General features: G+C 39.6%; 1 protein-coding gene across 1 annotated transcript; it reads right to left on the reverse strand.

Moving 5' to 3' along the window:
• Positions 1–332: 332 nt before the first annotated feature.
• Positions 333–44,570, reverse strand: tfpia (tissue factor pathway inhibitor a). The gene is made up of 7 exons (XM_080037482.1): positions 44,334–44,570; positions 18,681–18,881; positions 7,289–7,465; positions 6,317–6,385; positions 5,588–5,647; positions 1,435–1,623; positions 333–1,288 (listed from the first exon to the last, which is right to left on the reverse strand). The coding sequence occupies exons 1-7, from the start codon at positions 44,419–44,421 to the stop codon at positions 1,230–1,232; spliced, it is 843 nt and encodes a 280-aa protein (XP_079893608.1). The 5' UTR covers positions 44,422–44,570; the 3' UTR covers positions 333–1,229.
• Positions 44,571–72,089: the final 27,519 nt, after the last annotated feature.

A 72,089-nucleotide genomic window follows, 5' to 3' on the forward strand; every position in this document is an offset into this window, starting at 1 on the left:
AAGATGATCAGAGAATGTTCTCAAATTCCCAAATCCACTTTACATGGACATGTCCTCAGTGTACTCAATAGTAACTTCCAAATGTAGAAATCTGTATTTATTTATTGTTACAGATTATCCACAAAAATCCTTCATATTATTATCAGAATTATTTGAAATTGTTCACATATGTTCAGGCCAAACTGCAATCTTCATACATGTGTTCTCTCTTGTGAACATCATTAAATAACTTGAAAGGCTTATGGGTTTACTCTCGATCCTTCTTTTATACTGTATATTTAAAACACGTTAGAATGAAAGCATATACACCCAAGGAAATGTAATGAGATCATTGAACTTTATTATATAAACTCTTTAACGGCCCATTACATTACATTACATTACAGTGATTACTGTGAGAGCTACCGGTGCTCTTTCCAAACTTACTTTACACAACACTGCCCCCTGCTGTTTCACACCAACAACAACACCACCAGCAATAGTGACCGCATTAGTGATTTATGAAAATGCATAATATTGATTAAAAAAAATGGAGGAAGAGGGGGGGGGGGGGGTGGGAGAGTTCATGTTTAATCTGACAAAACTAAAGCAGTCATTTGCTTGTAAGCATTGATGTATAGCTGTGGGGGGACATGTTCATTGTGATAAATGCATCTGCTTTAGAACATCCAATATATCGCTCTGATCCCATAATAAGGATTGTCCACCACCAGTTTAATCTGCTAATGCTGTTGTTTATATTGATTTAGCGGAGCCGTATAGCTAAAAGGCCAAAGACCACTGTAGACAAAGCATCAGTAACTGTATATACAGGGTAAGGTAAATGTGCACAAGAAACAATTCATTTAGTCACTTCGCAAAAAATTATGTGGAACTTTGGAGTGTCCTATATGGGGAATTGTTCTGATCGGTGTGACCCTGTCATAATCTGAAAACGTAAAATTGAAAAAAGACATAGAATATTACAAAGACACTCATACACGAAGCATACCCTAGCCATAAGCAAAACAAAACCTGTGTTTCTGTCAATGAGATATTGAAATAATGTGGATTATTAATAACGATAATTGCATTCTGTCCCTACAAAGATAATTCCGGTACGCTACAAATGATATATTTTTTTATACAGCTACTGTAGCATTACAAAACAATAGAATAAGTAAAGGTAGAAACAGAATATAGACATAAATACAGGTGGCTCCTCTGTAGAACTAGATCTGACGTGGTGTTCAGACTGAGCGAACAATGTTGTCCAGGTTTTTCTTCTTTATTCTGATCACCTTCCCACCTGCAATGACATACAACAAAATACTATTATATGATTCTGTACATGTACTGTATACAGCTACAACATAGCTTAGTAATACATTCCTATTTATTTTCTTACAAAAATAAAAACCATGCATTTCGGAAAAATGCTGAAATTATACACACCCTTCCTGCGAATGCACTTGTTAATGCATTCTCTCCGGTGGGCGAAGTTGTTCTCGTTTCCGCCGCAGCCGCTGTAGCTGAACGGTTGGCACCTCTTGTTCCTGTGGTTGAACGCAAACCTCCGCTCTGCCCCGTAACACGTTCCCTTGTCCACGGGACCGTAGCACAGCTTGGGATGCCTCAAGACTTCTGAAAAATACACAAAGAGACAGAACATTTCAACTTTTTTTTCTTAAATTGGGGCTGCAACCGACAATGACTGAAGGCTGTAACATACTCCGCGAGAAGAAAGAACAAAGTTCTCGGTGACAGAGCTGCGAGAAGAAAATTACGTCATTTTCTTCTCTCAGCTCTTGTTTAGCTGTTCTCGCAGCTTGTTCTCGACACATCACCCGGGCCGAACTTTCTTCTCGCAGCTTGTCCGAGAACTATTGTGTGATTGGTCAGTCTGAAGTCAATGAGGAAAGCGAAGTGAAATCAGCTGGCGCTACTGAGTCAAATTTCCATGGTAACAATGCGCCGCGGTGAGGAGTTCGGCAGTTGAGTTCTTGTGAAGTATGTAATGTCAGACCAGAAAGAACTTCTCGCAGCTCTGTCACCGAGAACTTTGTTCTTTCTTCTCGCGGAGTATGTTACAGCGGTGAGACACTGCAGGGACAAATATTGTACTGAGATGTTTGGCTATTTTGCTTAAAGGTACAAAATATACATTTGAGTGTTTGTTGTATTACACCATGTATTTTTGCATCAGTATACTTCTCCTATAAAACCATCTTTAAAGGTAGACTTTGCAATATTTTAATGAAAAAATGTATTATAGAGTCCCACAAAAATCCAACTGAACGATCACTTCTGCCCCCCTAGAATACGTGGTGATGTGTTAATCTGCAGTCCTCCTCTCTCTGGATGGATTTTACATAGTAGCATTTGTTGGTATTGTTTTGTAAACAGAAGAGTCAGGTCTAAGCTCCACCCACGGTCCTCCCTGCTATTTTGCCAGGCCCCGCGCACGCCCCCTGTGTGAGGCCACCCCATCCACACGTCGGTGAGAGGGGGGGAGGGGCACATAAAGCGCTCAAGCCCCAACCTCAGCGATTTTTAGCAGCATGCAACAAGGAAGTGACCACAACTGTAGTAACCAGGAAGTGCCACTGGGGGGTGGTGCCAAGACTGAGCCATTTTTCTTTGACTCACTTGTTAGACAGGCCGTTTTCAAAGTCTTATTAAACCTATTCACAGCCTGGGCCACAAAAACATTTTAGTCTGTATGTTTAGGTCATATCTCCATGACAACACTGAGGGGGGTGAATCTTTTTGGACCATGCTAGTTTTTATTCTTTTGGAAGTTAAAATGTATTGCCGCGATCTCTTGAGTGACAGCTCTCCGCCCGTTGGTTGTCCCTCACTTTGCCTCGGAGGTATACGTCAGTTATCTCCCTCCCCCCGACGTGAGGATAAAGAAGATGGATAAAGCCTGTTTGCTTTTCATCAACATCTCCGTCACTTTTTAACTCCACATGGGTTCATGTCCTCAGACGTCAATAGATTGTGTCCAGTGTCTGCAGGCTCTCAGACTTTAAACTGAGATATTTGAGTTGTCATCATGGCCTCCCATAGGGCTGTGTTCGCTATACTCTGTGATTTATTCCGCAGCTTTCTGTGAGAAACACACAGCTGTGGTGTTGCAGGGAAGCTTATTAGCAGCAGTGGGTGGTCTTTTGTACAGTTTTAAAACATGGCTTTTTTCACTGCCATAACAGTATGGCTCCAAAGGCTCAATGTCTGAATCATTATTTCATTTGTTGGGGTCAAATCAGATCAATTAGAACAATTTCATAATTTAAAGGATGGGGTTTTTTGTCATAAATACGTCAATAATTATGAAGGGAAACATAAACACGTTGATGAACCCCATTATTTGTTTAACACAGTGTATCACATTGCTGACGTGTTGGAACTGGAATCTATCAAAATTATTTGCACAACAACCATGTTGCATTGAGTCTGCAGAAATCCATTAGAGGTGCAGTCAGCAATTCTGGAGAACAAGTGTTGTGAAAATCAGTAACTATTCACAATCCACTACCTACACTGTGTGTGAGCTGAAAACAAATCCAGTGTTAATACACAGCCTAGCCCTAGACTCTGTAAACCAGCAACATTTGTGAAAATATCCTTTGTTTACATACCCGTTTACAGAGCCTAGGCTACGTATTAACGCTTGATTTACTTTCAGCGAACACACAGTACAGAGTGGTAGTAGATCATGAGGAGATATTCACTGATTTTGCGAGAAAGTGATTTTGACGACAAGCCATCTCCAAAATCCCTGACTCCACCTTTAAATGCCTACATCAACACCTATTGCTTGTGATTTTATTTCACAACAACACCAAATAGAATTCACATCAATGAACACAACAGTTAGAACACCTTCAAATGCAAAAGGCTGAATGTCAATTAATAGTTATAACAGTTGGTGGTAGAAGTATAATATACATTACTTTTTGGAGTAATGGCTGAACCCAATTCAAACACAGGTACGTTTTTTGAGGCCCTAACCAAGAACTGCTTTATTTTAGTATTTGTGTATCTTACACAACATCACATTACAGCTTCTCCAATGGACTCTAAAAGTGTACGTCGCCATATAACCACCAGATGTCAGTGTCCAGCTGATTTCAACATTGTAACACTTGCTCTGTAGAAAGATCTATTGCTATTATAATATGCTATTTTCCAGATGTTATGACTTTGAATTTCAGACAAAAGAAATGTGAACTTATATATATGTATACTTATATATATATATATATTATATATATACTACTCACATGAATCATTACCAACTGTTATCCCTTTATTTATTTATTTATTTTTGAAATAAAACAAAAAGGATTGATTGGAGGAGGCAGTAGTATTACTGGGGCTCACTCATCTTGAGTCTTTCCGAACCAATATCTTCTGACAGGAGTGAAATTGAAGTCTTAAAGTTATAACCCCCTGGAATGATTTGAGGGGTGAGGCAGTGGGCCAGGGTCTCTCTGTGGCTCGCAGAAGAAAACCTTGGAACATGACAACCCGTGATAGATAGCTCCCTCACTCCCACTGATACACAGACAAATTAATAATTGGGAATATGGGACGAATGGGGGGCTGTAGGGGAAGGGAGACTGATGCACTAAATGTTTCCGCCCTCCTGCCTTTTGCACAACAGAAGTCATTTTGCAAGCTGCCTAGCATCTACGCATCACTGCACCGTGACTTTTTATTTTATTTTATATATATATATATATATATATATATATATATATATATATATATATTATATCGCAGTATAACTATTGGCAGCATACACTGGGTTTATTAAATGAACTGAATCTGCTCCCCTTTGAGTACAAAATTAGCCATGGTCTCCACTGGCTGCGACTCTGAAGGAAAGGGATGATTGATTTAATTATGCCTTGCAACACTTTAAATCTATACCAAATGTCTGGTGCTCTAGGAGTTCTCTGTTCTGAATGCATGATGCATGCACTTCTTCTGGCTTTGTACCGTGCAGTCTGCATTCATTCTATGGGGCCAAATAGAGTTTTTTTCCCCCTCATGTTGTATTAGCCTCAATGTATTTTCCTACCAAGGTTAATTAACTAAACAAGGTATTTTCGGCAACACAGTTGATTCATCAGACCGAAAAAGTTCCTTTTGAGTTGAAGTTCAGACGGGGTGAAAAGTTTGTGCCATTTGTGCATTCTTTCTTTAATTGCCCCAAACAGCCAGTGTGTCAGTCATGCTGTGTGTGTGTGTGTATGTGTGTGTGTGTGTGTGTGTGTGTGTGTGTGTGTGTGTGTGTGTGTGTGTGTGTGTCTGGGGTGGGTGTGTGGAAGTTCAGCAGTAGCTGGAAGCTTGCTACACACTGACACTGTTGTGTGTGTGTGTGTGTGTGTGTGTGTGTGTGTGTGTGTGTGTGTGTGTGTGTGTGTGTGTGTGTGTGTGTGTGCGTGCGTGCGTGCGTGCGTGCGTGTGTGTGTAAGTGTGGCAGTTCAGCCTCTAACTGATCTCAGAGCTCAAGGAGAATCTTCAGTTTCTTTACATGTTTATCCCCCCCCCCCCCAGTCTGTCAGAAGAGAACTTTAAAGTCCAACGTTCTCACCTTTTGCCCCATGATTAGTGTCATTCCTCAGCAGCTGAGGTTCACGCACAGTCATCTCCCCTGAGGAACAAACACATACGTTAGGGGATAAGTCATTTTTTAAGGAGAAGTTCAATATCTTGGGAAATATGCTTAATTGCCTAGTGAAATGAGAAAATTGATACCATTGTGTTAAGAGCAGACTAGAGGGAGAGGGAAGCAAATAGTTTGGTTCATGGTCTAAGGATCATTAATCAACATGATGCATTTAGTTTGTTTGAGCCATACAAAACAGTAATGTAACAATGACAATTCATTTCTAATTAATAAATGTGGATATTACGCGTTTTCATCATGTTTATACTTTTTTTCTGCCCAGCTGTTGGCCATTCTCTCTGGCAGTCTTTATACTAAGCTAGGCTAATTACCTTCTGGCCAATTGCCTTATGGCTTTAGCCACAAAGTCAATACTGAGAACAAGCCTATCTCCAATATTGTTGAACCATCCCTTTAGTTTAAAGAGTAATTAGATAGCATTTTGATTAAGACTCCCCGTTCTATCTGTTAGCAGAAGATGTGTACTTTGATATGTGTTTGGGGGATTTACTTAAACAAACTAACTTTGCCCATTGGAAAAGGGTTAGTGAAATAAATACATTATCAACATAGTGTCTCACCAACGAGGTAAGAACGACGAGCAACCTAACATTAACATACTTCAAGTAGAGTGCTTTGTTAATTCATCCTTACCAGTCAATACGGTCGTCTGCACAACATTAGGAGACTGGGTTAGGACTTCTGGTGCCTTGGTAGGTTTTGCTATATTGAGAAAAATAAACAGTGATCATAGATTATGAACCGATATTCTTTACATCAGTCTATATTAAGAACATATCTTATTAAATTCCAGCGATCAATCATAATTAAAGTATGATTAATATCATTATCCATGTGTCGGTCTGCAAACAAATCTAATCTACTGATGAAACCAGGCAGACTCATTTAACTGAAATTGTTATCGAATTTTTCCAATTGATTTTGAGTAAATAGTGCTGGGGTTTCGGCGGAATTGGTCACAGTCAAGCGACTTGCTCCTTATTTTCTTTGACAGTTTCAATACCTACATACCTTTCCAAGTCGCGCCGTAGTCTGGCATAATTGAGTTTTCTTTTTCGTCAATATCAAAGTTTCAAATGCTTAACCAAGGTGGAATGGGATTTCATGGTCAGCCGAAATATTCATCAGAAAGTTAATTTTCTGAGGCAGAACTGTTTTGATTGTGTCACCACTCCGGAATGAGTTTTCTTTTGTTGTGCACGGCAGCTGTCATCGCCAGTGCCTTGGCATATAAATTAAATCTGGCATACTGGCTTTTGAGGTAAAGGCAAGGAAATTTAATTATTTCTGTTGGAACAAATTTAGAAAGCCTTACAAAGACAAGGTAAGAAAGTGTCATGGACGCCAATTACAAATATTGGCTCAGACACAGAGAGCTGAGGTGCGGATTTTTTCTTGCGGTTGGCCTTAAAATAACAAGTTTATTTTTTATTTTCTAAGGTTTAGTACATCATACTCAAAATAACAACATCTTTGAAGCATTCATAGCTCCACACACAATCTACCCATCAACAGGTTTTGAATAAAAACCAAACAACAACAGTGCTGTTTGCCTGGTCACGTTGGCTGTCACTCTTTTACAGTCACAAGTTAAATTTCACTCACTTCTGTTTTGACATTTGGCCTGGCACTCCGCCATGCTCCGGAAATTGTTGGCATTGCCGAAGCAGCCGCCGTAAAAGAAGCTCTTGCACTGTTGACTGGCGCTGTCAAAGAAGTAGCGTGTCACCATCCCTCGACAGGGGCCGGGAGCCTCGCCTAAAGGGCACGGGTCCTTGTCATCTACAGAAGAGGGGAGGTGGGGGGAGAGAGCAGTTGAAATAAACTACACAGAATTGACCCCAGTATGCACTTCATTATTAAGTGTGTTGCCAAATATATTGAAAAAGTGTGTTTACATATTCAACTTAACTGGTCTGAAATATATAACATGTATGATGTTTTCTACTGAGCACCATGAGCTGTACATGTGTTTTTATAAAGATGTCTGTTTCTTTTATGGTCGGACCCAAGTGCCAGGCAGGCTTATACAAACCACATATTACAGTGTTATCTTCACTTTGTTTTGCAGTGAGCATTGTTGTTTTTGTTTGGAACATGAAGCTCCAATCACTCTGAAATCGACTTTTATTAAGTAAGTAACACAGAAGCAAGAACACGACATGCTTGACTGCCTCCATTGAGTTTTTCAGTTCTCAGATAAATACATTTTTAAAGTATGAAATATCTTCCAACCAAAGGTGGTTTTAGATACATGTATAAGTCATGAATGAATGAATGAATGAGAGATTTTTTATTTTTGTGAGAAGACACCGATATAATTAATGAAGAGTGTAGTACTTACACAGTTCACTGTAAACCAAATGTTAAAAGTAGGGCTGTCAAATTAACGCGTTAATTTCGATTAATTAATCACAGAAAAATTTACGCGATTAAAAAAATTAACGCAGATTAATCGCACTTCTATAATGCCTTTTGACCCAGTGCAAAAGTGGTGCGGAGCTGCCCCTGTAGCTCGCCGGGCCGGGCGCGTGGGTTAAAGGGAGAAAGGTAAAGAGAGAAGCAAGGGAAAGGGGCCGACTCGAGGGCTCTATGGACGGTTTATGGGATGCATGAAGGTAGGAAGACATCTTACTTAATTCTCCGCAGTGTCCGTGCATTATTTATTTAGTGGGTGCAACAATGTAGGCTAGGTTCAAAACAGCGAGTAGGCCATATCTCTCAATCTTCCTCCAATTTTGTTTGCTAGCTGTCTAGCACCCGCCCCGTGTGTGTGGGTGTGTGTGTGTGTGTGTGTGTGTGTGTGTGTGTGTGTGTGTCAATATTTTTGCCTATGAGTAGGCTACGAAATGGTGGCAGTGCAGCGCTGTCTGTTGTGGGAGATGGAAAGTCGTAATTTTGTCTGCTTGTTTTTTTGAGAAAATTCGGCGCTAGTTCATGTATAAAGCTGGCTGAGGGGAGGAGACAGAAGTTACGAGAGACGGAGAGCGAGCGCGCGCGCGAGAGAGAGAGAGACAGAGAAACAAACTGTAGTAGGCTATACAGCTGTTTATAAACAGGTATAAAAGTGTCATATAAGTATGCGATTAATTTAGATCAATTAATCACAGAGCCTGTAATTAATTAGATTATTTTTTTTAATCGCTTGACAGCCCTAGTAAAAAGTAATTATACTGATTATGTACTGTACACTTCTACTAACTTAATAATTTTGAGTTCTGTGACTTCTTTTCCTTTTTTGAGTTAGTTAAACTGATCATTTATGATTATCTTAACAATGCCCCATTTCCCACAATGCTTTGTGCTGGACTAAATGTTTGTTATGTTGCTGTTTGAACTGTGAGTGAAGAGGATGGTACATTTCATTGCATCAGCCGTGTTTCCCATGTCCCCTGCATTACAATATAAGGTTAGACATTAAGTGTTTGGATTAGTTATACCGAGTTTAATTGAGGTGATCAGTTGCCTCAAGGTCTTGATTAATGGGTCGCTTGTTTTGTGTTAAATCAAGTCAATGTGTTTCATTTAAGCACAATTTAAAAAATGCACAAAAGAGACAACTAAATATTGAGTGTATTGTACATATATATTTTGTTTGTGTGTACATTAATACCATTGTGTGTGAATGAAAATATTTGAGGTGATTTAACACTTTAAGTTAATGGTAATCAAAAGATACATGTAGCATGTCATCCTAATATTTAAGTTTTGAAAACATTTTACTTTTAAGTTCATCAACTCAAAACAATTAAGGCAACTGATTGACTTAATTTTTGTTGAGTTCTGCTTACATCTTGGGGTTTACAGTGTAAAAATATTAGTAACCTTATACATCCAGCACCGGATAAACTGAAACTTAGTAGCCTATATAATGACGTCTTTCTCTTAGCCCACGTCTTTTCAATTAAATCAGCATATGTTCTATATTCAAGTAACCAATTATATCTGTTTCCTTCATATAATTAAGTTATTGTACATCAACTTTCTTTAATAACTTTTGTCTCAAATCATGGTGAAATGGGAAGTACAAAATATATGTGTAACACTAGTCTTGGAGAAGTGAATGGCGCACTTGCGAGAGAATCCAATGCAGTTCAATGACATGTGTCTTTGAAAAGAAAGCCTGAGCAAGGCAAGGCACAATAATGAAGACCTATTGAGGGGGATATATGGTAACTCAAAGCCTTTGTACAGTCTAAGAAGCTCCAATAGAATGAACTGTGAGGCTATGACACACTTTACAATCACTGGCCACTTTGGTCAAAGACTCACAGCTAGCCCTTCTTCCTGTATTCCCAGCAGCAAAGTGACATTTCCACTCCAAGTCAAGTTTCTGAGATTGACTTCCAATCTTCCTCTGTGAGCTGTTAAAAAGCCTTACACTTCAAGTAAGACCATTTTGATCCCCAGTGAACCACATCCGCTCCTCTGCCATTTCTTCTTTCTCTGTCATATCTCTTCTACCTCTCAACACTGCTCCCACTTTCCCATATTTCTGCTCGTATCATTTGTTTTTTGTCAGCGCACACACAGTACGGACAGGTAGAGATACTGATTGTGAAGAGATATTCACTGATTTTTGACTAATGTAATGTTGACAACAAACCTTCTCCAGATTGGCTTACTCCACCTTTAATTTATTGCAATACATCATTTGGCAATCTGAATTCTATGCATCCAAAGGGGGAGAGATAATTTTTTACTTCATATCTGTCCTACAAATGTTATCATCAGCTTCCTTGGCGTGGAGCACTCAACACAAGAGCTAAAAGACCGCAGGTGTTGTGAAGGTTTGTCGGATTCGGGAACCCCACTGTTTATTTGAATAAGCCATCACAAAACCTGGAAAAATGTAAGAGCTAGTGACAGCCCGCTCATGTTTGATTCCGGTCTGTAACACAATCGTAACCGCAACGGTGTGGAATATGTCGCTTCGGCTTTCTTGGCATTGTCACCCAGCGACAGGTGCCAACTGACAATCTGTGACTACCTGATGGACGTTTCTCAGTAGCAAAGCAGAGAGAGAGAGAACGCCCTACCCTGCCAGGCGTACTGCTGGGTTTAATAGCCCGCCACCACACTGACGGATAATGACTTATATTAATAAAAAAATCTGACATGTTTTAACTCCAGGTCCCTATAACATTATATAAATGTCTGCAAGGTTTCCATATCCTTTCATCATTTAACACTGAATAACTAATTACTTATGAAATCTTCTCATTTCAAATGATATCAATGAGGCGTTTGACTTATAAATGTGCAGCCCACAGTCTGGTGGTGAGACGGTACAAAACTAGAAAATCCCGCGGAGATTTTGAAAGTACGGGCAGCCCTGCGCAGGCCGCCAATCCCTGCGTCGGCGGCGCCCCACCCGTGTGCCGGGCCCAAAAGCTTCTACGAACCTCCGGTGTGCGGGGCGTGGCCTCAAACTTTCTTCAGTCGGGGCTTAATAACAGCGCCCCCTAGCGGAAATTAAAAAAACTGTCCGAGAGGCTATATTGTAGAGCACCATGAGCTGTACAAGTGTAATCAATTTCAAGTCAATTAGAGTCAGGTGACATTTGTGGCGCCCCCTATGGGTTAATCTCGATAAGCTTCGAGGGGCATGCTACCACATGACTTCTGCACATACCCAGCAAGTTTGATGATGATAGGACCTATGGTTAAAGAGTTATGGCCAATTTGTTGATAGGCCCCGCCCCTGCATAAAAGTTTTGGGCAATGGCGGCGAAAAAAATTATCATGGCTGACCCCTATTGTCCGAAAGGCTATATTGTAGAGCACCATGAGCTGTACATGTGTAAGAAATGTCAAGTCAATCAGAGTCAGGGGGCATTTGTGGCGCCCCCTATGGGTTAATTGCGATAAGCTTCGAGGGACATGCTACCACATGACTTCTACACATACCCAGCAAGTTTGATGATGATAGGACCTATGGTTCAGGAGTTATGGCCAATTTGTTGATAGGCCCCGCCCCTTCGTAAACTTTTTGGTCAATGGCGGACATGTTTTTCAAGTTGTCCTACTAATCTTTTACGGGTATGTTTATTGTAGTCCCCCGGGGCTTCACGAGAAATTGGCTGTTGATACAGTAAAATTTCAGAAAGGTGTGGAAAACACCCTGTTTTTCAGTTCATGCTAATTAGCGGGAAATATTCCCTGAAGGATTTTTATGGTCCCAGAGGCTTTTTTGTAGAGCACCCTAACATACACCTGTGTGAGACATTTCATGTCAATCGGAGTAACGGTGTGCGGGGCGTGGTCTCTCAAAGTTATTTCAGTCGGGACTTCATAACAGCGCCCCCTAGCGGAAATTCAAAAAACTGTATAATAGCACACCCTGTGTAGTAAACTGAGGGCCCGTGAGGGCCCGTACTTAATAAACCCTCTTAGACCTCAAAGACCCAGCAGCGTATGAATCAGAGCGAGCTCATGCTGTGAACCCAGACACTGATCAAACACACAAAACGTTATTTTGATTCCCTAAAGGAAAATCCCACAGTTTCCAGAAATATGCCCACACGATAATATGCCAGGCTGTATTTTTTCTGCTTAGCAAAGTTGTAATGTCTGTAATGAAATGCTTCTACCTGTTTAAACCCACAGTGTCCCAACAGCTGAGGACTGCTAATGTGGCAGCCAGAGCATTTCTTACACCAGCTCCACACTCTTTGTTTTTTGTGAGATCTGGTAAATCATTGAATAACCACACATTACACTGGAGGGTACAGCCATGATTAAAAAGGCTATCGTTGTTACATCTAAATAGCTTTTATGAGGTGACTTTGACTTTAAAGTGCGGGCAAAGAGATGTGTCAAAGGGTAGACCAACACTCCCTCTCTGGAGCACCCATGTGATGAATAATTCAGAAACACACTTCTACTATATCAGAGCTGTGAAGGTGGAACTAGTGATTTGTGTTTTTGGGGAGAGTAATGGGTCAGCTCTTTTTCAAGAGCTGGGTTTGAATCATACAGTCCCATCGTTCCAGAGGGTTTTTGGGCTGCTCTCCAAGGAGAACCTCAATATTTCAGCAACACAGGCGTCAACATCTAAGACGGACCTGGATCACTATGAGGGGAAACCTTATTTGTGTGTGAAAAAACAAACATTTTCATGCAGGTCTATGCATTCATATTTTGGCTCTTTTTAGTGTCTCACACAGAAAGATTGTAGGACTATGCACAATGCATCTCTCCTTTTTTCTTTTAAGTTTCTTCAATATTTTCCAACACATTTCGAATCTCTAAATGAATTGAAATCCAAGCTAAAATAAAATGAACTCGGGCGTAAAAATAGCGGTTGCCACTGGAGGGAGACATGCGTTATCCAATCACTAAGACAGACACTGGCACCTCAGCTGCAATATTATCAAATCCATATTCAAGTTTTTTTTCTTCATTGTAACATACTTCCGAATCGGTAGAATGTGTTGAAAGAAAATACTTTAATTATCTAAGTAGATGTAATTAAACGTGGAGTCAGCGATTCCGGAGACTGCTTGTTGTCAAAACCACGTTTTGTCCAAATTAGTGAATTTCTCCTCACGATCCGCTACCGTACTGTGTGTGCTAAAAAAAAGTGTAAATACACAGCCTAGGCTCTGTAAATTACCATGTCAACAAAGGGTGTGTAAACAGAGGGGGCCCACCGTAGCTAGCAATATGCCCGTTTACAGAGCCTAGGCTGTATATTCACAAAAGCATTTGTTTTTAAGCACACAGACAGTACGGACAGGTAGTGGATTGGATATTCACTGATGATACACAATCGTAGAGATGGTGGGCACCGTAGATGTAATACCGGCCACCAAATAACACACTTCTGTCCGGTGCTGGGGATCCAACCAGCGACCTCATGGTGACTGGTCGGAACCCTTACCTCAAGCCATCCTACCCCCCACTCCACCCCTCACTTTCTAACAGCGTCGGCTCTCGCAGTCTGACCAGAACCCTTGAGCACTACTTTGTGTCTCTCACCTCTCAAGCACATTTATAAAAGGTTCACCAGACCAAAGGAAGAGTCTGGGACACAATGGTCATGATGACTCATCTGGGTTTCAGTGAAATGCCACGGCTGGACAGAGAAAAGCCTTAGCCAGGCTCCGGGATAAAATATAAAGGTATCCCAGGCAGAAAGGCCCCTCACAGTGGTCAGTGACCTTTACAAGAACATTCCTGTTAAGCTGTGGGAAGCCCTGTCATCACGTGTGTGAGCAACGTGAGAAGGTACAGCTAACTGAGAAGGTGGCATGATTCACACTATAGCGTGTCAACAAGCAGCTTGCAGTGAAGTGTGCGCCTTTTGTGGGTGTTCAAATGTTACTAATTTGACATTAAAAGCCCTGATGCAAAGGGTGCTGGCCCCTTGAGATTTGTTTTCAGTAATTTAGACATGTGGTGACATGTTTTAAGGTGCATAGCTGTTGAATAAAATCCTTCAAGGGGAATTATAGCTTTACCTTCTTTTTTGTGTGAATCATTTAGTCAGAAATGTCATGCATGTATTTGATGTATCCACAGCACAGCAGCAATGGATTAAATGTGGAGTCTGCTATTCTGGACAAAGCTTGTCATCAACATATCTTTTTTGCCAACTTCAGTGAATATCTCGATCCGCTACCTGTCTGTACTGTGTGAACTTAAATAAAATCTGGTGTTAATACTAGGGCTGTCAAGCGATAAAAAATCTAATTAATTACAGGCTCTGTGATTAATCTAAATTAATCGCATACTTATATGACACTTGTATGCCTGTTTATAAACAACTGTATAGGCTACCTTTCGTTTCTCTCTCTCTCTCTCTCTCTCTCTCTCTCTCTCTCTCTCTCTCCGTCTCTCGTAACTTCTGTCTCCTCCCCTCAGCGAGGTTTCTTCATGAAATAAATTTAGGATCTACTAGCGCCGGAAAAAAACACAAAAAAACAAGCAGGCTAAATGACGACTGTCTATCTCCCACTACAGACAGCGCTGCACTGCCACACAGGTGCGCATAGCCTATGCCGACTCATTCAACATCGTTCTACTCATAGCCAAAAATATTGACACACACACACACACACACACAAAGGAGGAAAAAAGACAGGCATATACTAGGAAGAGTGAGAGGGGGCGGGTGTCCGTTTGCTGGAGACAATCGCAGCTAGCAAACAAAATTGAGACACGGAGGAAGATTGAGAGATACTGTTTTGAACCTACATTGTTAATTAGGCACCCACTAAATCAATGCACAGACACTGCGGAGAATAACATAAGACGTATTCCTATACCTTCATGCTTATTTGCCCGGAGCAGCCCATAACACATCCATAGAGCCCTCGGCCCCTTTCCCCTGCTTCTTTCTTTACTCTTTGATCCCGTGCGGGCCGTGTGCTCAAGCTACAGGTGCAGCTCCGCTATTGTCTCACCTCTTTTGCACCGGGTCAAAGGGCAATATAGAAGTGCGATTAATCTCCATACATTTTTTTAATCACGTTAATTTTTCTGTGATTAATTAATCGAAATTAACGCGTTAATTTGACAGTCCTAGTTAATACACAACCTTGACTCTATAAACGGGTATGTCAACAAAGGGTTTGTAAACAAAGGCTTTGCGGAGCCTATGCTGTGAATTAACACTGAATTTTATTTCCAGCACACACACAGTACAGGTAGCGTATTGTGAGGAGATATTCACTGAACAATCATTCTCCAGAATTGCTGACTCCACCTTTTCCAATAAAAACAGCCCTTTACATGCAATGGCACAAATGTGTCTTTTATAGCTCTGTTTAATACAGTGTAACTTCCTCTATGATCAGAAAGCAGCAGGTTTTCTTACTCAGGGTTAAGACCAGCTTTAATATCGGACACTGTGCTGACGTGCCACTTCCACATTCCTATCCAGGAAGCCTTTGGATCAGCTGGAGCTACAAACTCCCCACCGGCACATTTGTCTACAGCGCAGATGTGGAGACCGTCGGTGGTAACGTGAAATGGAACTCTGCATGTGTTGCATCATGTGGCCATTCAAGCAGGATGCAAAATCATTCATGATCGTGGCTGTCTGACTGCATAATATCTCCCATAACACGCAGCATGAGAGGGTAAGGTTGCTCGTTCCCCGGTGGGAGGAAAGCACTAGTGTTTTTTTTGCATTGCATGTGTGAGTACATATTTCATGGTGATGAGACAAGCTTGAGTATTAAAGATGTATTGTTTTCTGTGCTGTAGATGAAATCTCCGCAGCACTGGGGCTCACCTGCTGTGCCTTTTGAACCGAACCAGTGCAGAAACAACTGTGGATAGAATAAACTCCCAGGGGTGACGAGGTCTATTGTTGCAGCTTTGATTGCTTTTCAAGAGCAATAGTGTTATGATAAATCACTGAGGTGTCCATGAAAAAAGCTATGAACAGTGCGGTGAGTGACATAATGTTAAAGCTATAGTGCGTAACTTCTGTCGCCCCCATGAGGAATTAAGATGAATTACAACAACACTGTCGGTGCATCTACATGAGGTAAAGCCTTCAGTGATCATGCATGGGTTTTATTCTTTCTGCTGCACGTCCAGGTTTTTTCTTAGCAGTAGAATCAATAACTGAAACATTACGTTGGCGCTTCTCTAGCTTCTGCACCAGTGATAGGGGGGGCAACACCAGTTTGTAAACGCTGCCATACTGAGAAATACAGAGAGAGTTTTGTGGTGCTGATAGGCATAATAAACCTTGCGTCAACTCATTTCTTAGTGGCTTGAATGTAACCGGCATTCATTTATATGACAAAGTGGCGCACCATAGCAATTAGACTGCACTGATCAGGTGCCACCATGCTCTCACCGACATCTGATTAGGGATACCTTTTAGTCATATTCAAACACAAACACACACACACACACACACACACACACACACACACACACACACACACACACACACACACACACACACACATTGACTAACGTAATGCCATCCCACGGGAGCTCTTGCATTGCTATGAAACATGACATTTTAATGTGGTGTGTGATCCAGGATTAACCTTTTGTTTGCATGTGGTTAAACTAATTTTAGTCAACCAGAGAAAAAAACCTTCAACAGCTGTCACATAACAAGCTTGAACTTTTCCATGGCATTCAGAATGGTTCTGCGTGAGGAGATGAGGAGTACGGCAGTGATGACTGTTGAGTACATTTTCCCATTTTAAACAAAACAGAAAGATAAACTCCCCACCCATTGATAATCCAGTGTATTTTCAGCTTTTTCCTCACTCTAATTGATCAAGAAAAAGCATCCCGAAATCAGGATATTTTACAGCAAGTCTTATAAGCCTTATATACAGGAAACACTGACACACTCAAATACATGGAACAATATTTATGTGAACTACCTTTATGATACCCCAACCTCTGTGTGTGTTGCCTATTATTTATTATTGTGTTTACATACTTGTTCATATTATTTTCCAGAGGTAACTTTTATCTAATCTAACTGCATTATGAAACATTATATTGCCTGCAATGAAACCATCACCAACATTAATTGGAGGGTAGTAAAATATTTCTAACACCTGATTTAAAAAGAAATCAGTAGGCTGCAGTCTTTTCCACAAATGTATCGTGGGAATTAAGCTTTTCTGTTATTGTACAGAACAACTGAACCTTTGCTAAACCCCTTTTCTGAGCTAGGATTGTCCAATCATAGCTTAGCAACGGTAAATATGTACACCATGCGTGTCAAGCTTTGGAGTCTTTATAACATGTTGAGGCAGTGTGGTTGTTGAGTCATGTTTGGTACTAAATATCCCCAAAGGCTGATTCTGATATTGATATTTTATGGTTTAAATATGATAACAACATGTAGGTCTATACAGTAGTAATTTTACGATTTGTGTGAAGTGTGAGCAACTTACATGCTGCACTTGTAGTTTCCACGGGAACTTTCGCTCGGGAATTTTGGGAATATTCAAAATTGGGAATTATAGGAATTAACTAAATGGCGATCATTTAACTGATTTTCTTTTCCGTATCCAAACATAAATATAAGCATATAAACACTATGTTTTGTCATAGGCAGACATCCATGCAAACTATTTCAATAAAAAAACATTACATTTGAACAGATTTATTTGTAAGTAGAACGTTATCAAGTTTTGATTATTTTATGAACAATCAATAATTTCACTGAACAACAAAAATATTAATGTTGAGTAAAATATAACTCATCTGTCCGACCCAACCCATTAAATAAATTAAGTAAATTGCCCCCCATGTGATGGAGGAATGCACAGTGCATGTAGGGGGCGTGGCCTCAGTACACCTGTAGTAGGATGTGTGCTATGTGCAACTTGCCAAGTGTACTTGCATGAAATCTGGTTGTTTTAGTCAAGATTAGGGTTGCAAAATTCCAGGAATTTTCAAAGTTGGAAACTTTCCATGGGAATTTATGGGAATTAACGGGAATTTTGCAACCCTACTTAAGTCACATGTACTGAAACTCTCCGATCTGGTTCAATTTAAGACTGCACAAATCATGTTCAAGGCAAGAAATCAATTACTTCCGGGAAACATCCAAAAACTTTTCATGGGCAGACAGGGTGGGTAGTATTTGAGAGGGGAACTTAATTTGAAAAAAAACAATTTCAGAACAACTCTTAAAAGTATGTGCATTACCATTTGTGGGGTGAATTTGTGGAACCGTTAAGAACAGGAAGTAAAGCTTAGCACAAACATAATTCAGTTTAAAAAGAGGTACAAAAACACTTTTCTTGGACGTTATCGTGATGAATGTGGGTGATTTTGAGTGTGATATTAGCTACACTGGTTGTATTTTGGGGTTTTGTTTTCTTCTTTGTTCTCGTTTGATTGTTTATTTTTGTAAATGTATTTATTTATTTATTTTCTTGTAAAGCTTTGTAAATATAAGAGTATGGTATGAATATATAATTTGAATGCACATTATTATTTTTTGTTCGAAATAAAGATGATATGAATGAATGAATGAATGAATGAATGAACTCACCTGAGACAACGCACATTTCCTCACAAGCCTCAAAGGTCAAGAAGTTGTTGGCGTTCCCACCGCAGCCTCCCCATTCAAACATCTCGCAGCCCCCTTCGTCCACGTTGAAGAAGAAGCGCTCCTTGATGGCCTTACACGGGCCCGAGTCGTCTTTCAGGGCGCATAACTCATTGAAGATGAAGAGCTCGGGCTGTGGTCTGTCTGTGGAGGTAAGGGGTATAGAAAAAAAATAAAACTTTTAGTTCTTGTGGCACTGGAAAGGATTTAGTTTTTTGTAAGTGTGTGTGTGTGTGTGTGTGTGTGTGTGTGTGTGTGTGTGTGTGTGTGTGTGTGTGTGTGTGTGTGTGTGTGTGTGGTGTAATACGGTTGCGTGTGTGTGTGAGAAGAAATTGGGTCACAACATCAAACCCTAACCTCAGGCTTTGAGATAAGGTAAAGATGCACGCATTTCCAAAAGACTTCAGCGTATGGTTTGACAGCTTCCTTTTTATTTTATATTTAGAATCACTATGTTAAGAATGTTTTAACTGTAAAGCATACTGAACTCCCTGACCTGACTGAACTTTCAGATTAAATAATTATAAAATTATAAAAAATATGCAGGATTGCAGTAAAAAAAAAAGTAAAAAAAAAAGCCAATTTCTATCTTTAGACAATCACTCAAAATACATCTTCTAAGGCACAAGACCAATGGCACTTTTCTTTAGAACTTGCACCCAGAATAAGGGCCCAGCATAGAACATCTGAATCCCCCCCCCCCCTCCCAGTACAGAAAATAGATCCATGAAGGTGGCAGCTGGCAGAGGAACAGTGAGTGAAAGCAGTGGAAATATCACATAATACACCACAGTGCAATGATCTGCCCTGTTGTGGAGAGCAGGTTGGAATGGATATGTAATAAGGCTATTCTTCTGCTGGACAAAGACAGTATTAATAATGGTCAAGATCAGATACAGTTGTGAACAGGGAATTGGGCTCTTCGCTTCTCTATGCTATCATTACATCATCCCCCCAAAAAAGAGGTGACATGAAAGCCTTTGAGCTCTACTAACATCTGTTGCAAATGTTAAATCACTATCTTAGTGTGCTGCTGGGAATTGGAGTTCTCTGCCCTCATCCCTGCTATTTTTAGGTCAAGTCTCTGTTGTGGCCGCCTGTAGCAGTGAAGCTAATTCAAAAAACCCATCGAGGAGAGAGGGATGTCTGTCTACGGGGATGTGCAGATAGCGAAGAGTGGAGAAAAAGTGTTTAGAATAACCTTCTGCAATGTAAAAAAGTGAATATTCAACAACCATGATGTTTCAATGTCACAATATCAGCACTGAAGGGTTAAACGTGTGATGTTATGGGAGCCAAAATGTGCTGGTGAGCCCAATCAGGTTTTTAGTCATGGTAGCAGAGTGTCTAGCAATGTTGTTATGTTCGATCAGTCAACCCCCTTTAGTTTGGACTGACATATCTCAATATGGGTTTGTGAAGATGTTTATGTTTTCTTGACACACTTGGTGACTATGTTTCTAAATCAACTCAAACCTTGTTTATATTCGCTGTACTTTGTTGCATATAGTTGGAAATATACACAAATACCGATATCTGCAATAAGCAAATATCGTTCGATTTATTGACCATGCAATTTATTAGGGATGAGCCCGAATCCGAATATGTATTCGGATAAGCACGGATAATGAGTTAGATACGGATACGGATAATTTCCGAATAGTCCCGTTATTATTCGGGGATTTTTTTTACATATTATGCGCCTAATTGACGCAGCGCGTTCCGCCTCAATGACACAACAGGTAGAATGACACTAACAGCTGTTCTGCGGTGGACATGAGAGGACCGGGCGCGTCCCGTGACCCGCGGTCTCTCTCTTTTTATCCACTGATAAACGCAGCGCGTTCGCCCTTTCCCTTGAATAGAGGGTTCTAACGATCGCATTTGCTGCCGTTTTTATGTGAGTTTCCTCGTAAGAAGAAGAGACGAACCAATGGAATATGCTGCACCCCGAGTCACCGTCAGCCCTTCCCCGATGTATTTACATTCACTAGGCCTACTGCTTAAACTCTTTCAAACACCACTACGTTTCCATCAAACTGATGCTTAGGACCTGTTATTTTTCAGCTGTCAATCAATGCGTATACAGCTAGGCCTACTTCAGGACCTATACAATAAAATCGGAAAATGCAAACTTGACACATTAAAATCACATGTGGCTTACACATGTGGCTAACATATTATTTAGGGTTTATGAGATTGGTATGTTGATAAATATTGTTCCTAAATCTTAGTTTAGTAAAACAAAAGTTAAAAAAGAGGGAGGGGGAGAGATAGAGATAAAAAATAATCATGAAATACTGCTGTATTTCCCCCAGTTAAAGGGATACCTTAATTAAGTTAAAAGTAAAACACTGGCCCTCATTTACTAACAGTGAGTAGCCTATGCACAGATTTGGGCTGTTATTTATCAATATTTTCGTTCCCTGAATTTCTTCGTATTCTGAGAACAAAGAAGAGAGAGAGAGAGAGAGAGAGAGTTGAAAAGGTAGAAATATATCTGACTTTTTGACTTATATGTCAACATTACATCAATGTGATGCTTTGAAGGGACAACAATTGCATTGACAATGAATATTAGTTTAGAAAATCAATTTAGGTGTGACTTCTTGTTGGCTAATGTAAAAGAAACTTCCGGTATACGCCACGCCCACTTCTTGTTGTGTATCCGGATACAGATTTTGTTGGTTGAACAGATACAGATACAGATACAGATAATGACGTCTCCGCACACCCCTACAATTTATCAATCTAGGCTTTTCACTGTGAATTGTACTAATAGGCAAATGTTATACTCCAACATTCTAAACTAAGGTAGTAAATATGCTAAAAATAATACTTGCTAAACATTAGCATGTTAGCTATACTAACTGATGATGTAAGCCTTTAGCTGAGAGCACATTATGTGCGTGTATACAGCCTCACAAAGGTGATGGCATTGCTGTAGACTCTTGGTGTGTTTAGATTGATCTCTTGTGCTCTTCGTAAACACTAAACTGATGACATGTTTATATTTCTTCTCATCAAGCTCATAGGTAGTTTAATCAGCTCATAAGTAGTTTAATCATCACCTGCTCCTATTTACATTGTTCTGTGCGTGACCGGAAAAGCTTGGAAAACAAACATTAAATTCTGTCCCCACTGGGGTTCAGGGTTCTATAAAAGCACATCCTCTATGGGAAAGCACCGTGCTCTGTCCTATCAGCACGGCGGTCCATAAACAGTCCCTCTGCCAGGCCAGATAATGGGGGCAGCAGCTCACCATTACAACCTGCCCTCCTCCTTCACCCGTCTCATTCTAACTTATGAGGAGGAAATGGAGTCACCAATCAAATACACCCAATCTAACTTCCTTTCGTCCTTCCGCCCAACTGACCGACTTGTGTTATTGCTTTTGCAATTCGGTAGGCTCGGTGAGGGCAGAAGGGCTTCTCAGCAGAGACTCGTGTTGTATACAGTATATATATATTTTTTTTTAATCTTGTTATCTCCGTCTAGCCAGGCAGACAGTACACAGCGAAACAGGCAATCTGGCTCTCCGTCTAGTACCCAAACCCATTTTTGCTAAGTAAATACATCCAATTACTCAATCTAAGCCGAACAAACTTTACAAAGAAATAATGATGAGTAGAGATTGTTTGCTCTCTGCTTTGTCACTAAATGCCAACTGGGTGCCATGGCATGTTTTGTTAATCTCTTCCTCAGTTGTCAGTGATGAAGAGAGAATGTGCCTTCACAAAACAAGGTTTACATGTCTCAGGAATGGGTTTATTTATTTTAGGATTTTTTTGTTAACGATTCGCAAATTTTTCACAAATTTTACAGCATTTTTATAGGGTCCGCCCACGATACCGTTTTACCGTTGTAGGAGCCGATGTATAGAGGGAAATAAAGGAAAAGTACCTCAAGTTGCCATGTATTTTTGTACTTTCATTATATTTTGATATAGTATTTTGTATCGAGTATATCATATCGGGTGAAATACACCCGTCGTTAGTGTTAGTGTGACAATTGTTAGCATTAGTGTATTAGGGTTTAAATCCCTGTGACCAATATCCAGACACAGGCATTGTAAGTCAGTCCAAACAAAGCACAACATTGGGGAGATACATATTCTCTCTCCAGGGAAGCCATAGAGAGCCCTTGAACACACACACAGCCATATACAAACATGTCTGCATAGACAAGCTGGCATGGACAAAAAGTCAATCTTTTAATGATAATTTAAAAAAAGTACAGAATGCAACTTAGAAACAGTTGTTTACCAAACAGTATAGGCCCCAAGGACTATATTCTCCAATGACATTTTTTAATAAAATGTAATGCGAACACAGGAATATACTTGAAGTGAGCAGTAAACAGCCCTGCTAGTAATTTAAATTCTCAAATAGCTGACTATATTTGCCTCACCCCAGACTATATTTGGCCACATCCCAGCTATTATTTGAGGCTCAGCCATTATTGAAATAATATAAAAAAATAGATAAATAGCCGGTTTCATTACAGAATTTATGTGGAGGCCTGAAGCTTATCTACCTGCAGCTCAAGTTGCGTGACACAAGTTTCCACACTTACTAGCGCAACTAGAGTTGGTAAAGGCCACACAGTTACATACAAAACAAAAGGAAAGAACAGTGTAAACTATTATTAAACAAAATAAATCAGTATAATGTTATAGCGTGATATAACCTATAATTATGGTTTTGTCAAATCATCGGACACCGAGACGGACATATCTCTGTGTTGTAGGCCATGTTTTTTCATTAATCCATGACAAACGCTGAATGCCACTGTGATTGTTTCTTCCTAACTTTGTAATGACATACCGATGCTTTTTTATTTCCCTTGTGGCATTAATACTCTGCTGTACATAATGACATTTTCAGATCAGAAATAGATTTTGTGATCTTATTTTGTTTTCATTAAAAAACATAGGGGAGAACGGGGTAATCTGAGACACTTTTTACATTTGCTCCCCTCTAAGCGAGCTAAAATTATTCATCACTCAAATTTACACATTTCCCATTAATTCAGGATTTTTCCTATAAATTGGCATTAGCAGAATTTTTTCAAGACAAAGGGCAGTCAAAATATGATTGTTTAAAAAAAGTGGGGTACACTGAGACAGACCAGAAAAATCAAGGGGGTAAACTGAACCACCTACTTTGTACACTCTGAAACTACCATAACAACACAAATTGTAACCAAATATTACAAAACTAATGTCGGACTAGTAACAGAATCATGGGGTTTGGTCAACTAAGCAAAACATTTTTCTGAACACTTGAAAGTAACTCAGATCAAATACAACATATAATTCATATTCAATAATTAACATTCAAATGACAGATAGAACCAGTTAGAATAAAACACAGTCTGGGGGTCAGAACACAGGACCCTTAGAGACAGCTAGTGTCTGGGGGTCAGAGCAAAGGACAATCAGAACCAGAACAATCTGGGACTCAGAACAGGACTAGACCCAGCTGTCATTTTCCATCTTTTGAGTCTTTTTTTCTGCATTTGTTTTATTGGGATCATTCATTGAATAAAGACATATTTCTTAGAGTCTATTGATGTTAAAGGTCACTCTCCTGTCCCCCACATACATACGTGCCAAACCATGCCCTTGCTGACACCCCTTCAACCATCAACCCCCACCTCCAGCCCACATTGTCTTTTGTCTTTTCAAACTAGTCTCCTTGCTACCTCATATATAATGGATTCATTCAAATAGGGCACATACACTGTCTCACTTTACCCCACAGCATTTGTCTCACTTTACCCCACTGCCACAATTTGAGAAAAAAACTCTCAGCAATTCAGGCTAATCTTCAGTTATCATCATCCCATGGTTTCATATGTAAGTAGTTCATCAACATGTGTGATAGAAGTTTTTCTACCTGAATCAATTTGTTTAGGCACACAACAATCGATTAAGTTGACAGCAAGAAAATGTACTTTTACATACAAAAAAGTATTTGTTGTGAAAAAAACATGCTTACAACATCACCATGAGGTCCTCTCTTTCATGGCCAAAGGGAAATGAGAGGGGCTTGAAAACATATCTCACATGACCAAACATGTGTTTGGTGTCCTAGATACAGGGGGTGTCTCACATTACCCAATACCTCACATTCCCCCGTCCTCCCCTACAATATTTGCGCACGGCTCTGGATGCAAACAACCTTTCCAAGAAGTCCACCAATCCATACAAAGCTCCAGATTGGTCACTGAGCATACAACTTGTTGTTGAACAGAAGGTAGACAAATAAAGTCATATACTCACACAATACACCTTTGGAAGCCAACCAATAAATCAGCCAGCTCCTTGTAATATGGACTTTGCTGAATAGGGGGAAAAGGCATGAGGCATCACATTTCCATTGGCACCTATATTCTCTGGCTGACTCTGCTTGGCCAAATGTGCACACATACTGTACACTCACACATTTAGATAAAGATTTGAGTTGCTTAACATGTGCACTGTGCCAAGCATCTCCATAAGTCCAGAGAAGGGCAGGCGGAGTGGGTTTAAAGCCCGGTCCCAGCCTCTTCAGTTAACAGAGGATTTTCTCCTTTCTACCTCGCATAGCAAAAGGTTAAGCACTAACTGTACAGCTGCCACCGAGCAGCAAGCAATACAAAAAAATCCCATTATTGATGACTCAGTCAGGCAATACCACAGGCTTGACAGCTCAAAGTGATTTTTTTTCATCAGCCTGAGCTATATGACTTTTCCCTCCATGACATGAAAATCCTTCTAAGCTTTCTTTAAGTTAACTCACACATTCCCATGCTGTCTGACTGAGAAGGAAACTCAGTGAGATACAGTGCAAAATGTAAAGAGATTTTATAGACACATTTGCTGACTAAGTTTAATTAGTGTAAAACACTGTCAGAGAGATAGACATTAGTGTCAATAGTAACAATTGAAGGAAGCATGACAACAGAAGTGAGGATAATTCACAGAGGACTCCCTACAGTGCTGAGCTATGTATTGTATCCAATTAGGCGCCAGTATACCACACAATAAAACCAAAAAGGTGTTTAAATAGCAGAGCTGGGGCTTTTATTTCCCTCACTCCTGAAAATAAAGTTGCAATAGTGCCTCAGCTAAAAAAGACAGAACACAGCACTAGAGATCATTGAAACAAAGGCACAACAGTAAGTTTAACCAACAAGCAGTCAGGGAGTCCATTCCACTGTCCACTAGGCTGTACAAATCTCTGAATGTATGATTTTTTATTAAAACATACTAAACAAAACACAAACTCCAGTCTACATAATTGTTTTTTTATTTTTGTTTTGTACAATGATAATTTGGAATTGACAAATGAGCAAACAATGAATCAAGGTAGTTGAAGTGATCGAAGGATATAGACGCATAGCACAGCACATGAAAAACAGATAAATACTTTCTGGTGTTTGAATAATTGTTTTCTTGAAATGGCACAGGGGTTTATCAACATTGTTTTCAAAGGGTTAACAATAAGAAGTTCAAAGTTTTGGAACTTCTTATCAATCAATCAATAGAATAGTTACTGGTTCATGCCTCATGCGGTGACGTCATTGAAATACTGTAGAACTAACTAACCGCTAGTGAACTCAGTTATACCTGTGTGCATTGCATATCAATAGTCAAGTTAGTCACCACTGTTGGAACACTGATTTCTTAACTGACTCACTTGTCTTAATTGTTCATAGTGCACAGCATACAAACTCCATCAAATAAAGGTTGGTTGGATTGCAACATTTCAGTCAGGGCAGTGTGCGTGCACTGTGGTGAAGAAAAGCAAAAGGGTGCATCCACCACACCATAGTAGATAGGCCTGTAATGTAAGAAACGCTGTCACTGTTTATCAGAGCCCTGCCCTGGGGCCAGCGGACAAAGGGCTACAGGGTGAGTCACGGCCTGTCCCAAGGTTTTATAGCTCAACTCAGAGCAATGGAGGCCAACCGCATTATACTGAGGGTAGCCTATGTGTGTGTTTCTGTGTTTTTGTGCCTGTGCAAACTTTTCAAAACATATAGGTAGCTCCAACTGGATAACTGTGTTGGTTCTATGAACACCACATTCTTATTCTTTTATTTCTTATTGAATATTTTGAAAAGTATGTATTTTTTTTAAATTTTGTATTATGTCCAGAACTGTCCTCTTGTGCTATCGACTGAGCCTATTACTTTAAAAGAGTGCTGCATTGTGGGTTAATTACAGTCTTATTTACTGCAGATATGTACTGGACACAGTCACCTGTAAAAGAGTTTGAGCAATACTGAGTCACTGTTGGAAGAACAGCGACTCCACAAAGGAAGTCTTTTAGACGAGAACCTTTCCTTGTTCCAAGAATGACTGTTGTCCAAGAGGGGAATGAAACTACCGAGAATTAACACACACATCTACTCCCCACAGCTTTATAGTGCATAACCTCGGTTCACTCTCACTGCCCTAATAGAGTACATACAGTAGCGTGCTTATTCAGCACCACACGGGCAAAGTTAGTGACTAGCTGGTTAACATTGGTGCATTTAGCAGCTAACATGCCAGGTATTTCCCTTAGACGTTGTTTAGACTGCCAGTCCCAAACCAGATTTGAGTCATATCCAGATTGTATCCAGATTGATTTTTATGAAGTCTGGACAGCAAATAAAACAAGTGAAATTACATTTATTTTTTCAAATCAGATTCAAACCACATGGCAAAGTGGTTTGAAATGAGTTGTGGACGCTCTGGTCATTCAAATCCGAAAACAGATTGCCTTTGGCATCACTGCCCACCTAAGGGAGTGTCCTGATGGTGCTAGAAAGCCACAGATCCTGACTGATGTCCTGTAACCAAATTGGAAATTGGCCTGCCACCTTTGATCATCAAATGTCCAGAGGACGACACAAGCCCACCAGTCCAATTCCACCATGACTGCAGCTCTAAACATCTCAATGTTCATCAAGTCTCCTCGTCTGTCTGGTATGGCTGTAGAGTTTGGCACCACGACTTGACAGCACAAATGTTTAGATGGCCAAATGAGGTATCCCCATTCTACTTACCTCTGTGTTGAAAAGCAGCCTCACCAGTGAACTTAATTGCACCTATGTCATTGACACAATAACCCATGCTGATAGGTCAGTGCAGAGCGGCATGTCTGGACATAACAAATACGATCTGATCACTTGCAATTGACCGTGCGGACAGTGCCAGTGTTTAAAATCAGATTTAAGAAACACATCTTTGCTTCCAGTCTCAAGGCCTTTAGGCAAGGCAAGGCAAGGCAAGTTTATTTATATAGCACAATTCAGACACAAGGTCACTCAAAGTGCTTTACAGGGGCAATATTAGCCAAACAAAGCTGGAAACAGATGATTATTGAAGATTGTTCAGGTGAACAGAGACACAACTCCTTAAAGGCCTACTTCACCGGTTTGAATATGAAGGTGTATTGAATTCTGAGATCCTATGTAGTATAAATGTGCAAAAAAAATTGAAATTGGTTCATCCTAGCCTGAGAAAAGGCAGAAAGAGTGTTTTTTTTAACCCTATATTAATCTTACTGTGACATCACAGTAAGATAAATATAGGGTTAAAAAAAAAACCTTACTTTGTAAATATTACTGTGATTTCTCCTACTGTGACATCACAGTAATATTTACAAAGTAATTTTTTTTTTAACCCTATATTTATCTTACTGTGATGTCACAGTAAGATTAATATAGGGTTAAAAAAAAACTCTTTCTGCCTTTTCTCAGGCTAGGATGAACCAATTTAAAAAAAAATTGCACATTTATACTACATAGGATCTCAGAATTCAATACACCTTCATATTCAAACCGGTGAAGTAGGCCTTTAAGTGGTCAAAAGGATCACTGGGGCCAAACACAAGTGCAAACCGCATCTCCCCATTCCCACTCTACCTGTCTTATAAAGTCACATTAACTACATATTTGGCAGGCATCTGCATTTGGGGTCTTGAACACACATCTAATCAACATAATTAGTGACATTATGTTCTTGTCAACATATTTCACAAACACAACAAAACAGTATATCAATATCATGTATTCACTCAGACTGCAACATTATGACGGACTAAAGTGGTTACTTTAACTTTGGTTACTCTTTCATTATCAACGACCATGAAAGTGGTAATAATATATATATATATATATATATATATATATATATATATATATATATATATATATATATATATATATATATATATTATATACATATATTATAATAATACAAATGGATTGTATATATTTAAGGTGTAAATATTGTACATCAAATTGTATTGATATTTGTTCTGTATCTATTTATTTATATATATATATATATATATATATATATATATATATATATATATATATATATATATATATATATATATATATATAGGGGAGAACGGGGTAATCTGAGGCATCGGGTAATGTGAGCCACCCCCTGTATCTAGGCAACGGAAAACATTTGTGGTCATGTGAGATATATGTTTTCAAGCCCCTCTCATTTCCCCATGGCCCTGAAAGAGAGGACCTCCCGGTGCTGTGGTAGGCATGTTTTTTTCACCAAAATAGGTATTTTGCTTGTAAAAGTAAATTTTCTTGCTGTCAACTTAATCAACTGTTGTGCCAAAGCAAATGCATTCACGTAGAAAAACTTATATCATACGTGTTGATGAACTACCAACATATAAAAACCATGTGATGATATTAGCTAAAGATTAGCCTGAAATGCTAAGAGAGGTTGTTTTTCTCAAATTGTGGTGGTGGGGGAAAGTGAGCCAAATGCTGTGGGGGAAAGTGAGCCACTGTCTCACTTTCCCCCACCATGAGGCACAAGTTAAGTTTAGTCTTGAACATATTTTAATGTAATATTACATGACATGTGTTTTATTTTAATGTCATACACATTGTAGAAAAGCCATCATGCCAAGAAAATACACCAGGAAGACGACATGGGGCAACCACACGGAAAGAGCACCTTCTCATCTTTCCCTGTAACCTTCAAGGCTGGAATGTAGAGTAGGCCTAGTTGTAGAGTTTGACAGACTGATGTTATAATCCAGTTGGGTCTTCTGTGTTCTGAGTCCCAGGCTATTCTCGCTGGTTCTGATTTTCCTATGCTTTGACCCCCAGACACAAGCTGGCTCTAAGGGTCCTGTGTTCAGACCCCCAGACTGTGCTCTAATCTAACTGGTGCTATCTTTCATTTGAATCTTATTAACACCTTTTGAATTATAATATGTTGTATTTGATTTTGTTCAGAGTTACTTTCAAGTGTTTAGAAAATTTGCTTTGCTTAATTGACCAAACCCCATCGTTCTTTTATTAGTCCGACATTAGTTCTGGAATGTGTGGGCTAGCTTTCAGGATTCTTACTGTTACAATATGTGTTGTTATGGTAGTTTCTGGTCTGTCTCAGTTTACCCCACAGCTAGGGTAAAGTGAGCCACATGACAACTTTTTTTAAAACAATCATATTTTCACTGCCCTTTGTCTTGAAAAAAATTCTGCTAATGCCCATTTCTAGGAAACATCCTGAATTAATTGGAAATGTGTACATTTGAGTGATGAATCATTTTAGCTCGCTTAGAGGGGAGCAAATGTAAAAAGTGGCTCAGATTACCCAGTTCCCCCCTATATTAAGTTGTATGTATGTATAAATCGTAAATATCAAATATAGTATCGCCAATTGTATAGATAGATCGTATAGAGATTATAAGGAATACAAGAAGCTAATACTTTACTATGGAAAAAGAGTAGGATTAAATAAGTTTATACTTCTTCCTGCTCCTTTTCATGCATATCACATCAATATAGATAATTTGTTTTCTTTTTTCTTTTTGTGAAGTCATTTAAACATACATTTTGTTTATTGTATTTCTATGCTTTTTAATTTTGTTTTTGTATTGTTTTTGATATGTCTGAAATAAAAATTCAAATTCAAAGACCCACATCTCAGTGGGGTTAGCAAATTAAAGTGGTGTTTCAGTGTTGCAATGTATTTCAACACCCCCCCCCCCCCCCTCCCCTAAACATATTGTGAAACATATTGATTCACATACAGTATTCCTACGAAAAAGAGGCTCTGCCAAATTGGATGAAAGAGATCCTTTCGCAACCTCAAATGAAGTGATAGAAACCTAATGTGCATGACTAGTCTGAGCTTAACAGCTCAAGTGAAGGGTAGATCAGCACAATAACAGTAACCCTGAAAAAGACATATGAGGGGGGTGTAGGACAACTAGACAGAAACAATGACCGTGCAGATCTTTTCTAACGCAGCTCATTAAGGCAGTAGACTTTGGACTGTAAGCATCTGTAGAGAGATGACCTCATTCCTGCAGCAATCTCCAAATCCCTATGGCGCGATACAAGTGGGCTTCAAGCACCTTCCAAATCACTTCCTCCGGCAGATCAAAGGGAATACCCCTCCCCGTCAAAACACAGAAACATTCTTGTCTCCGGGAGAAATCTGTTGCCATTTCTATGAACAATAAAAGCTGTGAGAACTCATATTGTTTGGTCATATAACAGACCAGGGGTGGGGGGGATGCCCTGAAGACTGGGTGAGAATACTGAAACCACTCTTGTTTGAGCAGCAACAGGCCTGGTCCTGTACAGCTCGGTACATCGAGCATGACACAAACCTCGCCAGGATTGATGGTTCGATTTCAGCTGGAGACGCCTAGAATGAAATAAATAAATAAAAAAGGTTGCACTCACGGGCACATAAAGGACCACACAATAACTTTTACCTCAAAGTTTGCCCTCAGATCTCTGCACAAGCCACTTTGGTGTGTGTTTTGTCTAGTGTTGCCTTCTCCTGTGCTCTAGCTAGTACAGCGCTTCAGGGAAACATTGGTAATTATCTAAAAGGCTTGTGTGAGACGCATGCATTTTTAATCAGAGACTGGTTGGTAGGGGCAGGTGGTGAGAGGGGAGGTGGGATGCACCGAGCAAGCTAATTGTCGCCCGAAAACCCGATAGCTTTTCATAAACCTATTTGTCCGTGCCAAGTCAGATTTAACATTCATCCTGAGCTTTTGCCTTTTCAACCCACAGCCACTATGAGATTATCTGGCTCTTTCAAACACAAACCTCTGGACAAATAAACAAAATAAATCAAACCTTCTGTCTGCTTTTTTTTCTCTCATGGCTTTGAGTCTCTTCGCCTATATTTAGCAGCTGCAGCCTTGCATAGCTGTTCTTATGAACTGGAGGGGAATCGCCACGCTCCACTTTCTGCAATGGCATTATCTTGTCCTGACAATATTAAAGTTGAGCCCCCTACCTGCTGCTTCCCCACTTGGTCTCGGATAATAGAAGAATAGCGGGGAAACCAGAAATCCCTCTCGCTTCGGTGCTTCTGCCAAAATCCGAGCTCTGACATTTGCCGCAGAGCGCTAACCGAACCGAACAATCCCCACTCAGTGTCAATCAGGGCTTCGCTCGGCTGATTCTAAGACAATCAATTGGACAAAGTGCGCCGTATATACGATTAATTTGAACCGCATTTTGGTGACAGATATCCTCCTAACCGACCAAAACAGTGTCTGGGTCCTTTAATTTTGACAGAACATGGACCACTTGTCAGTCCAGAAGGAGCATATGGCTAACAATGATGTGGCCATAAGCTCGCCATAAGTTGCACAAGCCTGTAGGGATAGAGAGTACCAAGGCAGCCATCTGCCAAATTGGGAAGGTCCCACTTACAAAATGCCCAGTGAATTATTCATCGTATCACTTGGAATAGCAACACAGTGATTCACAAGAAAAGGAGGTGTTCAAACTAGTAATAGGAAATGTTCGAGGGATGGAAAAGTTAAAGGCTTTTTAACACCAAGAGCCCATGCATAATAGGTTATTATGGGAATATTAAATGTTCTACAATGGCCCAAAGTGAAAGAGAGGCTCTAAACAAATGGGATCTTAAAATAAGAAACATTACATAAAATCCAACTACATTAATCGGATCACCGCATGAAGGTAAAGTGTGAGCTGCTGCTTTGTTAGAAACTTAAAGGCCATAAAAGCTTATACAAAATAGCAGGAGTCAGATTCTAACACCAGATATGTGTATGTACATGTGTGTAAATGTATTGTCATAATGTTGGGCCAACCAGAGACACAAATACTTTTAATGACACAAAAGAGACCAACGAAGAACGGAAGAAACAGTAAAAATAATGAAAAAAGCGTCAATGGGCTTCAGTCCTAGTTCACTGTGCCACCAGAAGGGACCAGGTACCAGGGAACACACAGGGTCTCTTGTAATTTCTCAAGATGTGTTTGAAAACCAGGCATTTGCTTTGCGGACAAAAGTCACAACAACCCCTGAGTATTTATCATCAATTAATGTGAACCACTGAATACACACAAATTAATAGCACACTCTGTCATCCTGATTCTAACACTATTTATTACCTTAGGTAACAATTATGCTTCATGTGAAAACATGTAACTGTAGATGAGCCACAATCAAAATAAGCAATGTAAGTATACCCATACATCCACACACTAACCAGACATTTCATCTGACAAAGCAAAGGTACACCCTCAAGAGGCGTTAATGAAATATTGTACAAAGCTTGAGGCCAACAGCACATTGCCATTAGGTCTAATGTAGCTTTACTACCATAGGCATGTATGTATGTTTGAAGCAGCAATGCTTAAAGGGAAGGACCCATGTTTCACAGGAAGGTAGAAGCTACCAAACAGAAAAATAGACAAAATGTATAATATACAGTATACTGAAGGGGTAAATAATCTTTGTCTATTCTGCAGAGATACAGACCAATTGTAATTACAATAATGTGTGCATTGTATTAGCATACTTTAAACAGCTGTGTTTAAAGTAATAATATACTCAAAAACTCAAACTCTCAGCTCTACATACTAGCCTGCACAATCCGTCCCCCGATCATATTGATTATATAAGGTTTGACTCATAACATTTTTATATCAGAAAGGTCTACCATGAATCTCATCATTTCCTTCAAGGTTTTATTGTATCCGATTCCCCAGCCGTACTATCACACCATTGTGATGAGTGTGAGCATGGCTTTTTTCCGAGCGTGCATTTTGCCAAGGGACACACATTATATGCCATCAGAAAAAAAAAACACAGAGCTTGAGCAGGTCGATAATTCCCTTCTGGTTTCTGAACAACCACTAAGAGCTTTTACCACTTGAGAATAATAACATGTTGTACTGCACAATGCACATCATAGGTTGAGTGGACAATCTTAAAAATCTTTCTTAAAATAAATGTATTATCAATACAATGAAGCCATCAAACATTTGAAAGGACTTTCGAGAACTCTACAGTCTGCAGCCATGTCTCAGCCTCCTGTTCGCTGATGTGGATGTAATTAAAATGGTGGAATCAATGGCACAGACAGAAAGGGAGAGCAAGTGGCTCTTTTCCCGTCCGTGCAAATGTCACCCTCCACCGATTGTACTGTAGATGCAGTCTTGATTAGAGGAGAGGATCGATACGGCTGTCCTTATCGGCAAAGCAGGTGATCGTTCAAACAATACAAATGGGAAAAAAAGGGAATGCTTCTTCAATTGGCAATTGGCGTGTTGAGTGTAATTGAGAAAGTTAAGCTCTACATCAGTTTTTCCTGGGATGGATCCATATTGGGAGCACACCAAAGGGGTTAAATGATTACACGTAAAAGAATACTGGTAAAGTTGAGCTGAGAATCCAGCTTTTCTTGACTCAGTTTCTCCGAAAGTAGCAGCACCTATGTCGTAAAAGAGAGGGATGTTGATGTGGCCACAGTGCCCCTGTCAATATTGTAAGTGTCTCAACAGGGAAGATTATCAGAATTCAGTAGAGCATGTCTGCAAATTCCTTTCTTAAAGTCCCCAGTTTGACATACGTAGAAGGAAATGGGTTTTTTAACCCCCCCGAACAGTCATTGTAAGCCTGGAATCTTTTCTTGATTTACTATTTAAAAACATGATTGTGCTTGAGGGTGGGGCACAGACGCAGATGCAGAGATGCATCAGAGTGGGTTAACATTTTTCAACTCAAGCTAAAAAATATCCATGTTTGCCAGAATCTTATGAATATGCTTCATTAATTTACAGAGATGAGAGGAGGAAACCGGATAGAATAACAGACTGGGAGAAAATAACATAAATAACTGAAGTTTATTTCTGGTGAGGCTGACACAATACAGGAAAACAAAAACACATGCTCACACTCCCACAGAAATCCTCACTATGTCCACCATAAGCTAGCTCCCAGCCTATTAATTAAAGCCTTTGAAAACCTGGTCTAACAGTCAAAATCAATATATGATATCAAAGTTGGTTGTCTCAATTAGCTTTTACAAAATATACATAAGGTTATAAATATCTGTTGGGTTTATCAAACTTAAATGACAATATATTTATTTCATTCGGAGTAATAAATACGCCCAACTTTTTTAAGTTGCCAACTGCCCAAATTACATAGTTAGAAGGACTTTGTAGATTCAGGTATACAAGGGCTTTACTTTTTTTTAACAAAATTCAATTTCAAATCCCTCAGATGATGATGCTAAATGAAACATTTGGGGATTACTCTAGTTTGTATATGATACATCATCTGGGAACCATGAATGTATGTGTATTTCTGCTTTCTTGCTGTGTGTGATGGATCTGAACTACAACACTAATACTGAAAAACAGACCTCTGTATGTAATATGTATACATTTTATCTTGTTTTGTCTAAGAAACAGTTTGATCAGACATAAGTGAATATTACAGTATATCAGTTGGAATATTTAAATGTCTGGCTTGCCTAGAAACCCAGACAATGCCAAATCCCCATACTGTTCCTTATGCCTGTTCTTGTTTTATCACCACATAATAAAATGTTGCTTTTAATTCTGCACTCTGAAATTATCCCAGTCATAGCGCTACTATGTTGAGTCATACGATTATATACATTAATTGACCCATACTTGAATCACCAGACAGCTGCCCTATATTTATGTGAAAATGCTGGCAGACTGTTGAGTAAGGACATGGTTGGCATGGTTTGTATTTCCCTGTATTTATTTTGCTTAATCTTGGTCATGTTTATCTGTGTTCAGAAGGCCTTGATGTACATCAGATAGTGCCACCCTGATGAATGCTAGATACAGTAGCTGAACATGTTTAATGAATGGTGTACTGGAGAAGAGAACTGTGACATGTTTTCATCTGGGTGGACTTGCAGTGAACCTGCCATAGCCCTGTGCTTAGTGTGCATTCTCAAACTGAGTGACTCTGGGGTTGGAAGTAAACAAACACAGAGCCAAATAGATTATCCAGTTTACACACAGCCCTGGCAGCAGATGCCTCTGTATTTACTTTAAAAGTTGATATTGGTCGGAAAAAACATCAGCCTGTCATTCTCAAAGCCTTTCCATTAACATAAAGCTTATAACCCAAGCAGCATTGGAGAGCAAAAAGGTGGACTAGCCTCAACAATCAAAAACAAGAAGCCTATCCTCTACACCCACCTTGGAAAGTGATCCCTCCTTCGTTGTGCGTTTCTCTTTGAAAGCTACTTCAACATGTTCAGACTTATAGTTCAACTCTTTCTTTTATCCCCTTAACCCTTTTGTACACTCTGCTGACATGAGTTGCTGTGGTTGAGTGCCAAAGCTTTCAATTGGCCTGCACACCTTGTTATGATGAGAAGTAGCAAAACAAGTTTATAACGGAAAAAAATTATGATGCAATAATAACCCAAGCGAATCGGACACCGTTACGCATCCAGAGCCAGAGCACATTCAATTTTTTGGCATCTGCGCATCGCTTGTTTTTCCAAGTGACTCGTGAAGAACTTGTTATCTCCCACAGGAGTTCCGTATATCCTGTGAGACGCACCGCTTCCTGAAACTCTCTCCCTTAAATTATAAGTAATTTACGACTCATGCAGGAAATTCTAGCGTTGCCTTATCTGTGTCCAGATGGCCAGTTGAAATGTGTGGCAAAAAAACAGCCATGGCTCCGAAAAAGATACCACTATCTTTTTTTAAACAAACCCCAAATAAAGTGAGTCATGGAGGCCTGGTAAAGCACAGGACTAACATCCCTAATTAGTTTCCATGTTGGTGTCATTCACCCGCAGTGCAGAAATGTGAAGTATCTATCCAATTATGTGTTAACTTTCAAGAGATTAAAGCTTCTGTTGAGCTGCGGAGTGACACTAATAATGTATCCCCCCCCCCCAGCCCGCAAACTCCATAGTCCAAGGACTGACCTTCAGCAAAGCCTGTAATTAAGCAAGGATTGCTCCCAAACCAGAAAGGAGACAAGTTACAAGGTACCTCGGCGAATTACAGCATTCCCATCAGGTCAATGTTTTTAAAAGGTTAAACATCACACACAGCACCACGATGAGTCATACTTTCAAGATGAGTCAAGTAAAACCAGAAATCTTACATTTTAGTTAAACCTGCATTTATTAGTTTTAAGTATGATTAATTATAGTGCATTTATCAGCCAATTTCCAGCACACAAAATTGCATCATCCGTTCAACTCATCAGACATCCACAGGAAATCTAAGGGAAAAATGTATGATTTGACCACCAATACCACTTTTCCACCAAAGCAGTTTGGGGCCGGTTTCGAAGCCAGTGCCTTTCCATCAAGAGATAAAGTTCCTGGCCCAGGAAAACTGGTTCCAGAGAGGCACCAACTCTTTGGCAACACATTTAAAAAACATAATTTTGATGTAACTTCCGCTATTGTCGTTGTTCTGCGTAAAAGTTATCGCTTGAAAAAATACATTGGTTCTAAAAAAGGTTCACAAGTTGAACTTGCTGCGAACTGGCACAAGCATTGGCCTGGAACTAGAACCTGGTTCAGATCGGTGGAAAAGGGGCATTAGTGTTTTATTTCTCTATGTCAAGTGTTATCAGGTTATTTTCGTCTACCGTGCCAAACTTTGCTAGCATGGCCAGTGTAACATGCATCCACAATTTAACAAATCATTTTTAAAAGTTGATTGTTGAATTCTATTTCAACAATTCCTTGACTAATTCCTGGTCAGTGAAACACCAAGGTCACACCTTCAGCACAGACTACAGGGCGTGTTCTGAGGTAGCTTAGCGTATTAGTCATAGAAGATAGTTGGAACAATTTTTCTAACACTTTCAATGAAGAATGAAGAAAATATCCACCATTGGCTGTTGGGCAGCCATGCAATTCAAACAGTGACCACATTATTAAACTCAATTATCCATTGGGTCTATATCCTCAACAGCTGATAGCCCCTGAGCTGTGCTACCTTCTACTACTGAGAAAATGGGTCGCCACTAAGATTTCTCGGTTGTCGGTTTTGGGAAAGAGTCTGCTCTCGAAATGTAACCTTAGTTCTGAAGCGGAGCCACCGAATAAAAAGGTTACACAACCGTCTTTTCGCATCAGTGGAGAAATGACCAAGGAGGCAGTAGCTTCTTCTCACTAAATATAAAAGCTGAGGAAACACAATTTGCCAGTTTCTGCAGGCAGCGGTGCACAGGACACATAGATTAACCCGTGGCTCACGCTCCTCCGACTACATTTGTCACCTCCACTGCTGTCAACCTCCAGCGGACGGGCATTTTCTTACAGATGACAGATATCTTCACCATATTGCTATGTAGTCAGTGTTTCATCTGAAAGTAGGATAACGGTGATCCAAAGGTCTGATACTTGGGAACAATTTCCCTGGAGAAAAGCATTGTGGTGGAACGTCTGGGTTTTCACACATGATAAATCAAAGTCTGGAACTGTATGTTGTGATACAATCTATTGCTATGTGGACTAAGGACATGTGCTTGGAGTTCACTGACCAAGTCAGCATACAGGGGATTTAAATCAAAAGAAATCAAAAGTTAATTACCAGTCAGTCAATGAGATGACAAACTGTGAGTGTCATGAAGAGTGCATTACTCCCACTCAGCCATAGGGAATATGTATTCAGTTGTGTATTCATATAAGGTATCGGTGCACATATAACAGAAAGAAAGAGACAACAAACACATGATAACTTCACAACCAGAGCACTAGCTGGAGGCGACACCGCAAGCTAAATTTAAACCCTTTGCCTCAGAAAAGTAACCCTTGGTTACACTGTGTTGGGAGCAGACAAGGAATGTCAATACTAAGCCTAATGCACCAATGGGATGCAAGCACAGTCTGCTTTTCCATTTCAAGAAGCTCACATACTGAGAGTCTTGGTAACACACAACGCAGTAATTATCAATAAGCTCAAGAAATAAAAGAAAGACTGGTAGGCCCTTTGGGCTGTTATTAATGTCACCAATGCATGTTGTGTGACAGCAAAGATTACATATGTATTGCTGTTTTTGTGATTGACACATATCCTTTGCACTAATGACCACTATTGTTTCATCCATGCAGCCAACTGTGCAGCAGAAAGCAGGTTTCCTTCAAATTATCCTGCCAAAAACAGACATGCTAGGAGCATGACCAAAATAAATGCTAACTACTGTATATGCCAGCCTTAAATATATTAGATGTACTGTATGTCTCAAATAGTGGTGCACCGATTGCAATTTTCCTCAGCCGATCCTGATTGCCGATTTGGTAAAAAAATTTAAATAAATCAATTCCGATGAATATTCAGATTTATTTGTAGAAGGCCTTAAGTCCTAAAGAGGTTAAGCAAGTCTCAAGTTCAAAGTCTCAATTATCTTGATGGCAAATCTTTGTCATGTCTCAAATCTTTAGGATTGAAATCAATTCAATGTCTCAGGTATTTACGTTTAAGTCCAACCCTAACTGTTGGGCAATTGTCAGGTCTTTAGAGGGCAGGTCTTCAGTAAATCCAATTTCAAGTATTTTTAGGACAAATCTGTGTATCATCTTTAGTCTCTGGAGGACAAGTCAAGTCTCATGTCTTTAACTTTACTTATAAGTCAAAAGTCTGTCGATCATTACTTCACCCAGCAATTAGAATATTACTAGCTTTACTCACAAGAATATGAACATTAATACAAAACTTAACTGGCAGCTCTTGTCAAAAAAGTTAAGCAGTTGTTAGCTGAACTTGAAATTGTCTTATTAGGTTCAGCCAACTCATCACTTAATGACCAGCACTATTTTATTTAAAATGTTCAGCTTGGTCACTCAATGGTTTTATGTTGAACCAACTTGGTATTTACAGTTTTAGCGCTAATTAAGATGGCACGTGCTACACATTGTCCTCTCTGTTTAAAGGCCCGAGGCTCCCTAATAAAAGGGACCACTTCAAACAGCAAGTTAGCATCTAATTAAATCGCTCCCGAAAATTAATGAGACACAATGTTTACGCCTCTGTGAGACAATTAGCAAAGCTGCCAACTAGCCCGTGTGCCATTGATACTGATGTTTCAAAGAGGCTCACTGAGCCACTTCTTGTCTCACCGCTCAATAGCACCTAAATTATATGCACACATACTAAAAGCTAATGTTCCTCTATGGACAAACCTGTGTTGAAGGCCACTGTAATGTAAGCAGCCCTTTCTGTATTTACATATGGCTTGTACTGTCATATTTACAATACAGGAAAGGTATAATTTCCCAAACGGTGATACATTTTTGTAACACTGCTTGAAGGCTTAAATTGTTGTATTGGAATATTTAAACACAGCATATTGTCCATATGTACTTCAAGGTTAAAATGTAACACATGTTTTGCTTGCAAATGGTAGCTATCAATATATGTCAGCCAGCCGACGGCTTGTTAGAAAACGCAGCCTCTCAAATGCAAAATAAGTTCAATATTTGCTTAGGGAAATGGTATAAGAATATAAAAATCCTGCAATACATAACACTCAAACACATTTACTAGAAGTCAAACATATTCAGGTAAGATCGAATATATTATGCGAAACATTTGATGCTTGTCTCTATAACATTATATTGAAACACTGTGTCATTATTGAGTCAGTTTAGTCTTTTTTTTTAACGTGTACTACTGTCGCACTACAGTATTCTGTAATTGCCAATTATAGCCACAGGGTCCATTGTAAATCAAATATACCATACACTTCCCTTGACCATTGATTAGTTTTAAATAGTAATTGGAAAGTATATCTCCCTATTTAGTATATGTGTCTCCTCCTGCTTATATAAAAAAGCACATGCTGAAATTCAGAGGGATAGCACATTTCATTCCATAGATGCCCAGACGAAACAGTCATATCTCCCATTCAAACTGACTGACATTGGCAATTTGGCTTTTCTGTATAGCTTCTAAATAAAGTCAACTTTTTAAACTGTTATTGTGAGAAACATTGTGACGTTCTGATAATTGGCCCTGAACTCATTCATGACATAATCCAAACACTGCCTAGTCCTCCCTCAGCCCTAATACTACTGTCAGCCTCTAAACATGTAGCAAAATACAGAGAAAATAGTCCAGTCATGTTGTTATGGACAGAGGAACATCTTCAAAAGCAGATCAAATTGGTAACTTAATATCAGAGATTGCAACACCACTTTACTCGTCCGACTGAACATTCGAGCTATGAAACAGCTCCGACCGGTTAAAAGTTCAGCGGCCGAACTACTGACCACAACAAACTGTTTGACACAGATCCCCAAAACATTGCCTTCACCACACTGTTTTCTCTTTCTGACTTCATTATTAATCTGGTGTCACATGGCATCGCATTGGAGTATATCAGTTAACTCCAAACACGCTTTTTTTTGTTTTACCTTACTTTGAAAAGCGCTTTGGGATTTTTGCCAGAAAAAGTTCTCAAAAAGATAATCACTATTATCATTGCAATTATTCAGATTTACTGTGTACCGTTTATTATCTTGTATCATTTTGATGAACAGTATAACACATTGGGAATCCAAGTAGTAGTTGCTGGTTTCTGGGCCTTTCTTGTACATTTTAGTAAAATGCTTCTAAAGACATTATTTTCTCCATAGGGATTTTCAGCCTCTTTGCTTTTGTTACATATTCTGCTCATAATGTAGAGCCATGCAGGAAAGTGATGCATGGAGGCGGCAGTATGTCACAGAGAGATAAGAGAAGGCTGACATTGACATTCAAAGGCACACAGTGAAATGTTGCAGTTCATCACTGCCTTCAGCCACTATCTGACCTACCACACTGTGTGGACCTTCTTCTGCATAGCTTTCATTAGTGAAGGCAGTGTTTGCTCTCAGCTATAGGGGAGTAAAGGAGGGTGTATTAAAGTGTCCTCCTGCCTCTACTAAGCAAGGGCGAAGCACAAAACATCTTGTTAATGTAGTGTATAAGCAGTCACTGTAAGACGTTTTCATAGCAAGATAAAAAGTCTAATATAAATTGAAATTACCCCACATATCTATCCACATATCTATCCTCCTTCCTTTACAAATTGGCTGTAATTTTGGCTCATTTAGGAAGGGGTGAGAGTGGACTGAGATTATTCACTTTTTTTAAGACTCAACTATTCACTGAATTATTATTATTTATTTAAGGAATTTTCACCATCATTTGAAAGTTGAAGTCACAGAATGGAAATGGGGTAGAGAGGGGGATGACATGCAAATAGCTAATGGACAACCCGTATTCACCTAATTTTGATATAGTTATGACACTTTTTACTTAGAAAAATACAAATTAGTTTTATTTCAGGCTTTTTGAAGGCCCCGTCCGGGGTAGTCTACGGTGGCGCTGAGCATTCACCAAATAAAAAAAAGTTTCACTGCAGGATCTCGTAATTACGAGATAATATCTCGTAATTACGAGATAATTATCTCGTAATTACGAGATAAGGATCTCGTAATTACGAGATAAAGATCTCGTAATTACGAGATAAGGATCTCGTAATTACGAGATAAGGATCGCCCTCTCATTCATCAATAACGATGTCTGTGTGTGTGTATTTGTGTGCAGACGAGGTGAACCTAGCCATAGGAAAACGTAGGCAATAGCCTTGGTTTCCGGACTACAATGGGCCCCATAATCAATAAACTTATTTTAAATATTTGTTTAGGCTACTGTTCATTCATTAATCAGCGATCGCATCGGGTAGGCTACTGAGGGACACACTTTCGGCTTTACGCCCGTGATCAGCTGCTGAGGTCCGACTGGGCTTTTCTCCTGAATAGTCCCAGTGACTGCATGTCTGCACAAAGTTGACATGGCTATCATTGTCATGCCCTCCTTGTAGAAAGTTCTTATGTGTTTGTATGAGTCATGGATTACACCCAGTTTAACGACTGCATTTAATCAAAGCATTCAATAAAACTGCGTTCCGATACAGAAACAAACAGGAGGTAAAAGTGAACTAGCCCACCGGGCATTCTGATTGGATGAGGCAACACAGTACGGTGGCTCCGGTGGCTCATAATGAACAAACTGCATATACAAAGTGAAAGTGTGTCCCTCATTTCCCAATGCGATCGCTGATTAATGAATGAACAGTAAACAAATATTTAAAATAATTGTATTGATTATGGGGCCCATTGTAGTCCGGAAACCAAGGCTATTGCCTACGTTTTCCTATGGCTAGGTTCACCTCGTCTGCACACAAACACACACACACACACACACACACACACACACACACACACACACACACACACACATCGTTATTGATGAATGAGAGGGTGATCCTTATCTCGTAATTACGAGATCCTTATCTCGTAATTACGAGATCTTTATCTCGTAATTACGAGATACTTATCTCGTAATTACGAGATCCTTATCTCGTAATTACGAGATATTATCTCGTAATTACGAGATCCTGCTCTGAAACTTTTTTTTATTTGGTGAATGCTCAGCGCCACCGTAGTAGTCAGTTCCACTGTTCTGTTAAACAATTGTGTGAGTGTAAGGGAATCAAAATAAATTGGTATGCTGGGCTAAGTCAGAAATGTGCTACTATTGTAAAATAATAAGCCCTTGCTCCCCCAACTGTCCCTGCAAGCCACTGGTTGAGAAGATAGTTATTCTCTATACAAATACATGTATGTGTTTATTGAGGGATGAGCGCACTCTTTAGCGACTCCAGAGTCAGGGCAGAAGGAGGTGCCAGGCGGTTCAGGTGCAGGTCGTGGACTGCTGTCGGTGTGGACTTTGGCCCTGTGTGACGCCACATCTCACCCCACACTAATAAGGTCTTAGGAAAAGCTTCCAACACAACAAAACAAAACCTAGTAGTGTGTTGACCGTGACGTTGATAAGGAACAAGACTGTCAAAACATTACCCAGAATATGGATCAAGTGCAATTGTTTAACTGAAAGAGACAAGTTACAATTTCACGAGCGTTGGGCAGTTTGACGAGTCACTTTTCCGCTTCAAAATAAGTTCATGCTTTTTCTTTTTTTACCCTTAACCCTAATTTGAAAGAGAAACACCACGGCAAAAATAATTGATATTGTATGATTATTGCAACGATACGCGTACGTGCTATGAGGTCACCCAAAGTCCAAATAAGAAGAAAGAAAAAACTAAAGCCAGAACATACACTTTATGAGCGTGAATATGACAGCTCCACTTTACGCACGAATTTATGTTCGAAAACTTCCCCCGTGCGCTACCGTCCCACAGATCAAATGAGCTGAGAACGCAGAGAACTCATACACTCTGTACAAACATGCTTTTTTTCATCATCTTACCTTCTCTACCTCTTCTGCAAGACCCAAATGGGAGGACACAGGAGAGCGAAACGGCGCACAAAATCCACCACTTGTTGCAAACTTCCATGCTGCTGCTTCTGCTGCTTGTCCGCGCTGAATGTAAAGTTGAGAGGAACACTTCATCAAGTTGAAGAGCTGAAGTTGTGAGTGACTGTGAGTTTAAGTGTGTGCGCTCCCGTGTGTTTATGTGTGGGTGCGTACTTCCGTTTGATAACACTGCCAATCTCTCACATGAAATTGAAAATGTAATTTCCTGGACGGGACAGTTCAACACAAGGAAATAAAATATTCCATTTGACTCATGACGTTACCGAGGAAATATTTGCAAACCAATGAGTATGTTAATTTGTGTAGGCTATATTTAGTTATCAAATCACCTGTCTTCAGTCACGTCATTTCTGCCATATAAGGAGTCGGTCGTAAATGCCTTTATTATAACAGATTGTGGACAACCTGTACAGTGGAAGTTCAGCAGAACACTTGAACATGCTGTGTGTGTGTGTGTGTGTGTGTGTGTGTGTGTGTGTGTGTGTGTGTGTGTGTGTGTGTGTGTGTGTGTGTGTGTGTGTGTGTGTGTGTGTGTGTGTGTTACCTGGAGGGACGGTTCAACTCAAGGAAATAAAATATTCCCCTTGACTCATAAGATTACTGAGGAAAAATGTGCAAACCAATTACATTGTTGATTTTTATATTTAACCTCATCACCTATCTTGATTCCAAATATTTTTTGACATATAAGGAGTCGGATGTAAATGCTAGATTGTGGACAACCTGTAGCCTACAATGAAAGTTCAGCAGTAAAGTTGATCATGGTTTGTGTGTTTGGAGCTGATGAAATGTAGCAATATGAGCCCCACGTTGCATCTTTTCAGCCCCTCAACTACACTCCTCTCCTGAGCAATTCATCTCCCAGTGATGAGACATGTTCATCTGAAGCACATTACCCACACTCGGATGTCAGTTATATTCTGGAGATCAGTACCTGAGTTATGGCATTTGGAGATTAAAAAAAAAAAACTCTTCCAGGCTCTTCCAGGCCTCTGCCAGTGACACATACTGTAATTGAGCTTCGAGCTGGCACGCATACGCTGAAATTATAGTCTGCCAGCCCCCTTTGTACCCCATACTTTCAGAACGTGAATGAATGCATTACCCCATTACACACTACATGTTAAATACCTCACCGGATTTATGCACAATAACACACTGTGTCAAACACGGATGGCTGCACCACTGCCAAGGCTGGAGATCTGATACACAGTTGGGGGTCACCCAGGAGACAAAAATCTGGCTTTCACTTTCTGAAGATGGGTGTAGTCTACTGTACAGACAGTAAAGCCCCCTGAGAGAATGTAGCGCTTTGGGTATATATTTCATTAAAATATATACATTAAAGCCACAGTGGATTGTGCTACGTCACTTGTTGGGCATTCCGTAATGCCACAAGCTATAAATATTGACAATAGACCTTTAGACCTCAATATTTCAAAACGGATATTTAATAAAAAAAATATAAACGCAGCACTGTCTCACTGCACTGTATAGTTGCCAGGACTGGTTGCTATGCAACCTGCCGGATCAACAGGAAATTGAAATAGTCAGTATTGGTTTTATTACCAACTACGTTCTCACATAGAAGGACTTTGCTGTGATCAGACGGAGCACACAATACACATTGTATTAACATAAACTTAAAGGATGTACTGTAAGTAAAAGGCATCCTTAGGAAATTAATATAATATTTACAGTAATATAATTTAAGAGAGAAATATACATACAAAAATCCCTCAATGCATTCTTAAAATATTGTAGCCTACTCACAATACACAATGTCCCATGTGACCTTGACCTTTAACCTTCCTCCTGTGTTAACTTTCTGCTACCATCCATGGTGTTAGCGGGTCGGTTTCGACCCGTGTCTGAAATCAGCTGTAACAAACACTAAAAACAATTATCTATCATCCTTTTTGTTTCTCATCTCTTGGTTACCTTGTTAGGCTTCCTTATCCATGAAAATATTGTTTTTAATATTTTTGGTGTAGGAGACTGGGCCTTTTTTTGGTCAGTATGCGCCTCAATTTCAGTTTAAAAAATGGTAAAATGAACCTTAAGAGAATCATATATATAAATATTTGGTTGTTGTGTTACCTGATTATTACTGAGGGGTATGAGAACACATTTCTTAACAACATTTGTTTTATTTATTTTTTCATATTAATATTATTATTACATTTTTAAGATATATGGTGTTACCGGTCAATTACGAACCATATATATTTATTTCAGAAAAGAGCAAAACAACTTTTATTTCAGCATTATACAAACACACAATGAAAACCAGAACAAGTCACAACACAAAATATAGATTTGTAAGGTCAAATAAACAACAACCAATCAACAAATCAAACTAATCGAAATCAATTACTAGCTCCAAAACTAGTCAAAAGAAACAGAGTAAAATTATCTGTGTGCATGTGTATGTGTGTGTGTACAGATGTGTGACAAAAAGCAACACTTTTAGTGTTCTTTGCAAAGATATTTCTTGCAGGTAAAGCACAATCCGTTTATCTTTCTGTCCTTAGTGCTTCGGCAGACCTGACACCTCTTATTTTTAGAATCAGGTGGCCATTTTCACCAAAAACATGATCCAGAACTTGGCTCACTGTATATCTCCTAATTTTTGAATACTGCAAATAGGAGATGTGCACTCTGCAAGTCACCAACTCTATACTGAATTGACCTCACATGTCTGGATATGCCCGTCTGTTTGTTTCGCTTTTATGCAGGTATGAGGGCAAAAAAAGTCAAAATGAGAACCCCCCCAGAGCTCACATGATTGGGAGAGGAGCTAACTGTCATTGTGTTGGCTGACAGTGCACTTAAGATTTCAGTTTTGGCTCTAGTTATTGTTTTTTACATCTTATTCTATAACCGGGTCGAAAACGACCCTAACACCACCAGTGTTATAATTTCCACCAGAGCATTTTATAATTAAGTGAAACATTTTTTATTTTTTTTATTTTGTTGGAATTGAGGTTCCTGACAAAGTCAAGAAATGTTGAAGCAATAAACAAAATGTAAGTGGTTCTTTTATGCATTTGAAAACCAAAACGGGTCGGTGGCGACCCTAACACGAGAGGAAGGTTAATGTGCAAGAGTGCTTGGAGCGGCGGCGAGCTGCAAGTTTGCAGTGTTCTGAGCTTCTAAAAGTGAAAGTTGAGCAGCGATAAACTTTATGCAAATATGGAGCGACATCGTTGAAGCAGCGGCCAATTACTGAAAGAAAGAAGTAACTCAAAAGAGTGATCTAAAGAATCCCAACTTGATTTTAAAAATAAAACAACAGTTATAGTTTATCAGCCATGGTTCTGCAAACCTGACAGACTATTCACACATCGGGAGTGATGTCTGCAGCGCTGGTTGAGCATCCCGCCCCCTACCAGCTACTGCTGGAGAGGCTAGCAGTGCGGTGGGAGCGCACAAAGGCGTATTTGTTGCTTTTGGTGGGGCTGGAGCATAAAAAAGAGGAGCTGTACCATAGCGGAGAGTGAACAAGATCATAAAGTGTGTACGGAAATAAAATGGGCTGTCATAACAAAAGAAATGCAGCATGTTAATCAGTGAGCTTAAGAGGTACTGGCACCGTACGTACCTCGCCCTGCTGGCTAACTTATCTTAGCACAATACCCGGCTGCTGGCAAGAATATACAGCCTTAAATAGTTGAATCCATATTCTCCCCTATTTTATAATTGTACAATTATATTTTCGGAAAACATGAGCTTCCAACATTTAAGAGTTTGAGAAAACACCCTTTCCTGTTTCAACATGACAAGTCTCCAGCACACAAAGCCAGATCAATAAAGGATTGGTTTTTTAATTTGGTGTGGAAGAACTTGAGTAACCTCAACTCCTCTGGGACAAATTGGAAACTTTTCAATCAGGCATTATCGCCCCATAAAACTGCCTTGCCTCATTAATGTTTTTGTGGCTGGATGGGAGTACACCCCCGTACCCAGATTCCAACATTATGTCAGCTTGTCTTAGAATAAAATGTTCAACAACAACAAGGGTGTAGTGCAGAGGTGTGCATGTACTGTACTTTTGCCATATAGCCTTATCTAAAGCGGTTTTGAATTAGAGATGTCAATCATTCAAAGATCGGTAGACAATTAGTAAGTGCACTGATATTTTTCTCACATCGTCGCTGCGCACATCGTCTCACCAAATACTGTCTGTGACTGTAATACAGACAGTAAGTTCAGTTTGATGCTGGTTCCAACTTTATTCGATAATTTCAGTACAAAACTAAGCTTACGTAAGCACTGTTAATGCTCAAAGCTCAGAAATCACCAAGGGAGTCCATAATTGGGGTATCATGATCGTTTCTGTGGCTTTTGTAGTCTTTTATTAAGCTCATTGCAAGTTACACACTGTACAGAGAAGGGGAGCTTCAAAGCACTGTGATTCAGTCAATGGAAATGATAATTTAGCATGATGAGTTGAGCTAAAGGATTTAGCATTAATTATTCATGTATACATGAACTTAACGCTTCTACTTCACATTGTGTTGAATACCCTAACTATAGTGTGACTACAGTATAGTATTGTTTAATGTAACTGTTTGAAGTATTTTATAGAATAACTGAATTCTAGTAGTAGTTTGAATGTAGTGTATTCTTCATAAAATCCTACTGCTGTCATAGAGAGTGAAATATATTTCAAAGACAGTGATACATATTCAAAGAATGTCAACAATATTGTAAATTGACACAATTTTTTTTTCAAAAAGTGATGGCCACACTCAAACTGTTGGTGCTCATATGGTGCTGTGCCACAATTGCCCAAAACAAGCTATCTAGCTGGGCAAAAACTGAGACAAGGTGTCCTGGTCTAACTCCCCCCAAAACAGATGGTAAAATCTATGCAGGGGAAGTTTTGTTTCCGCTCCCCAAAGGGATGCTGAGGTGCCATCAAGCCAGCCACTTAAACCCAAACTGCTCTCATGGAGCTCGTAAACAGCCGGCAGCAGAGGAAAGTGGTCATCCCAGTCAGCTCCCAGGAGCGACTGTATGGAACTTGAGAATGAAGCACTGTATAACAAGATGCCCAGTCCAACCTTCCCATTGGCCAATAAAGGTTTGGCAATATAGTAATAAAAAGATAAGAGCTCTATCTCTCTAAATGTCATTCAAATAATCGACTGTGACACTCTAAAGTGGAGACGTTAACTGTGTGAGTCAGTTAAATCACATCCAACCCACCCTGAGTAAACTATGACGATGATGATCTCATTTAGCATGGGCCAATATCTACGGGTGCTTTTTATTGAGAAATAGTGTGTCATCGTCAATACAGGTTTCCTTCACTTACTCTCAAGGGGCATGGAGAGGGGAAAGAGAAAGAGGACAAAACTTTTTCATGGGGTTTTCAACATGAACATGGTTTCCAAGTGTGTCAACAGACTTCAAAAGTGCATGATGAAAAACCACCCTCTTTATTTTTCTCCACCTCCAACCTGTGTAGACAAACTCCAGTCAGAAGTATCTCCCCTCATGATATAATAGGGGGAGAGGCCACGCCCCCTCATTACCAACCTAACTTAGCACTACCTCCACCTCTGATAAGCACACCCCCAGATACCTGTGAATGTAACTGGCAGTTAGACCCAACCTAGCAGTTGGATTCAAGGACAGTCAGAGCTGATTGGGCTTTTTGGAAGGCGGAGCTTAAAGAGACACACAAACAGAGTGTTTCAGACAGGTGCTGAAAAGAGTAGATTTAGCAATGGCATTGTGAGAAATATAAAGTTTTTTTTGGACAGTACACCATGAAAAGAGTTTGTAATTGAAACCCAAATCACAATGTTGGCAGCGTTCTGTCTAGTTTGACCGAGTTACCATTATATTATGTTTCACCAAGATGTGTTTTACTTTCTCAAATGTGCCTCATTATCCCAATGATCCTATTAAGAAAACACTTGACCAGTAGGCACAGTCAAATGTGAGTATCTCAGTTTGAAGTCACACTTTTCCTGAAGTTAAAGAAGCTGTACTTGGAGCAAGCTGAATTATACCAACCCATGGGGAGATTTTTCATGATTTGAGAAAAAGAGCCTTGAATTTGAAAGTATTACTGAATCCCTCGGTACATTAGTACCCTTGGTATGGTGTCAGCACGTGTGCACATGTACATCTGTGCACATGTGAGGGGATGTCAGTGGACAAGAATGTGCCAGTCTGTGAGTCTGTTCATTCACTGCTATTACTCAGTCTTTTCAGGGAAAACTGTGTCTCTGTGGTTCCCCACCGTCTACAATGAAAAGTCTTAGAAAAGGAGAAAGAACAAGTCACATGGTCAACTCTTCAGCAAAGCTCCGGTTGGAATTTCCTCTGTGCTATTTTTCCCACGATATCATGACCTCGTTTATTCACGCTTGAAACAATGTGTTGTAGGAGATAGTTGACCCTTAGCAGCAGATGATATGATGTCATTGTCTGTCCTCTCTTCTCAAGTACTTTTCTTCTGGTAACTTTAGAGATGAATGGAGGTCCTTGATTTCATCTGTGAATGGGCAAAAAATTTACTGGAAAAGCAGATGTCAAAAAAATAATTATTGTATACATGTTAATCACTGATGGCCTTTCTAACACTAATGCTATTATGATTTATAGGACAGTGGTCCTCAACGTGGGGGTTGGGGTCACAAGGGGCCCTTAGAAAATGATCAAGAAAACACATGTTTCTACCACACTGTTTTTCTTTTCTTAAAAAGTTGCATTCTGTTGTAGAACGTTGGGGTGTTTCAACCTAAACCAGCCAAAGAGTACTAGTAGGAAACATCGGACCTTTGGTTTTAGTGCTCATAGATGTTAACATATTGTGACAAGGTAGACATTGCTTGGTTACAAGTCAAAAGTGTGCTTTAGGAGGTGCCATCAACATGTCTACATCTGGAGGACATTTATCTGGAGGCCTGGCAATGTCCAAACAGCTCTCCCTTGTGGAGAATCGACAGGCTGCTAAATGTTGCCCAATTCCTTACACAACAGAAGTCCTGAGCTGTCTTTAGCTTTTGGTGCGTTGAAGTCTCAGCCTTGAAAACCTTCATAGTTTTGGTCCTATTATAGCCCCCAAAAGACTTGGATTAAGCCTTGCTCAAGACCACTTCATTCTGGCATACACTGTTTGGCTCAGATAACACTTGCAGTCCTTAAGCTCCATTGGAAGCTTTTTTCCTGCAGCCAGACATGTCTCATGTTTAAATGAAAAGAAAAACTATACAATGGTCAAATCACATTGGAGAGACAACTCAGCAGGAGTGAGATAGAAAGGGGAGAAATTAAGTCAATTGTTTTGAGCCAAGGCCTTTACCCACACTTTATAGGTTTATTGCTTTTCAAATAAAACATCCCATTGATAAAAGTTCAGTGAAATGGTGCTACTTCAAACAGTAAGAAAAAAAGGCCAACAATTCACACAATGAGTCGACTTTCCTCTCACTAATTTAATTTAATGACTCAAGTAAAAGTATTCGCTTGACAAACTGATGGGAGTGAGTGTGTGGAAATATGGGGCCACTTATAAATCATACAGAGCATGAGGCACAGCTACAACACCTGCTGGTTTTAATGTGGAACTTCCCTGCTGGATTCCTCCAACCACATGGTGGACATCATTATCTGTCTCAATATAACCTTTTGTAACTTCTTGGGGCCAGCGAATATGGCGCTCTCTTTGATGTAAAATGCCTGCCACAATTGTGGTCCAAACAATTTCTATCACCTACCACGGCGTTATGAAATGTCCTTTCAGTTCATTCCTTCACTGTGAGCTGCCCCCACCTACCGATATGTTTGAAAACTTGGTATAGAGAGGTATATAGGCTACAAAAGCTATTTCACCTGGGGCTGAGATACAAGCCCATGGTGTAGCTTGGATTATAGGAATTAAAATGACATACATTAGTCTTAGTTATGAGACACTCCATTTGCATCTCCACTAGATGATGATTCATCTTGTATAGGAGGTAGCTAATATTATATTTTAAACCCACGGATATACACACAGGAAAAACTGTCGATGCTCACTCGGCTAAATGTCACAAGTAACGACAATAACGGATTAAAGTGCAGAGACGGATAAGTGCATTTTCTTTCCTCCGTGCAAATTAACATTTAAGTTATGCAAGTGAAAACAAGGCAAATCAAATATCATTAAGTATAGCATCCTCAGGTTGCGCAGTCATATTAGAAGTATAGTTTGCCAAGGCGTACTGGGCTTGAAAGTAAATCGAAACCCAGAGATAAGCTGTCAGATAAAGTTCCCTTCTTATTTGTCCTGGAAAACAAAAAGCTTTGTCTGAAACATTGGCCCCCAATCCTTTTGACTGACATACCTAGGGTGGCTGACGAAAGCAAGTGCTCTAGAACAGCCAAAGATATTTCCCATTAGGAGAAAGATGCCAAGAATACAGAAAGATGCAATGTCAAAAACACACAACACTGGTCTGGCTTGTCTCACTCACTGGAGGCTTGGAGCACTGCAGTAGTGTTGATTTGATATGAAGTGTTTATACAGTCATATGAACAAGTTTGGGAACCCCTCTCATTATAATTGACTCTGCTTTCACAAAAAAAAGATAAAAATAGTATGTCTTTAATTTATCAGGAACAGCTAAGTACTGGGATTTTTTCCAAACAAAGATTTTTTGAAAAGCAGTATTTAGTTGTATGAAATTAAATAAAATGTGAAAAACTGGCTGTGCAAAAATATGGGAACCCTTGTGGTTTTGCTGATGTTAATGCCTGTAACAGCATGCAAAACTGATGACTTTAAACACAAAATTGGTTACATTATGTTGTTAAGCCTTGTACCTCATAGAAAGGTATGTTTAATCATGAGAAAAGGTATTTTAGGTGCCTAAATGCAAGTTACACTTCTCTTTGACTCTCTGCTGAAGTGAGACAGAATGGGATCATCAAAGCAGCTCCCAAAAGATCTGAAAAACAAAGATTATTCATTGTCATGGAATTGGGGAAGGCTACAAGAAGCTTTCCCAAAGGTTTCAATTGTCAATTTTGACTGTAGGGAACGTTGGAATATCCAACCCCTGCGCAACTTCAACTTTGTGACTGATGCTTGAACATTATCCTGAATAATCTGTTGAAACTGGGTTGAATTCATCCGACTATCCACTTTAACCAGGGCCCCAGTCCCTGAAGTGGCCACAGCATGATTGAACCTCCACCAAATTTGAAAGTAGGTAGCAGTTGTTTTACTTGGAATGCAGTTTTATCCTTTCGCCACATAAAGCACTTTTTATAATGACCAAATAACTTATTTTGTGTCTCATCAGTCCAAAGCATTTTCTTCCAATATGAATCTGGCTTGTCTAAAAGAGCTTTAGCATACTCCAAGCAACTGTATCTGTGGCGTGGGCGCAGAAAGGGCTTCCTTCTCAGCACCCGGCCATACAGATGTTTTGGTGCAAATTGCACTGAATTGTTGAACCATGTACAGATACACCATCTGCAGCCAGATGTTCTTGCAGGTCTTTGGAGGTGATCTGTGGGTTGTGTGCAACCATTCTCACAATCCGCCGCATATGCCGCTCTTGCACTTTTCTTGGTCTGCTAGACCTGGGTTTAACTGCAACTGTGCCTGTGTCCTTCCATTCCCTGACAACATTCCTTACAGTAGAAATTGACAATTGAAACCTTTGGGCAAACTTCTTGTAGCCTTCCCCTAAACCATGACAATGAATAATCTTTGTTTTTAAGATCTTTTGGGAGCTGTTTTGATGATCCCATTCTGTCTCACTTCTGCAGAGAGTCAAAGAGAAGTGCAACTTGCATTTAGGCACCTAAAATACCTTTTCTCATGATTAAACAGACCTTTATATGAGGTTCAAGGCTTAACAACATAATCGAACCAATTTTGTGTTTAAAGTCCTCAGTTTTACATGCTGTTACATGCATTAAAATCAGCAAAACCACAAGGGTTCCCATATTTTTGCACAGCCAGTTTTTCACATTTTATTTCATTTCATAAAACTAAATACTGCTTTTCAAAAAATCTTTGTTTGGAAAACATCCCATTGCTTAGCTGTTCCTGGTAAATTAAAGACATACCACTTTTATCTTTTTTGTGTGAAAGCAGAGTCAATTATAATGCCGGCTGAGAGGGGTTCCCAAACTTTTTCATATGACTGTATGTAGCATTTGTTTTTTCAGGGTTTGTGTGTTTTACCGTGCTGTGTTTTTGACATTGAATTTGTTCTGTTTTCACAGCATGTTTCTCCTATTGGTACCATTGCTACCTTGTTGGTCATTCATTTCAGCAATTTTTTTTTAAGATTTAGATTCAACTTTTGTTATTTATTCTCACATTAATATTCAAATTATGTGTCATCCCTCTTAGCTATCTATTAAAACAATCATGCTGTTAACACACACACAGGTATTGGCAAAACAGGGTATTTCGTGTGGCGGCTAATATGCAGTCAGCCTGGGATCCAATGATGTCTCTTTTACCTAAAACTATACAATATCTGTGGATATACCTTATACATTCATTGTAAAATTTAAATAAACCACTCTAAATAATTTAATTTGTTAAAAACTTTACCAAAAGTGTCTTTCTAGACCTATAGTTCCAAAGTGTATTTCTCTCAGCATGAATGGGTCAGCTTGCGTGCACAAACTTAATTAAAAGTCCACTGGAACTTGATTTAAAATGGATTTACTTACTAGGCTAATGTCAAAGAAAGGAGCCTAAGGGGAGTTCCAGCTCACACAATTACTTCATACAGGAATAGGAGTACAAAGGCGTTGCAGTGTAATTAAGCTTCCTCTCTTCTACACCAAGTAATTTGTATCTGATTGTGGTTACCGGGCAAAACTAAAAAGAAGGAAATTGAAATTCAGACATAATAAAAGGCACAGCAGAAGTCAGTAAATCTTGAAACTTATTCTACGTTTTAAGAATACACACCAGTCTAACTTTGATAAAAAAAAACAAAAAAAAAACATATTCAGATATAACCTCCCAAGTTGCATCTCAGAAAAAAAAAACAAGTGCACACAAACAAAGAGACAGGCACACAAACACAATATCACTGTTTGTTTTGTGCTTACAGGCCTCTGCTCTTGGAAGAAGAGGATATTATTTTTCGCAATTGTTTTTATCCTTAGAGACTGAGAGACCTCGTTGATGCACCGTCTTGAGATCAAACATCAAGCTCCATTTCCCAAACATGATTTTTTTTTTAATCTAAATTGAATTAGACTGTCCTCACACCCTCTTCACATAAATGATAATTAACCACAAGTGCATTGCAATGGACTACAAAAAGAAGCAATTTTCTTTTGACTCCCATGTCCGTTAATTGGCAACACATCCGTGGGGGCCTCCGGCATGAAGTACAGTGTTACAGAGACAGGAAAACCAACAGCTAATGTGGATAGTATAACCCCCTAGAGTTTTGATTACTCACAAAAGATTTGTTTACGCATTAGAAAAAAATTACCAAGTGGTTTTGTGAACATCTGTTTCAACTTGGGAGGTTTATTGACAATTTTCTAAAGCCAAAACAGACACACTTTGCGCTGAATCACAAAAAAATAATCCTGGGTGTTTCCTGAACCAAACAATTTCTTATCACTCTGAGCTGTCTGGGGATGAAAATAAACCCGACCAACTCCACTCAGTGAATCATGGTATGGCTTAGGCTGAGACGAGCCGCAATAGAAAGAGACAAGGGGTATAAAAAGAAGTACAAGAAAAACAGACTAATTAGCCCTATAAACCTTGTTTCCATTGTGCAGTACAGTACGGTTTGGTACAGTACAACACACAATTATTATTTGGGTTTGCACTGACAAAAGTCAGGAAAGGTCCAAAAATAAGCGTACCATGCGATTCATATTTTTTTGTGACCCTTTCATTGGGGTACCAACTGGTTCCAAAGGGTCCTGAGAGGGGGAAGCTACTCACTGTAGTCAGTTGATCGAGTTGGTCGAGATTCCGTGCAAGAGATAGAGAGGTTTGTGTTTAGAAATAAATGCAGTTCTTTGTTTAGGCAGTGTAGCGTTCTTCCTCGTCATTGAATTTATTGGCGGGCTACAATGATTTAAAATAAGTTTTTAATAGTATTTGTCACTGCAATTTCACCCCAATCACTTGTTTGTGAGACGTCTTTCAATCCAAAAAGAAAAAGTTTTCTAATTATTAAAGTGATAGAGAACTTTATAATGATTCAGTCTCTAGTCAAAATCCTTGTCTGAATGCGTCTCAGACTATGCCTTTAGGCCACATAGAGTCAACTCTGTGCATGTTAATAATGGTATCGACCAAGGTGGTATATTACCACCATTTCTTTTTTTTGGCATGTTGATGCTTTATTGATAGTGTAGAGACAGAGTTGAAATGGGGCAGAGACGGGAGTAACATGCAGAGCACGACCGCGGGCTGGAATCGAACCCGGGTCCGCTGATGGCCGAGGCCCATGGGGGGGACGCCCTACCAATTGAGCTAAGGGCGCCCCCTTTACCACCATTCTTCTTGAACTTGTTGTCTTACAGTCAAATTACTTTAAAACAAACAGGTTGTGTTTTAAGTAACCTTTTTTCATTTTATGTTTACAGATTTGGTTATAGTGTCTCCCTGAAGTGCTGTCGGCAACAGCTGCCGAGCGTACGCTGCCAATATCCTTAGGTTTACTGGCAACTCCATGAACACAGCTCATAAAAGGATGTATTGGAAAATGCATTCACCTGCATTTCTTAGAATATAAATCTTAACGTTCCCTCAAGATGGATATGCAGTTGAATGTAAACCTTGTAAAGTTTCAATGGCTGAGCAGTTACTCCTTAAGTGCGTACAATCCCTCTCCTACTGTCCCTATATCACACTTTCATAAATGACAAATGTAGAAGGTCCGTGTGCGTTTTTAACTGAGAGCGGACATAAACCAGTTTGCTTTTCAGCCAGAAGGGACATGCTGGGAAGGCTATCTTGGAATAATGATATTACAGGCTGAGATGCTAAATGGCAGGGAATTCCGTTTTCAAGCTATTCTTCTAAGCTGCACATATACAGTAACAGGCTTCTTGTTAAAGGTGGTGCCATCACTCCATGCAATGCAAAGCCAACTCTCTAGACCCATTTAATCATTTCCTCCTTGGCGGTTTAAGCTTTGCCTACATGGACCCAAAGCGAGGAGATCAGGTTTGTCATATTATCCATTAGAAATTAATAGGGGGAAAAATGTCTTTAAATCACAATATCAGGGCTGTTTCTGTGAAACTATTAAGTTGTGCACTGTGGACCAAAGTAGCTATAACATATTTCACTGTGAGACAAGGTTACAGAGATGAAATGGGCTGTGGCCCACACTTAGACAGATTCATACAGTAAAGTTGATCATTATTATGCATATGGTCTCCTTCAGTGTCAGTCTTAGTGACATTCAATAAATAGAAAATAGAAACATATTGATTAGTGCAGGATTTGTTTTGGCAGTGACAAGTATGCGAAGCCTTCAGCTGTCAAAATGTCTAAATAACAACATTAATAAACTCAAGAGATTTCGAGACATTGAGTGATGAACATCGGTCTAAAGTTTATTTCACCAAAGACAAATTATGTATAGAATAGACAGTTGATGTTTCAATGCATGTGGTACCTGCCAGTTCGCCCTGTTCCTTGGATCAATATACTTCTCTCTGGTGACAAAGGTAGTGCAGACAAGGTAAATCAATCAACGTGTCTTCACTTGAAAAACATATCTGATATTGCAGGGAGAGCGCCCGATATGCTCATTTGCAAGGCTGGTCAGGTGCCAATACAACCTTTCTCATGAGGGTTTCCAGTTGTCAAAGTGAAACACTGCCTGGTTTGGACTGTGGTCTGCGAGGGGCTATCTTTTATTAAATCAAACAAGGCATCCCATAGTAGGATGTGACGTGACTGCACAGAGCAATCTCTCTGTAGGCTGCAAATAATGAGTGCCTGCTGCCTGAATCAGGTCCACAGTTCAGACCAATGGGAGGAAGAGTAACAAATAAACACACTTGAAGTGAGGAAACATTTTCCAAAGATAGCACGGTTTAGGGAGAGAGACAATGACGGACATGAGGTGACCAGAGATGTCGACAATATTTTGTAAATGATTCATAAGTGTGTCATTTTTAAAGGTCAAATGTTATACTCATCGAGAGCTTCAAATTGTCATTTTGATTTCTACTATAAACTGTTTTTGATAGTGTAGTGTCAAAACACATTTATATTGCTCACAGTGCCATTGCTGAATGTCTTATCTTTAGCCTCTGTCTGAAAAGTTCGGCTTAGGGGCTGGCTCGTTAAAGGCTGACTATGCCGCATTTCCATAATAAAACAAAATCACACAACATTCTCCTGATCACTTCAGGACACAAATCACCCTGCGTATCACAGGCGGAGGTAATAGAGCTTAGTAAGGTTGGTAATAAAGGGGCGGGGCTTCTTCCTTCATGATGTCATAAGAGGAGACACATAAGACGCCATTAGGGTATGCAGGGACCCATATTAATGTTGAAAAACATGACAAAATGCATTTAGTATAATAGGTGCACCTTTAATGTATTCATTCTTAGTGATTACTTATACTGTAGTTGAAAAATACTTGTAGCACATACAAGGTTTGGAAATGCATTACTCTTTTCTCCTTGAGACATACAGTATTTCCTTGTAGCATATTTGCTGTGAAAGTAACCTGGTGGGACTTAATGCATGTGTGCTGTCAATAGTCTACCCTATCCTTCATATGCTTCCTGTCAACAACACGACTAATGATGTATACAAACAAACATCTCCCCTCCTCTTTAAAGCTTCCTCTCTGCCCCCTCAACTGTCCTTTCAACTAGATGAAAAGCCGCTTTGGTTTGCTGTGGGATCTACTTTTACGTAGCACTCCCTTAATGTGTCTGCCACAACCTCATCACCAAGCATTAATGAGTTAAAATGCAGTGTAGTGTAAGCCGTGTGCCTCACCGGTCTAGGATAAATGGTGATGAGCATGAGCACGGCTGTCATTACTAACCTCATCCAGACAGAATTAGGGGAGGGAGAAGCATAAATATCAAGTCATGTATTAAGACTGATTCGTTCATTCAAATTCTCTGTTGAATTCTCAAACTTTTCCACGCAACGATAATTAGCCGATGGAATCTGATGCATATTCTACATACTAATAGTGTTATCGATGTACTTTTGCTGCATACTATTCAGTAGTGTGCACTTTGAATGGACAGACTGAAGATAACATAACGGACACTAAAATAATGAATTTACACTTCATACACACTCAGCGGGGAGAAGTGAGCTAAGAAACAGTCCAGCGAATGTAAAACAGCAAAATGGCACTTTGTCTTTTCATGTTTTTTTGTATGGATTTAACAAACAAGAAAAAGTGTTAATTAGTGAGCTTTATATTTGCTGCCCGTTCTTCTTCTTCTTCTTCTTCTTCTTCTTCTTCTTCTTCTTCTTCTTTTTCCTTTGCATAGCTTTTTGCTGGTTCCATAATGTTCCTTTTGCTTTAGTATGTATTTCTCTTCGCTTCTGTAAAGATGAACAAAGAGAATGGAACGTCTATTGTTGAAAAGTAACTGTAAATGTACTCATACACTGTGCATGGCTACAGTTTTTGTAGCACTTTACACTTTTACTCCACTTGTTTTCAGAGAGCAAATAAGCAGTGAAACAAATCTTACATTAAGGGAACAATTAAACTGATATATTTTTGTTCAGGTAAGTATTCATATAGTTGGCGAAAAAGCATTTTTCCACCGACCCCTCTACATCAATACAAGGCTGACTTCTGCTACAGCGACGTCTCCCCCCAACTCCTCATAGTGACAGCACTCACGCCCAGGTAACAGACTAACTATGCACTAGTACCTCATACTATACTTCAAAAATATTGAACTATCCCTTTAAAGTACCTATTTAGACAATCATTCTGTACATTCCTATGAGGGATTATGAATGAAGGACTTGTAATGCAGTATCTGAATTATTTTTCCATCACTGATTTCAGATGTTATAATCGTATATCAGTGACATAGACAGTGTCTAACTCTTCATTTTAGTTTGAAATAAGGAGTTTTCTCAAACCTTGTTGTGTGTATGGGAAAGCACTTTGCACTATGTAGGAAATATTAGGCTTCATTAACATATTTGACAGAGAGGTGTTGTGTGGGGCCACATGTTCAAATGGACTACTATGACCAACTTGTGGAAGTAGGCAGCATGTGTGTGCCCTGAGGGGGAGCACTGGACTAGAAGACAGTGACTTTGACAATGAATAAAAATAAATGTATTACTTAATGATTATCTCTGGTGTATTTTAAAGGCCTATAGGCACCACCTCCATGTTCCTTATATTCAAAATGATGACATTGTAAAATCCATTACATTTCCATTTATAACCAGTTTTAATTGGCTAATTTAGGAAGGACGTGAATAATTGTGAATCGTAAATATATGTAAAAACCTGCAGATAGGGGAGAACGGGGTAAGTAGGCACACTTTTTACTCTAGTGAGAATTGCTCATCACCAAAACATCTGTCAATAGCCATTCCTACATTAAATTGAAGCTTAAGGTGTTGGCTAGAAATGTGTGTCTCTCTTTTTTTCCAACTTATTGTAATGAAGAAGTAATTTACCATCAAAGACACTCTGACACATTGTGACAACCAACCCCATCAAGGGGTCGGTTGTCACACACTATGGGGTTGTTTGTCACAATGTTATCTTAATGGGAAAAATCTTAAAAAGAAGGCAAGGAGGCAGAACCAAATTTGAATGTTTAATTGCATTGTCAAGTTGACAAATAGGCCTACATAACGTTCTGTAGCCTTGGCAGCTGGTCTAGTTTGGGATGCACTGGGTTGTTTTGATTTTGTTGCCCTTTTTTCTTTTGCTTGCTAGCTGCCTTTTCCTGCTCTATTCTTTCCTTCTCTGGGGTGTCAGTGAGGATACAGCTTGACAATTTCTTTCGTTATTGGGTTCCTTTTCTGGCTGCAGCCTTGAGATAACATGTGACAACCAACCCCCCAAAAAATTTGACGACCAACCCCAACTTGAATTTCTTGCTAGCATCAAGGCCAACAACCATCTGACAACTAATTAGCTTGCTAACCACAATCTAAACTATAGTTTACCCTTCACACTTTCTGAGGGTAACAAGTGTTTTGTTATAAACCCATTGTGTAAAAGCCTAGAAGAAAAATACTGAGAAGCAAAATATTTTGAATTTGACGTGAAAAACACAAAACATCCTCTCACCTGAAATGCAGCAGTCTAACTCCAAGGAAGTCTATGTATGTGACCTCTGATCCCAATTCTGGACCTTTTTTATATCAACATTTCAGAGCTAGCGCGCTCTGGTGGCGAGATATAACGAATGTGACATCCAACCCATGTGACAAATTACCCCGTTCTCCCCTACTATTTACATTTTTTATCCAAACTAATGGAAGGCATTCATACAACAAATTGGATTTTCTTTTGATTACTTCAGTATCAATGTGTAGAATAATCATTTATAAAAAGGAATTTGATTTTGTTGTGCAGCGTGGGGGAGAGATAGAGAAAGTATAGTATGAGTTCTTAATATGTCATTTGCATCATTACAGTGAAGCGGTCGCTGGCAATTAAATCATGTCTAACAATGCACTAAATAAAAAAGAATTGTTAAGGACTGAAGTCTGAAAACTCCACACCTGCTCTATTATTAAAAAGAATAAAAAAAACAACAGTGAAACCTGCTTTAGCTAGGAGAGAAAGGAAAACAAAATATCCACTTTAGTTGTACAATATTTGACTTTTGGCTTCACCTTCAATGCATTTGGGATGTGACTGATCCCTTTGTTTGTATTTGCGTGCAAAATACATTCCACATTTTCATTTCAGATAGGTTTGTTCTAGTGTGGAGTGCGATGTGAGAGCACAAACATCAAAGAGCCGTTCAAAATGTGAAGTTGATATAATTCTGGCATCTGCCAAAGCTTTGTGTTGTTGTTGTTGTTTTGAGTTCCTGCTAATTAGCTGCCTGGGTGTCCCCACATTATCACATGTATTCACATTTCTCAGCGAATTTAGAGTTTGGTGAGACATAACCTCTGAATGTAGGAACATTTTCTCCATTAGTTGGTTTCATTTAACCCAAAAAGCAGGTGCCCATTTGCAATGGTATTGTTCTCATATTTTATAACACAGTGGTATCCCCAAGAGCAGCATACACACAGTGTTACATATTTGTTATTCTGTTAATCTCGGTCGCATGCACGCACACACACACACACACACACACACACAGCAGAGTTGAAATGCTGTTCTTGGGGGCCTGCGGTTGGCATCCAGTGTGCAATGCAGTGTTTGCCTGCTCACGCACACTTCACTCCCAGCGGCACAGAGGATTAACCTGAGCCCTTGTGCTCTGCCACCACTTCTCCACAGCCAAGCTGCTCTGGCAAACACAACCAGAAAGACACCAGATTGAGGGAGAAAAGGACACATGCTGTATGAGTGCACATCAGGGGACTAGAGAAAAGGTAATTTACCTTTGGTTAATTTAATTTCTCTTGGCTTAATTGTCGTAGCATTTCATTTTCACGACTTTGAAGCCCATCTTTGTACTTTATCCTTGTTGACCTCTGTTTAGAATACACAGCTCTATTGTTTGTGAAGCACTTTGTGTTTTGGAACAGTCCCTTACAGAGCGTGTTTCTATCGGTTCATAGTGAGTCAATCATAGCTATGATAAAGCACTGTGCATTGGGGAACTGTAGTGAAAGGAGCATACCATTTGCTTAATTTTGTAGGGTTACAGTTTATTGAGAAAATAAATTCAGTGAGTGGTCACTGGTGCTGCCACCTTTTGTGTGGGAACCATAGGTTTCTATAGATAGCATCAGGACACTTTTTCAGTATAATGTTTACAATAACATCACTATTTGTGCTACCAGCTCCCGTCCAATACATGTACAATGCTGTTCATTCATTTCCACATGTCCTACATTGTACAGCAGGATATGTTGTATGTATAGAAGTCCATGTTCAAGACTATTTTGATTTTTTTTTCGATTAAAAGTCTGGAAATACAGTATATCGTTTTCAATGCGTAGAGTCCTCATTACTAAGATCGCCAGCTAAAGGTCACAAATTATAAATGAAGGCCTTACTTAGTCTTCCTCTCTTGTTATACGAATTTCAGGTGTCATTTTGGTATAGTAGTCCAATGGGGTCGAAGCACAGGAGCCAAATTCTACTGCATTTGTCGGCTATTATTATCGTAGCAAAAGGGACAACACAGAACCTATTTCAAGCCCATGGCAATGTGGATGTCAGCTAGCAAATTAATCTTAATGACGTTATCAACACATCACTAAAATTATATTAAATTTTTCAAGTGTTCCAAGGGAATTCATTTTGTTCTAAGAAATAATTGCCTTCCTACACAAATCAACATGGACCAAACATTATCTCTTTATAGTGGAGTAAGAATAAAAACCAATACTGCAAGAAAAAAAATGCATCTGTCTGGCAATCATTTCATATTAATATATCTACTGTACCAGAACAGTGCTATGAACTACAGTATAAGACCTTGATGTCTCTCTGGCTGTCATGTCCCTCTCTAAAAGTGTATACTTAGCCAGCCCGATTATTTCTTCTGTATCAGTGACCCAAAAAGGGCAGGATACTGATGTGTCTCCAGTGTTGTGCCTGAACGCGTTCAATGACGGATCGTTCATGAACTCGTTCATATTTGGGGCGAACGTGAACTGAACGTATGTATTTCTGCCTGATGAACGTTATTGCGAACGCGTTCATTCTGGCGTTTGTGAACGGCGCTCTTACAGTCGTTCAATCGTTCATCCAGTGCCAGATTTCCATAGAAAACCCAGCTAAAAGACAACGTAAACAGGCCTTAATATGTAGCGGAAAAAAACCCAATCTGGCAACACCTGCCACCACAGTGTCGCACCGCCGCTGCGTCATCAAAATGTGAAACATCGCGGCTAAAACAAAAACATATGAATAGCAGCACTTACTCAGACCATGGACCCAGCCTCAGGCTTTAACCTCTTCTTCGTATGATTGTTACCTACCTCCGATTGTGTTTGAGTTAATAATTATGTCAACACATCTTCTGGACTTTGTTGTTAACAGTAGGCCCTAGACTGCAGTTTAGAATGGTCTCCTTGAGGTTTTTACTATATTAAGTTGTAATTTGTTTATAGAACCTGCCTGGTATATTTTTCCAGTATTGCTTTCTTTGAATGAAATTTCATGTGAATTGTTTCCAGGTTTGGAAAATTATAAAAATTGAAAAACATTTGCACCTTAACTGTTTTTGTTTGAATAATTCCTCATTAAAAAGACCATTCAAACAGCAACTGGACTGAATGTTATTTAAACAATTTCTGTCTGTGGTTCTATATGGAATGTGGCAATTATTTAGAAAAATAATAGCCTGCAGCAACATATTGAAAAAAATAACTATGAACTAGTTCATATTTGAACTGTGAACTTAGTTCATCATTTTGAATTATGAATTATGAACTAGTGAACTAATGAACTAGTTCATTTTAAAGTGTGTGAACTGAACTTTGAACTAGTTCACGTAGAACAAGAACTTTCCCAACACTGTGTGTCTCCCTGTAACTGAGGGGCTGTTTATACAACAACACGAAACGGTGTATACGCAAAAATATTTTTGCAGATGCATTATATCATTTACATGAAAACAGCAAATGCAGGCATGAAACCGCAAGTTTTTGAGATCAACTCCCAGGGAGGATTTTTTGGAAAACGGTTTTGGTTTCTTGTAAACACCAAAACCATTTTCCCTGGTAACGCTGACATCACAGCTCCACTTCGCGTATGCATAGTCTATAACATTTACTGTCAAAATACCCACACGCGAGTTATAAAGTTAGAAGACAACATAACATGCAATGTGTCTCCGCGGCACCATCACTGTGATCAGCGGAGAGTGTCGTGCAGGGCTCAAATATAACACTCGCCAATTTAGTCTAAGCGATTAGTAAGTTATTGAGACCACCCGCCACTTTGTCTTGGGAAAGATTTGTGCTCTGCCGGTTTTTCTAGCAAAATAAACGTGTGTAGCTTCTATATGCCAGGGATACGGCTCTCTCTACATTAAAAAACACTATCCATAGTTCAGCGCGCAGCGGTTAAGTTACTGTTCAACAAAAGGAGCAATAAGGCTACGGCTTCACAGTAAAAGCATTTCACTGGCTAAACATTAATAGCAGTTCACTGGACAAACGTGAGTTGACTTTTATTTTGAAGTACACCTAACAGGAAAGTAGCCGCTCACAAAGCCCCTTCACTATCAGCATGTCTTCTGTTTTCACGAGTTCAATGTGGTGAAATAAGAGGACAGAAAGCTTGTCATTTAGAAAGCTTACACCAACCGCTTTATGAACGTTAGCCGCATTAATTTTCGGTTACAGTAAGGTTTTATGCATCAAATTGTACCGGAAGAGCTATCTACTAGGCTAAGTGTCACCGCTGACTATTGGCTTGGCATGCCTACTACAGCGATTTCGGCCCATTTCCTCTGAAAACATGTGTACGAGTGAATATTTCAAATAAATTGCGTCTGAACGTATTTTTTTTTAAACCAAAAGCGGGAAAACTGTCAAGTTTTCACCGTGTAAAGTGCCCCTGAATTAAAGCAAAACGGCCGAAAACGGACGGAATCAATTTCTAACCTGCAATGGATTCTACAGTGCCTGCGGGTGAGGCGCCGTCACTCAAAACACCTGAGCGAAGTGACAGCTGTTGTAATGAGATTCTCAACTCACACACACACATCAGCCTCACTAAATAGCATGGAGCCAGCTAGGGTTATTATGTTCAAAAAAAGAAATTCTGCATTGCAGCCAGTGGAAGACAAGTTTTTTTAAATAGTCCATGTTTCAAGCTTTAATTTATTCCCAACGAATGATTGCATCATTTTATCATGAGTTTCCTTAATAAATGCATTCAGTGGGTAGTGCGGGCCAGTGCTGTGGCTAAGCGTAGCAAGAGTGCATCCATTATTTTGCTTTGGGGCTGGCTGACAGCAGATATACAGTTGCATGGTAGCATGGTGAAAAGGTCATTGCTAGACTGCACATGGGTTTAACCTTTATCACAAAAGGTTTAAACAGTTTACCAAGTATTTCTTTCAACTGTTAAAAAGAACCTTCTTAGAACAATGTTTAACATACATGTTTTACATTTAAGATGTATGAATTAATTGTGAGAATATGGATATATTATAGTATTTATACTAGGGCTGTCAAATTAACGCGTTAATTTCGATTAATTAATCACAGAAAAATTAACGCGATTAAAAAAATGTACGCAGATTAATTGCACTTCTATAATGCCCTTTGACCCGGTGCAAAAGTGGTGCGGAGCTGCACCTGTAGCTCGCCGGGCGCGTGGGTTAAAGGGAGAAAGGTAAAGAGAGAAGCAGGGGAAAGGGGCCGACTCGAGGGCTCTATGGACGGTTTATGGGATGCATGAAGGTAGGAAGACATCATACTTAATTCTCCGCAGTGTCCATGCATTATTGATTTAGTGGGTGCAACAATGTAGGCTAGGTTCAAAACAGTAGGCCTATCTCTCAATCTTCCTCCAATTTTGTTTGCTAGCTGTCTAGCACCCGCCCCGTGTGTGTGTGTGTCAATATTTTTGCCTATGAGTAGGCTACGAAATGGTGGCAGTGCAGCACTGTCTGTTGTGGGAGATGGAAAGTCGTAATTTTGTCTGCTTGTTTTTTTGAGAAAATTCGACTCTAGTTCATTTTTAAAGCTGTCTGAGGGGAGGAGACAGACGTTACGAGAGACGGAGAGCGAGCGAGCGCGCGCACGAGAGAGAGAGAAACAAACAAACAGTAGTAGGCTATACAGCTGTTTATAAACAGGTATAAAAGTGTCATAAGTATGCGATTAATTTAGATTAATTAATCACAGAGCCTGTAATTAATTAGATTAATTTTTTTAATCGCTTGACAGCCCTAATTTATACGTATCCATTCTACATAAATTATACTGTATCAAAAATAAGTTTCTTGGAAAAATCTGTTAAATGCGACACAAAGGGTTGAGTTGCACCAAATCAACCATAGGGAGAGAATACAACTGCTTCCACACCCCCACAATGTGTACCTTAGACTTTTTTCTTTATTCAATTGGGTAAAGAAGTCCTTTTTATATTGTATTGACAGTCAACTTTCACCCACTGCTTCAAACGATCGTCTCTCAGGGTTTTGAGAAGGTTCGAAAATCATTGATTGTAAAACTTATTACATTGAATTTGTTGAAGTATACTCAATGTCTTAGGAAGTCTTACATTTATTCTAATGAACCCTGCAGAGACTCTGACGGTGGATGTATGAGAGAAATAAGGCTGTATCACACAATTATTGTATATCAGCGCAACTGTGTTTACTTACTCTATTTACTTTAAGATAGAGCGTTGTGTCTCCCCTGAAATGGGGACTATTTATATGCAATCAACAGCCAAAGTAACTGTGTTTTAATACATAATTTATTGTGTTAAAGAGGGGTGATTGCTGCATATGCAATGATCTCAGATAAAATAGCTTTGTCTGAAAAAGAAAATAACTTCTGTAACTTCCTAGATGTCTTCACTATCAACGTTCTCCAGAACTGTTTGTAGTTATTGCATTCTTTCCATAACCCTGAAGTAGCTGTATTTGACATTGCATTGTATTGCATGGCACATAAGCCGTTAAATAAGATAAATTGGAAATTATTCTCACTGTGGACTTCTCAAAGAACCAAACACCTCCACATCTCATGCACTGCATTCAGCTTCAATACATAATGGTCTAAGTGGCAAATTTTGTGGGGCCATACCTTGGCTTTGGTTGAAAGAAAGACACATGGTTGGCACGTAAACATACATAAACATAGTAATACATATGAATATTAAAACTCAAGTTAGTGTGTATTTTAAGGACAAAGGACCAATGGCCTTTTGGTCCAAGGAGAAATATGTCAGACTATTGAGTTGTCGGAGGAATAGGCCGTCAGAACTATAGGCAATTCCCTTATCTGAAACAAACAAACTTATCACTTCCTGCAAATGGCTTGAACTATTACCAAACCTATTCAGTAAACACAGTGAAGTCTTGTGTAATAGGCCTTTCACACCGCCGCAAAATCGGAGCTAGTTCTGGGCTTGTTCGGAGTTAGAGCCAGTGTTTTGGTTTCACACCGCCAGAGAGCCTGCTCCGGGCCGTAAAAACCGGGGGAACTCATACCCCAGGATTGAGCAGGGTTTGATAAGAACTGCTTGCGCGAACGGTTGGGGGAGGGATTATCCTGACCAACCAGAGCAACTCAAACCTCATGCCCGCCATATTTAAAAACACCGCTACTACGAGACGTAAACATAACATAATTACCGAACGTAGCGATCAAATTGACCGGCGAGAATACGCTGTATGGGTCCTGTTTGCTTAAGAAAGCAAAGCGAGAGCTAACAAGAGTAAAAATAAGACGTATTCGCCGCTGTTGTTGTGCTTAAAGCTAGCGGTAGCTTTAGCGTTAGCCACAAGAGCAGCGGCGTCGGGTGACGTACACACACGTTTACAGTGACGTCATGACGTTGCTCTCTTGCCGGCTCCATGGCTGTCTCCGGTCGATGTGAAACCAACCGGTTCATAACTGGGATAAGGCTGTAACCAGTTTTGAACTGACCCCAACACCAGCCTGGAACTGACTCTTGGTTCATTTTGGTGTGAAAGGCCTATACGATAACCTACCATCTGACAAAAAAGCCTATTCGTAAAAAAAAGAAACGTGAAAAAGATTACAGGTTACCGCACACTGCGAAGCTAATAGTTGAAACGTAGAGACTTTAGTAGAAAAAAAACAGCCACCTTAGGGTAAAATGAAAGAGCAATTTCCTGATGTTGATCCTCATGCTTTTGTTCTGAGATTTGTCCTTGAGCCAATCAAAGGTTCCATAATGTAAGCGCCCAGGAAAAAAACCTGTGTGGACATCCATTTATCTCCCTGAATGGGGTGTCTAATCTGACATCTGAGACACCCGTTGAATGTCTTCTTCAGTGTTTTGGGGCCAGTTTAAATCCAGGCTGAGAAAAAAAGAGAAACCCAGATAGAGACACAGACAGACAGCAAAGCAGTTAGAGCGATAGTATCACCTGTCCACATTGATTACCGGCCGCTCTTTCTTGTAGCGGTTGAGTTTGAAAGCGATGTGTGGAGAGAATTCAGTTGGGACAGTGTTTTCTTTTCTTTTTCATTTGTGTGAAATGTAAAGATAAATGTTCCCTTGGCATTGCTCGACACTGTGGTGAACAGAATCCTATCTGGTCCTATCTGCAACCTGCACTTACTCTCTGAATATCATGTGTGTGTTTATGTTATCTTCACACACAAAAGCTTCACAAGTTGGAGAAATACTCAAGGGCATTTAAGACTCGAAAGCTCTCTTTTTGTTACACCGCATGTTTACATTTGTCTCCCCTGATTGGTGCGAACTGAGCTTTTTCAGCCTTGAGGCAATATCCTCAGGTCGAGTAGTTTTCTTTGATCATTTCCTATCCAACTGTGACATCTCAAAAGAAAAATAATCCCTCCGTCCATCCATCCAACATGGGCTCAGCATTTCACAAACATTAACAACAGCGTATTTGAAATATTGAAATTGTTTATGTGAGCTGTGAACGTATCCTCGACAGACGGCAGAGGAAAGGAAGTGTGACTAACATCATAGTAATGGTGAGCTGTGTCTTATAGGTTGTGTTCTGTTATGAAGCCTACACGTTGCTCCCCTTTTAGGCTTAGCCCTCAGCTCAAACATTTTCAAAGGGAAAATTGGTTTAAGGTTTGTTATTTAGGGACTTAATCAGTGCACCTGCTCTGTTTCCTAGACACAATCATTTCCAATTGTCATTTGCATCTTGTTTTTTTCTAATTAACAGCGGTTGTTCCTTTTGTCAGCTCATTATACGGTTAGACTTTAAACAGAAACATCCTTTCAGAACTGAGCTACTGATCTAAGACCTGAGATCATGGTAGATGTGGGGCATTGAATAGCACCTGGTGTTTTAATCACAAATGGATTTTTCAATACTATTCCTTCTCCACACACCTTCTTTGCATAACGACCTCTGCACACATCCTGCGTCTACCTCTGGAGCGTGTCGCCTTACCTTACTGCTGCGTCTCTCGGACTTTTCTCGGACACACATGGAACGTCTCAGCAGCTGCTGCTGCAGTGCTGCTTCTAAAAGCCCTATATTTCTACATAGAGTTTTCATAGATAATTCCCATTAAAAATGAAGTTCTTTCGTGTAATTTATGATGCATATGATTTGTATTGAGTCTAATATTGAGTCTGGACAGTAATCCGTGCGCCCCATTGCCTTTTTTTTGCCACATTTTCGCTTGTTGGAAGTTTTATTTTGAAAGGGACACACCAGAAAATGGTGAAATTACAGCGAAAGCTGCCGGTGTGAAGTCAATATGACTCTCAGCAGAGTATTTCTCTATCAGTTAAAGCAGAGAGACCCGAGAGACGCGCGGCTCTCAGAAAAAAATAGGCGATTCTCCTGAGGTAAAGGGGAGCGTCGCTGCAGACGTGCCTCCAACGTGCATCAGCAGTGCGTCTGAGGTTGGATGTGTATCCGCTCTAGGTTGATTACACGGTCAGTGAAAAAAAGTCAGACGCAGACGCGAGGTAGACGCACAGTAGAGGTAGGATGTGTGTGGAGGCCGTAAGACTGTTTGATTGGTAAGTGTCTTCTCTGAGAGGCAAAGTGATAGAAGTACAAATGTTTACCTTTCGTGCCATTGACTGATCTTAAAAGCTCTCAAAGAATTGTAAATGCTTTGTAAGGATAAACACACATTGATGAAGCCTGCAACAAAAGGACGCCAACCTGAACAGAGAAAATAGGTTATTTAGCAGTTCAATCTAAAAGAAAAGCCAGTCAATGAAACTGCTTGGTCAAGGTAAGATAAAGAGCATGGAGCTCTATTCAAAGGAAGAAAATCTGCTTTGACTTGACCATCAACAACAGTCTTTGGCTGTATCAATTTGCCACATATAAAAAATGTACTATAGCAGCATTGACTTGGAATGATCAAAGCCCACATGATAAGAGAACTTTTATGTATTGCCTCTACAAAAGCAAAACCCACCCAGAAAAACTGTTAAGTTCAGAGACCGTTTTCCTGCATGCTGGTGATTTAATGTAATTAGTAATTCTATTGCTTAAATGTAGAGCTGGGAGGATGGAGTTGGGAGTAGGGACACACACACACGGACACACACACACACACGACTACAGATGAAGGAGAAAAACACATTGTTCAAAGGCAGTGGATCACACAGGACCATTTTGTTCAGAGAACAAACTAACGAGAATTGTAGAAAAGCAACACAAGAAAAATAAAAGAGGGAAAGAGCTTTTTGGTTATGGCAGACCTATTAAAACACATGTTTTACTAATAAGACTACAAAAAAAGATAATTCATCTTCTGGCAGCTTGGCAAGTATGAAGCTATTAGCCAATGGTAGAGTCTGAGGAATAAGAGCTAGGATAAAAACCGACACTTGAAGCACTGTTGCAGCATAATGCATTCATTAGACGATGGCCTGTCAAGACTGT

The sequence above is a fragment of the Ammodytes marinus genome (genome assembly GCF_949987685.1).
Source record: "Ammodytes marinus genome assembly, chromosome: 12".
Taxonomy (NCBI): Eukaryota; Metazoa; Chordata; class Actinopteri; order Uranoscopiformes; family Ammodytidae; genus Ammodytes; species Ammodytes marinus.

What these genes read in the sequence shown, in the direction of transcription:
- tfpia (XM_080037482.1), bottom strand. Translation starts at nt 44,421, where the DNA reads ATGGAAGTTTGCAACAAGTGGTGGATTTTGTGCGCCGTTTCGCTCTCC. An exon ending in GGCCAAATGTCAAAACAGAA is followed by an intron (nt 6,386 to 7,288) that starts GTGAGTGAAATT and finishes TTCTCAATATAG; the next exon opens with CAAAACCTACCAAGGCACCA. An exon ending in GCAGACGACCGTATTGACTG is followed by an intron (nt 5,648 to 6,316) that starts GTAAGGATGAAT and finishes TTTGTTCCTCAG; the next exon opens with GGGAGATGACTGTGCGTGAA.